Below are 72089 nucleotides of genomic sequence, written 5' to 3' on the forward strand. Positions count from 1 at the left end.
GAGTACTACAATTACTTGAATCAAGTGGGAGTTAATCTTCCAGATAAGATAGTAATTGACAAAGTTCTCTAGTCACTATCACCAAGTTAATAGAATTTCGTGATGAACTATAATATGCAAGGGATGACGAAAGTAATTCCCGAGCTCTTTGCGATGTTGAGATCGGCGAAGGTAGATATCAAGAAAAGAGCATCAAGTGTTGATGGTTAACAAGATCACTAGTTTCAAGAAAAGGGCAAAGGGAAAGAAGGGGAACTTCAAGAAGAACGGCAAGCAAGTTGCTGCTCAAGTGAAGAAGCCCAAGTTTGGACCTAAGCATGATACTGAGTGCTTCTACTGCAAAAGGGACTGGTCACTAGAAGCGGAACTACCCCAAATAATTGGCGGATAAGAAGGATGGCAAAGTGAACAAAAGTATATTTGATATACATGTTATTGATGTGTACTTTACTAGTGTTTATAGCAACCCCTCGGTACTTGATACTGGTTCAGTTGCTAAAGAGTAGTAACTCGAAACGGGAGTTGCATAATGAACAGAAACTAGTTAAGGATGAAGTGACGATGTGTATTGGAAGTGGTTCCAAGATTGACATGATTATCATCGTACACTCCCTATACTTTCGGGATTAGTGTTGAACCTAAATAAGTGTTATTTGGTGTTTGCGTTGAGCATGAATATGATTTGATCATGTTTATTACAATACGGTTATTCATTTAAGTTAGAGAATAATTGTTGTTCTGTTTACATGAATAAAACCTTATATGGTTACACACCCAATGAAAATGGTTCATTGGATCTCGATCTTAGTGATACACATATTCATAATATTGAAGCCAAAATATGCAAAGTTAATAATGATAGTGCAACTTATTTGTGGCACTGCCGTTTAGGTCATATTGGTGTAAAGCGCATGAAGAAACTCCATGCTGATGGGCTTTTGGAATCACTTGATTACGAATCACTTGATGCTTGCGAACCATGCCTCTTGGGCAAGATGACGAAAACACCGTTCTCCGGAACAATGGAGCGAGCAACAGATTTGATGGAAATCATACATACTGATGTATGTGGTTCGATGAATATTGAGGCTCGTGGCAGGTATCATTATTTTCTGACCTTCATAGATGATTTGAGCAGATATGGGTATATCTACTTGATGAAACATAAAGTCTGAAACATTTGAAAAGTTCATATAATTTCAGAGTGAAGTGAAAAATCGTCGTAACAAGAAAATAAAGTTTCTACGATCTGATCGTGGAGGAGAATATTTGAGTTACGAGTTTGGTCTTCATTTGAAACAATGCGGAATAGTTTCGCAACTCACGCCACCTGGAACACCACAACGTAGTGGTGTGTCCGGACGTCATAACCATACTTTATTAGATATGGTGCGATCTATGATGTTTCTTACCAATCTACCACTATCGTTTTGGGGTTATGCATTAGAGACAGCTGCATTCACGTTAAAAAGGGCACCATCTAAATCCGTTGAGATGACACCTTAGAACTATGGTTTGGCAAGAAACCAAAGTTGTCATTTCTTAAAGTTTGGGGTTGCGATGCTTATGTGAAAAAGTTTCAACATGATAAGCTTGAACCCAAATCGGAGAAATGCTTCTTCATAGGATACCCAAAGGAGACTATTGGGTATATCTTCTACCACAGATCCGAAGGCAAATTCGTTGCTAAGAATGGATCCTTTCTAGAGAAGGAGTTTCTCTCGAAAGAAGTGAGTGGGAGGAAAGTAGAACTTGATGAGGTAACTGTACCTGCTCCCTTATTGGAAAGTAGTTCATCACAGAAATCTGTTCCTGTGACTCCTACACAAATTAGTGAGGAAGCTAATGATGATGATCATGTAACTTCAGATCAAGTTACTACCGAACCTCGTAGGTCTAACAGAGTGAGATCCGCACCAGAGTGGTACGGTAATCCTATTCTGGAGGTCATGTTACTTGACCCTGACGAACGTACAAACTCTGAGGAAGCGATGATGAGCCCAGATTCCGAGAAATGGCTTGAGGCCATGAAATCTGAGATGGGGTCCATGTATGAGAACAAAGTGTGGACTTTGGTTGAATTGCCCGATGATCGGCAAGCCATAGAAAATAAATGGATCTTCAAAAGGAAGACGGACGCTGATAGTAGTGTTACTATCTACAAAGCTAGACTTGTCGAAAAAGGTTTTGACAAAGTTCAAGGTGTTGACTACGATGAGATTTTCTCACTCATAGCGATGCTTAAGTCTGTCCGAATCATGTTAGCAAATTGCATTTTATGAAATCTGGCAAATGGATGTCAAAACTACATTCCTTAATGGATTTCTTAAAGAATAGTTGTATATGATGCAACCAGAAAGTTTTTGTCGATCCTAAAGGTGCTAACAAAATGTGCAAACTCCAACGATCCATCTATGGACTGGTGCAAGCATCTCGGAGTTGGAATATACGCTTTGATGAGTTGATCAAAGCATATAGTTTTATACAGACTTGCGGTGAAGCCTGTATTTACAAGAAAGTGAGTGGGAGCACTAAAACTTTTCTGATAAGTATATGTGAATGACATATTGTTGATCGGAAATAATGTAGAATTTTCTAGAAAGCATACAGTTGTATTTGAAAGGAGTTTTTCAAAGAAAGACCTCGTTAAAGCTGCTTACATATTGAGCATCAAGATCTATAGAGATAGATCAAGATGTTTGATAAGTTTTTTCAATGAGTACATACCTTGACAAGATTTTGAAGTAGTTCAAAATGGAACAGTCAAAGAAAGAGTTCTTACCTGTGTTACAAGGTGTAAGACTCAAAGCTCGACCACGGCAGAAGATAGAAAGAGAATGAAAGTCATTCCCTATGCCTCAGCCATAGTTTCTATAAAGTATGCCATGCTGTGTACCAGATCTATTGTATACCCTACACTGAATTTAGCAAGGGAGTACAATAGTGATCTAGGAGTAGATCACTGGACATCGCTCAAAATTATCCTTAGTGGAATAAGGATATGTTTCTCGATTATGGAGGTGACAAAAGGTTCGTCGAAAAGGGTTATGTCGTTGCAAATTTTGACATTGATCCAGATGACTCTAAGTCTCAATCTGGATACATATTGAAAGTGGGAGCAATTAGCTAGAGTAGCTCCATGCAGAGCATTGTTGACATAGAAATTTGCAAAATACATACGGATCTGAATGTGGCAGACCTGTAGACTAAACTTCTCTCACAAGCAAAACATGATCACACCTTAGTACTCTTTGGGTGTTAATCACATAGCGATGTGAACTAGATTATTGACTCTAGTAAAGCCTTTGGGTGTTGGTCACATGATGATGTGAACTATGGGTGTTAATCACATGGTGATGTGAACTATTGGTGTTAAATCACATGGCGATGTGATCTAGATTATTGACTCTAGTGCAAGTGGGAGACTGAAGGAAATATGCCCTAGAGGCAATAATAAAGTTATTATTTATTTCCTTATTTCATAATAAATGTTTATTATTCTTGCTAGAATTGTATTAACCGGAAACATAATACATGTGTGAGTACATTGACAAACAGAGTGTCACTAGTATGCCTCTACTTGACTAGCTCGTTGATCAAAGATGGTTATGTTTCCTAGCCATAGACATGAGCTGTCATTTGATTAACGGGGTCACATCATTAGGAGAATGATGTGATTGACCTGACCCATTCCATTAGCTTAGCACCTGATCGTTTAGTATGTTGCTATTGCTTTCTTCATGACTTATACATGTTCCTATGACTATGAGATTATGCAACTCCCGTTTACCGGAGGAACTCTTTGTGTGCTACCAAACGTCACAACGTAGCTGGGTGATTATAAAGGTGCTCTACAGGTGTCTCCGAAGGTACTTGTTGGGTTGGCGTATTTCGAGATTAGGATTTGTCACTCGGATTGTCGGAGAGGTATATCTGGGCCATCTCGGTAATGCACATCACTATAAGCCTTGCAAGCATTGTGACTAATGAGTTAGTTGCGAGATGATGTATTACGGAACGAGTAAAGAGACTTGCCGGTAACGAGATTGAACTAGGTATTGAGATACCGACGATCGAATCTCGGTCAAGTAACATACCGATGACAAAGGGAACAACGTATGTTGTTATGCGGTTTGACCGATAAAGATCTTCGTAGAATATGTAGGAGCCAATATGAGCATCCAGGTTCCACTATTGGTTATTGACCGGAGACGTGTCTCGGTCATGTCTACATAGTTCTCGAACCCATAGGGTCCGCACGCTTAAAGTTCGATGACGGTTATATTATGAGTTTATGTGTTTTGATGTACCGAAGGTAGTTCGGAGTCCCCGATGTGATCACGGACATGACGAGGAGTCTCGAAATGGTCGAGACATAAAGATTGATATATTGGAAGCCTATATTTGGATATCGGAAGTGTTCCGGGTGAAATCAGGATTTTACCAGAGTATCGGGGGTTACCGGAACCCCCCCGGGGGTCTAATGGGCCAAGATGGGCCTTAGTAGAGAAGAGGAGGGGCGGCCAGGGCAGGCCGCGCCCCCCCTCCCCGTCTAGTCCGAATGGACAAGGAAGGGGGGCGGCGCCCCCCTTTCCTTCCTCTCTCCCTCCTCCTTTCCGCTTCTCCTACTCCAACTAGGAAAGGAGGGAGTCCTACTCCCGGTGGGAGTAGGACTCCTCCCTGGCGCGCCTCCTCCTGGCCGGCCGCCTATCCCGCCTTGATCCTTTATATACGGGGGCAGGTAGGCACCTCTAGACACAACAATTGATCCCTTGGATCTCTTAGCCGTGTGCGGTGCCCCTTCCACCATAGTCCACCTCGATAATATCGTAGCGGTGCTTAGGCGAAGCCCTGCGTCGGTAGTACATCATCATCGTCACCACACCGTCGTGCTGATGGAACTCTCCCTCAAAGCTCGACTAGATCGGAGTTCGAGGGACGTCATCGAGTTGAACGTGTGCAGAACTCGGAGGTGCCGTGCGTTCGGTACTTGATCGGTCGGTCGTGAAGACGTACGACTACATCAACCGCGTTGTGCTAACGCTTCCGCTTTCGGTCTAGGAGGGTACGTGGACACACTCTCCCCTCTCGTTGCTATGCATCACCATGATCCTGTGTGTGCGTAGGAATTTTTTTGAAATTACTACGTTCCCCAACAGTATTTCATTAGCAGGTGAGGGAGCTTGTGAAACTTCCTTTTTTTCCTCATTTTGAAACTGAAATGGCTCACCATTGTATATAGGACCAAACCTTGAAACCGATTAGGTTCCGTATCATAAACAGAGCATAATTATCATGGCTGCAAGTTGGACTCAGCAAGTCGTGTCGAACCGTGGGAAGGCATGGGCAAGGTGGTTGAGCTTGATGCTGATGATACAGATGTTATTGCTTCGGTGATGCTCGAGGCCCTTCAAGGTAAGAGGATATGCGCCTCGGTGACTCAGAGTCTTAGGTCATCAGTGAGTTTTGCCTCCTATTAGTTGAGCAGTGTATATTGTTGGCTATAAGCACTTGAAATATCTTCAATCATGTGTTTCGGGTTCTCCCAACTTCCGTAGTTTACCATGTTTTGTCTCTTCACAAACTTTTACATAACTATTCTATGAATGCTTGCAAAGTTCTGGTTTAGACACTTAATGCTGAATTCTGAACCATAATGATCACAAGTATTTGCTTGTTGTACTAATCTCATTTTATTCAGAGCTTTCATTACTGATTATATAGTTTTGTCACAAGGAAATGGCAAACTTATAGGTATTTTAATCCAAAAGTTCTAATGCCATGTTTAGAGAAGATAAAATTATATTTTTAATACAAAGTCTATTTTCTTCAAAAACTTTGTTGCACTAATCTTATAAGCTTCGCTTGACTTGGGATGTATGTATTAGCTCTGTTTAATTCCACTCATAGTCATGTTATCGCAGTGCCACTTATTGCCTTATGTAATTCATTTTACTTCCACAACATTCTTTTGAGCATGGGGTTGTAGATTTTATTTAACTAACTTACTTGCTTGTCCTACATGTGAAATATGCACATACTTAAGCACCTACCTATATGGCTACATCTAAGGAATGGTTATTATATAACTTTCTTGTTGAGTACTAGACGAACTTCAGTAACTACATGCAGTCTTTCTAATTACTAAGTGTACTTCATGATGATGTTATATCTCACAAGAGAGCGACGAGGTGATACTAATTGCAGAGGAGGATGATACGTATACCCTAGCTCCATTACCATAGATAATTAATGCTGGTAATAATTTTGATTGATTCACTTAAGTGATTAATTATTTTGATTTGGATGCCAATGTTTAGGCTTCTGATACTGGTGGCAGTTTTGAACCCACCTGGTTCATTCCTTGTGTTGGGAACATGTACCAAATTTGCTTTTACACATAAATATGTTATTTTATCTTGCCAGCAATGTAGTAGATGAACATGCTATGTATTTTTCTCTGCTTTACGATTATTAGTAATCTACCTTGCTTTCGCTGGAAGGTAAAACTTAGTGCTTTTGGTATATTTCAATTAGCATGGGAAAACATAACCTATGCGTGAGCCTCAGCATTCAGCAGTACATCAACATAACTTTTTTTTGCTAATGAACACTTGTGGTTAATATATCTTTATCAGGAGGATAGTCAAGATATTTCCATAGTATCGAATATAATTTTTATATTGACCGCAAAAGAGAAATCTAACCACATTTGAGCTTCTGGACCTTGGGGTAACTCTATGAACACTTATGATATTATAACTACCTTCCCTAATCAGTTTGACATTTGGTTTCTCGTACAAGAAATTGTTAATAAGCTGCATCAATGAGATGGAATGATCTTATTTGTTTAGTATGTGATGCAATTATTCTTGGTTGTAAGTAAAAGACTTGCATGTCATAAAGATGTATTTCTGCTAACCTATCTGTAATATGTGCAGGTATACTTAAGAATAATTGCTGAAGGGATGACTCCTAACCACAGCCTTAAGGTCAACATTTGTGATGGATGAGTACTACCTGTGTGAGCATATATACACACTAGTAAGCGTGCACGTGCAATGCACGTATAATTTTAGGGGGGAATTGATACACCGATCTTGCATCAAGACCCCTTATGGTTTGAAGAACGCACCTCTAAAAGGTGGTTACTGATGACATTCTCCACCCATCACTCTTTCTCCAAGCATATTTCCCTTCATTTCATACGAAACAAATATTTTATGAAAAAAATATGAAAAAATGTGCCCTTAGTTCACCTCACCATTAACTTGCACTGTCTTTGCTCTCCCATAGTATACAGTAAGCATTGTAGCTGTAGGAGAAAAGTTCGACACTTTTTATTGAATTTTCATGCAGCAGTGACATGTTATTTTGTATTACATTAACCATTGTGAACATGTATGGGAATTCCATTGCTTCTGAATTATTATTACATCACAAGATTTGGGTCGACCAGAATAACAGTTACATAACATGAACTGCTGCTAGTTCAAGCATAGCTATAGTTATTAACAAAAAGGAATTGTCCATGTGTATATATGGTCACACAGGTAGTACTCATCCATCACAAATGCTGACCTTAAGGTTGTGGTTAGGGGTCATCACTTCAACAATTATTCTTAAGTATACATGCACATATTACAGATAGGTTAGCAGAAATACATCTTTATGACATGCAAGTCTATTACTTACAACCAAGAATAATTGCATCAAGTACTAAACAAATAAGCTCATTCCATTTCATTGATGCAGCTTATTAACAATTTCCTGTACGAGAAACCAAATGTCAAACTGATTAGGGAAGGTATAATATCATACGTGTTCATAGAGTTACCCCAAGGTCCAGAAGCTCAAATGTGGTTAGATTTTTCTTTTGCAGTCAATATAAAAATTATATTCGATACTACATAAATATCTTGACTATCCTCTTGATAAAGATATATTAACCACAAGTGTTCATTAGCAAAGAAAAAGATATGTTGATGTACTGCTGAATGCTGAGGCTCACGCATAGGTTTTGTTTTCCCATGCTAATTGAAATATACCAAAAGCACTAAGTTTTACCTTCCAACGGAAGCAAGGTAGATTACTACTAATTGTAAAGCAGAGGAAAATACATAGCATGTTCATCTACTACATTGCTAGCAAGACAAAATAACATATTTGTGTAAAAGCAAATTTGGTACATGTTCTCAACACAAGGAATGAACCAGGTGGGTTCAAAACCGCCACCAGTACCAGAAGCCTGAACATTGGCATCCAAATCAAAATAATTAATCAGTTAAGTGAATCAATCAAAATCATTACCATCATTAATTATCTAGGGTAATGGTGCTAGGGTATACGTATCCTCCTCCTCTGCAATTAGTATCACCTCGTCGCTCTCTTGTGAGATATAACATCATCATGAAGTACAGTTAGCAATTAGAAAGACTGCATGTAGTTACTGAAGTTCGTCTAGTACTCAGCAAGAAAATTGTATAATAACCATTCCTAAGTGTTGGGGAACGTAGTAATGTCAAAAAATTTCCTACGCACACACAGGATCATGGTGATGCATAGCAACGAGAGGGGAGAGTATTGTCCACGTACCCTCGTAGACCGAAAGCGGAAGCGTTAGCACAACGCGGTTGATGTAGTCGTACGTCTTCACGATCCGACCGATCCAAGTACCGAATGTACGGCACCTCCGAGTTCAGCACACGTTCAGCTCGATGACGTCCCGCGAACTCCGATCCAGCAGAGCTTCACGGGAGAGTTCCGTCAGCACGACGGCGTGATGACGGTGATGATGTTGCTACCGACGCAGGGCTTCGCGGCACCGCACACGGCTGGAATAGATCAACAAATCAACTTGTGTGTCTAGAGGTGCCCCCTGCCCCCGTATATAAAGGATCAGGGGGAGGAGGCCACCGTCTAGGAGGAGGGCGCGCCAGGGAGGAGTCCTACTCCCACCGGGAGTAGGATTCCCTCTTTTCCTAGTTGGAGTAGGAGGGGGAAAGGAAGGGAAGGAGAGGGGAGGAAGGAAAGGGGGGTGGCGCCCCCCTCCTTTTCCAATTCGGACTAGAGGGGGAGGGGGCGCGCGGCCAGCCCTAGCCGCCCCTCCTCTTCTCCACTAAGGCCCATCTTGGCCCATTAAACTCCCCGGGGGGTCCCGATAACCTCCCAGTACTCCGGTATATGTCCGAAACTCCCCGAAACCATTCCGGTGTCCGAATATAGTCGTTCAATATATCGATCTTTACATCTCGACCATTTCGAGACTCCTCGTCATGTCCGTGATCATATCCGGGACTCCGAACTATCTTCGGTACATCAAAACACAAAACTCATAATACGGATCATCATCTTACTTTAAGCGTGCGGACCCTACGGGTTCGAGAACTATGTAGACATGACCGAGACATGTCTCCGGTCAATAACAAATAGCGGAACCTGGATGCTCATATTGGCTCCTACATATTCTACGAAGATCTTTATCGGTCAAACGGCATAACAACATACGTTGTTCCCTTTATCATCGGTATGTTACTTGCCCGAGATTCGATCGTCGGTATCTCAATACCTAGTTCAATCTCGTTACCGGCAAGTCTCTTTACTCGTTCCATAATACATCATCCCGCAACTAACTCATTAGTTACAATGCTTGCAAGGCTTATAGTGATGTGCATTACCGAGTGGGCCCAGAGATACCTCTCCGACAATCGGAGTGACAAATCCTAATCTCGAAATACGCCAACCCAACAAGTACCTTCGGAGACACATGTAGAGCTCCTTTATAATCACCCAGTTATGTTGTGACGTTTGGTAGCACACAAAGTGTTCCTCCGGTAAACGGGAGTTGCATAATCTCATAGTCATAGGAACATGTATAAGTCATGAAGAAAGCAATAGCAGAATAGTAAACGATCAAGTGCTAAGCTAACGGAATGGGTCAAGTCAATCACATCATTCTCCTAATGATATGATCCTGTTAATCAAATGACAACTCATGTCTATGGCTAGGAAACATAACCATCTTTGATCAACGAGCTAGTCAAGTAGAGGCATACTAGTGACACTCCGTTTGTCTATGTATTCACACAAGTATTATGTTTCTGGTTAATACAATTCTAGCATGAATAATAAACAATTATCATGATATAAGGAAATAAATAATAACTTTATTATTGCCTCTAGGGCATATTTCCTTCACTAAGATGTAGCCATATAGGTAGGTGCTTAAGTATGTGCATGTTTCCATGTAGGACAAGCACGTAAGCTAGTTAAATAAAATCTACAACCCCATGCTCAAAAGAACGTTGTGGAAGTAAAATAAATTACATAAGGCAATAAGTGGCACTCCGATAACATGACTATGAGTGGAATTATACAGAGCTAATACATACATCCCAAGTCAAGCGAAGCTTATAAGATTAGTGCAACAAAGTTTTTGAAGAAAAAACACTTTGTATTAAAAATATCATTTTATCTTCTCTAAACATGGCTTTTGAATTTTCGGATTAAAATACCTATAAGTTTGCCATTTCCTTGTGACAAAACTATATAATCAGTAATGAAAGCTCTAACAAAATGAGATTAGTACAACAAACAAATACTTGTGATCATTATGGTTCAGAATTCAGCATTAAGTGTCTAAACCAGAACTTTGCAAGCATTCACAGAATAGTTATGTAAAAGTTTGTGAAGTGAAAAAACATGGTAAACTACGGAAGTTGGGAGAACCCGAAACACATGATTGGAGATATTTCAAGTGTTTATTGCCAACAATATACACTACTCAACTAATAGGAGGAAAAACTCACTGATGACCTAAGACTCTGAGTCACCGAGGCGCATATCCTCTTACCTTGAAGGGCCTCCAGCGTCACCGAACCAATAACCTCTGTATCATCAGCATCAAGCTCAACCACCTTGCCCATGCCTTCCCACGGTTCGACACGACTTGCTGAGTCCAACTTGCAGCCACGATAATTCTGCTCTCTTTATGATATGGAACCTAATCGGTTTCAAGGTTTAGTCCTATATACAATGGTGAGCCATTTCAGTTTCAAAATGAGGAAAAAAAGGAAGTTTCACAAGCTCCCTAACCTGCTAATGAAATACACTAATCACGAAAAATGATATAAATGTGCACCAAGTTCCAGCAGGCTCCCACACCTTTGCAAAACCAATGCCACCTTGATAGTATGTACACTACTAATATACATGTTTGCAACGTTATGCTTCTTGTCATCATCAGAATAATTGCTATGACGAAATAGATAATCTGAGTTTTCTGGCCAGTTTACCTCGATCTATGCTTGTATTTCTTGGACCTGATTGTAGGAGGCATGCTAGTGATGGAAATGATATTCTATTCTATGCAACTTTTTATAAGTGCAGACATCATGCCGCAGTGTCCTCAAAAACCCATTTCGCTCATATCCAGAATATTACTGGAAATTATGGCCCAGACTAACATTACCTTGTTCTAGTAGCTTCACAATAAATATGACACCATCAACGCCAGCATTTGCAGCTATGGTGATCAGGGGAGCCTGCAAAAATCAGGAATAATTCATATATGTCAATGAACAACTATGAAATAATAGGCCTGAGGCATAAATTGGTGATCCTGTACAACATATAATTATGTTGCAAATACCAGAGTAATAAGATGCTTAAGGAAAGCGTGATTAGCTGTTAGTAAATAATAGGAAAACGATCACAATTCACTCTCTTGCAATGTTCCAGGATAGCAGCCTATTCAGAGAAACTATTTGTCAAATATTGTTGCATTGAACTCATTGATTTGATTCCTCCAAACTTCACATCTCAATGATTATGTATCCTAATGAGAAATATAAAGAAACTTTCAATTACTTACCTGTATCATAAATAAAGCACTATGCGATATCTTTGTCAGATAAAAACTGACTTTGTCCCATGTACACATGCAAGCTGACAATGAGCAGGCATCTGAGCATGCATGATAATCATCCTGGATTATATTGGGCAAGTAGCCGTCCATTCCTTCCATGACTTAGCTGGTAATACAGATCATTGAACTGTAGGGGAACGCAGCAGAAAACAAAAATTTTCCGACCTACGCACCAGGCCAGGACCACTATGGAGACTGCATACATGGTTTGATCTTTTTCGTTACCGACTCGTACCGCAGCGGGAAGTAGAGTCGATGACGATCGGCGGTGCAGATCCCCGCAGCTAGGATTTACAACCTCCCAACCGCGAGGATGTATACCCTCATCTGCTCCTCAGACAGCCCTCCAGGAGGCGGTCGAACAGCCCCCCGGACGGTGTCGCGGACAGCCCTTCGGGAGGACCTTCGAAACTCGAACGGTCACTCGGACAGCCCTTCGGGAGGACCTTCGAAACTCGGACGGTCACACGGACAGCCCTTTGGGAGGCACTCACGAACTAAGACCGAAACTACAATCTCTCTACAGAGTTGCACACATACGGTGTCATCTATCCGGCAGGGCTTCGCCGTCCAGAACTAGTTCCTGCCGGAACCCAGACAGCCTTACGGCTCTACGAAACTCTTTTCGTGGGAGGGAGAGAAGAAGCCAGATAATGCATGGCATGTGTATGAGAGCAAGGGATGAGTGTGGAGGGCTGCCCCTCCACCTCTATTTATAGGAAATCCCAAGGGGGTAGGGTAGTTTCACAAAAAACCCAAAATGCACATGAATGAAGTCCTTCCACAAGGACCTAGGAGTGAAACCAAGGAACAAGAGGGTCCCCAAGGGGGGATACCCTATGTGGCCGGCCACACCCCCATGAGGGGCCCAAAAAATGGCTCCTATCCATCCATGTCATCCCCAAGATCTTTTGGAGCAAAGCCCCAAAAGGTGGCTTTCCATAAAGTAACCATAAAGCTGATTTTCACTATTCACGACGACATTTTTCAGCGTCTGATCGAACTGAAAATATTTATGTGGGCTAAGAACATTTCCAGTACCCACTAAAATGATTTTCAGCGCGTTCCGAAACAATTCCGGTTTTAGTGATTTTCATCTGCGAAACGCATCTGAAGTGGCTCCGGCAGCTCCGGAACATTTCCGGTTTTTATCTCAGAAAATTCCAAAAAGCTTCCAGAATGATTCTGGCATCCTCCAAGAATTATCAGGCATGTGCCGAAACCAATTTGACTTAATGGTGTATCCCGAAACAACTTTTCGGTATCATCGAAACTTATCCGATGACCTCTCTCTGCGGTACGATTCCGCTGTCCGAAACTTTTCGGTGTCCGAAAACTTTTTCGGTGATTTTCTCTCAGACTCCCTGTCTAGTATTCAGCAGATAGATGACCCTTAAGCGTGTGACCCTATAGGTTCGGTGAAGTATAGACATGACCCGGAACCCCTTCCGATCAATGATCAACATCGGAGCCGTGGACACCCATATTGACCCCTATACCCACACGAATAAATATTCGAGTGAACCTCCAGTTGCCGTGTGCTATTCCTGTTGCTTCGCGATATGTTACAAATACCCGAGGTGAGACATGTTGGCATTCCCGTGGATCAACAACTTGTCCACTATGCTAGTTACCTCGTTACCGGTATTGTTCTCTTTTCTCGTTATCGTGTTCCGGCATCCCCGTGATCAAATCACAAAGTGTCTGGCCAGACGATGATGGATACCGTAACACCGAGAGGGCCCAGAGATATCTCTCCATCGTCGGAGGAGCAAATCCCAATCTTTGAGCTATCAAGTTACTTGACACACTTTTCCATGAACCCGTAAGCCGCCGTAATAGCCACCCATTTACGGATGACGTTTAACAAACCCCAAAGTTCATGAAGCAAGCATGAAGAAACTCGATACTCTCATGGTCTAAGGAATCATGCAAACGTTAACCATCTCTGTGTTATGTACCAATAAACTTGTGACGAATGAATCTCATAGCATAACATCATGCCGGGTCGATTCAACACAAATGTTCTCTTAACATTATGCCCTCAAGGTTGCTGACATAGACATGCCCATGATCAGGAAAACATAACCATCATGCAACACTTGAGCTAGTCTTAGAGGCCAGACTAGGAATACATTTTACCGTTTATTATTCCACACGTGCATATGAGTCTTCCTCCGAGCCTCGTGGTTATTGCAGACTCGAGAACCATAGCAGTTATAGCATGGAACATAAACATAATTATGAACTCGGAGATAAATAATATCATTTATTATTGCCTCTAGGGCATATCTCCTACAGACTCCCACTTGCACTAGAGTCAATAATCTAGTTAATGCTAATGCACTTTACACCTGTGGCACACCGGTGTAAATATGCTTCGCTTGTGGTATAGCCTGATGTCCAACGGATCTGACGACTTCAGTTCCGTGTGTATCTTTGCATGTCCTCGCGTTTTCATGTTTTCACAAAATTCATATTTTGTGTGGACTTGGCTTTGTATGTATGTGAATCACAGGTCGAACCTGGATTCCTCAGACTGAGTTATGGAGCAACTACCTGCAGTAGTGTCCCATTGTCAAAAGCCATCTTGGAACTATACTAAGTTCATGAATGAACTATATGATTCAACATCTTCTTTGTCGCTTCTAAAGCGTCAACATACTTAGCCCTTGTTATAAAATTCGCCACAGTAACTAGTTTGAACAAATTCCAACTAACTGTGCCACCACATTGTGTGTTACACAAAACCCTTAACTTAAATCGAAAATCGCACGGTGAAAAGATGAAGACTATCGATGTAACATTTTACAACGAACTTTTCATGATCTCCGCTTGCAAGAAAACATATCATCAGTACTTACTCTAGTACTCAATGACATCTTTCACTGTTGTCCCACAATCAGTACTTTGATCACTTTAGTATCCATACTCGCAACACCTTGGGAGTATCGGACATATCTGGTTGTTTTACATACCATGGAATACATGATTAATCCAAACACAAAAGTGTGTGGAATCTGCATCATGTATTTTACTCATCAGTGTTTTGGGACACCGAGTCTTGCAAAAACTCCTTCCATGTGACTTTGGCAAGAATCACTCCTTGGCGTTTTAAATGCTAAAAGGTTTTAGCATCTTGTCAATATGTATTCATTGCTTAGCCCCATTAGGTAAATCTATCTCCATAGATCATCATGCCTAATATTGAGGCTATTTAGCCTAAGCACTTCATCGAAAAACTATTTTCAAATGAAGTCCTAATTCGTGTCAAGAAATTTATTTCCAATTACCAATTTGCCAAGCACATAAGGTTTTTAGAAATATTATTACGCTCCCACTTACTTTCTTGAATTACAAGCATCTTCGTTACCCATTGATGAAGTCAAAACCCCTTTGACCATTTCATCAAAACACGAAGATTCCAACTCCATTTTGCTCTCTTCTGTCCATTGCTAGAACTCTGAAGTTTGCATACCTACTAGCATCCTCTGGATCGACAAATTACTTTGGACTGTATCATATACAAGTCCTAGCTTTCATTTCCATCACATGGAAATCCTTTTATCATCCATGTTTCATATCTCATGATTGAAATATGTATTAATTGCTAGTTCAACCCGAACCGACTTTAAGCATCGCTACGATGAAAACAACCTCATCGTAGTCAACTCTTGAACTTGTTATTTCAACAAGTCGAGCTTTATGGATAAAACATTTTATCCGTATCAGTTTTAAGTTCCATAAATATTCGTTAGACTCTAAGTCTTCCGAAAGGTGTATCAAGGTTTTAATCTTGAATCACTTATATGGAAACTAACTTGGGTTGTATTGGCATTTAGCCAATTCCGGAGTCAGGGCCCATCAACGCTTCCTTGTGTATCGTAGGTATAATGTTGTCTAACAACAATATCTCGTTTGCGCACCTGAGAGGTTTGTATGAGCCTTGCCTACGTCGTTCAGCTGCAAGTTCGACCGAAGTTCATACATTTTATTGTAGAGACTTCCGTATCAGTCGCAGTAGGAAACTCTGGAATTACTTCCAAGGTCTCTTTCCTTTGATCTGATGACTTAGATACTGTTTATCTCGTCGAGTTGCACTATTCTCCCACTCACCTTTTTGAAAGAACAATTCTCTTTAAAAGCACACCGTTTCGCGGCAAAACTATTTGCCTCGGTATAGTGAGGGAGGAGTACCCAACATTTTGGTATAACCTACAAAGTAGCACTTGTCTGATTTGGAATAGGTTTGTAACCTTTTACACAAGCCCCATATTCAAAATGTTAAGAAAAGATATAACATGGTTGGGCGTACCATACCATGGCTTCATTTCAACAGACCCGATGTAGCTCTTTTCAGTGTAAAAGCCGCAGTCTCTAAAGCATCACTTTAAAAGGGATAATGGAAAATTTATTTATGTCCTCTTTGACCTTACCATGTCATAAATGGTTAGATTACATCTCCACGGACTTTTCACTTGCAGTGGTGTTCCGGGAGGTGCAAGTTATGAAACCCCTTTCACAACTCATCAGACATTCGCTAAACATGTAACTCAAATATTCCTTTGTGCAATCAAATTGCAGAAACATAATTTTCTTGTTACAATAACTTCTACTTCATTTTTGAAAACCTTTTGAATGATTTCAAAAGATCCAGACTTACGTCTCATCAAGTAAATATCCATATATCTACTTGAGTCATTTCTGAAGATAAATAAATCCACCACTAACAACACTTATCGGACTACACACATCAAATGTATGATCACTAATAAGTTTGTTGTTCGTTCCTTATTGCCTGTGAACGGTATTTTAGTCACTTCACTTTTCAGAGGAAAGTTGCAAGTGTTAGATGATTCAAAATCAAAAAGACTTCAAAATCCATCATAATGGAATTTTCCATGCGGGTTTCTCCAATGTGACCAAATGTAGTGCCACACTTGTGTGGTATTCTTTTAGTCTTGCGACATTTAGCGTCAGTGTTATGGATGTATCATATTACCCTCAATATTCATAACATACGTCCCATCTTGGATGGAAGCATGGCCCTTCATGTTATTCATAATACTTAACAACAATTGTTATTTTTATGAACAACTCTTTTGCAACAAACATTGTGCAATGGGCTAGAGTGTATGAAACTCTAAAATGAATTATGAAAGTAAACCCAGAGGTATTGTATTATTATCAATATTCATAACATACATCTCATTCATAATGAAAGTATGGCCCTTGTGTTATTCATAACATCGAACATAAAAGGTTCTCTTATGAACAACCTTCTTGCAAGATACCTTATGCAATGGGCTAGAGTTTGTAAAACTCTAAATGAATTATGAAAATAAATACAGACGGCAATACACCGATGGAAGGTATAGTAACATTCACTATGTTCCCTGTGTATACCTTAACCTCATTTCTGGCTAGTCTTTTTAGGCCACAGTAGCTCTTACAGTGATTCGCAATTGAATGCAATCGAGCGGGTATCTTTGTGATTAACTAACAATACCCAAGAATTAGTGATTAACATGTTTAACCATAATTCCCAAGAACTATATCTTTTGCCAGCCTACTATACAACAAAAACTTGTATGACATTCATACATGAGCTGGATATTCCAGTCTTCTTTCCTTTTGCCTTTATACTTCTAACAGTTTAACTTTTAGTATTTCTCCTACTCTCAGAAGAAGCACCCAACTTAAGAGTGGCATTAGCCCCGGACTTCCTAGGCGTGTAAGTCATACTAACACCCTTTGGACACTTCCTTTCTCTTTAGGTTGTTGTTTTATTCACCTTTCATTATATGACAGGCGTTCTTCTGGATCCCTTTCCCAACAGTCAAATGCATAGTAAACACTTTTACTAATACTTGCAAACAAACATTGCTTTGTTTGTATCTGAAAATAATTTTCAGTTCCATGAATATCATATAACTATCCCAACTTTTGAAGTTTGGGTTTCATGGAAGCAAACATATTCCACTTGACCATAACAGAATTCTAGCTTTTGGATTGAAGGACGAGAGTCACATGATCCATAGCATTAGCGGGAGGATACGGAAAGCATGCGATAGCACAAAGTTCTTCTCGGCACTTTTGAGGACAATCCTCATATTACGTTACCAATCGTAAAGTTTTAACCAGATATTTAACAGCTATTCAATTTTAATAGGGAAGGTGGAAATGCGAGCCATTATTCTACAACTATTATGCAAGAAACACTTAGACAGTGTTCATAATTAATTGCACTGAGAATTAAACATGTTAATTCAACAGTGCGCTCCCACTCAAATCAATATCTCTCACAATTAATTTTGAGTGATACAAGATCCAGACTTCAATTCATCGCCATAGAATCATCATCTCATAACGGGAATTTTAATCGGTAGTCCAACTTGCCGATCACATCTCTATGTGACTCTTGCTCACCTTTCGATGCGTGTGTTCCGAGCTCAGGACGATCCTGCCATGAACGTCAAGACAACCAAGTGATCTTGCTGCAAGGTCTGACCTCACCCGCCTCACACTTCTCTAATCGTTCGTACCCATGCATCCATGGCGCACCCCGAAAAGATAGGTGCCGTGACGGTGCTACACTTGGGAGAACACTAACTACTTGATATTTTAAGTGAGAGATCACCCTAATAAAAGCGACTACCGCGCAATCAAGAAGGGTGCATCATAAGGGATAAACATCTCAGGCAATTCATAATAGCATGATATGGTATAGCCCTTTCTGACGGAGAAGTATTTCATTTCTTCGTCTTCGACATTCGCGTCGGTGGTCACCTTCACGAAGATTGCCACCACCTTGTCGATGCACCAGATAATATTGCTATCTCTATAGCTAACAAAATAATGCATTACAACAAGGTTGACACGCAGGTCATTAAAATGCAATCATATGGCTCCAGCCATCATGCCGAATCATGACACGCAGGTCATGTTAATCAAATTACATCATATAGTCATCTCATACATAATCGAATTAGTATGAGCACTGCTATACCACATCACATGCACATCCTGCAAAACCAAGTTAGACGCCTCTAATAGGTTTATGCAAAATTTTATTTTACGTGGCTTCTAAGGTTTTGACTTAAACTGCAGTTACCAACGTTTTATCATCAAGTATGATTATTCAGGTTGCTAGATTAACATCTCGGGGTGTATGAAACACGGGATAATTAAATCTCGAGCCCCATACTAAACTTCGTCATACGCATGACCCCCGTGCAGATCATATCTGCAATGCCCTTTCATCTGCGAATTTCATCTTTCTTTTGACTACGGCAGAACCCAAAGAACTGATAGCACTTCCATGATCAATCAGGATCATGGATTGCCAGAACTTTGTCAAATTCCACCATGCTGTCTCGAGATTGAGCAAACGCAAATTCTAGGGAAGCAACAAGAACCTCAGGTAACAGATTTCATCTGTCACCCGCATAAATAATTTTCAGCAATAGATCTCATCTACTACCTAATTATATTATGCAATACCCATACATCTCCATGTATTCTAGATCGAAACCTGCATCTACGCATAGCATGGCTCTTGATGCCACTGTAGGGGAACGCAGCAGAAAACAAAAAATTTCCGACCTACGCACCAGCCCAGGACCACTATGGAGACTGCATACATGGTTTGATCTTTTTCGTTACCGACTCGTACCGCAGCGGGAAGTAGAGTCGATGACGATCGGCGGTGCAGATCCCCGTAGCTAGGATTTACAACCTCCCAACCGCGAGGATGTATACCCTCATCTGCTCCTCAGACAGCCCTCCAGGAGGCGGTCGAATAGCCCCCCGGACGGTGTCGCGGACAGCCCTTCGGGAGGACCTTCGAAACTCGAACGGTCACTCGGACAGCCCTTCGGGAGGACCTTCAAAACTCGGACGGTCACACGGACAGCCCTTCGGGAGGCACTCACGAACTAAGACCGAAACTACAATCTCTCTACAGAGTTGCACACATACGGTGTCATCTATCCGGCAGGGCTTCGCCGTCCAGAACTAGTTCCTGCCGGAACCCAGACAGCCTTACGGCTCTACGAAACTCTTTTCGTGGGAGGGAGAGAAGAAGCCAGATAATGCATGGCATGTGTATGAGAGCAAGGGATGAGTGTGGAGGGCTGCCCCTCCACCTCTATTTATAGGAAATCCCAAGGGGGTAGGGTAGTTTCACAAAAAAACCCAAAATGCACATGAATGAAGTCCTTCCACAAGGACCTAGGAGTGAAACCAAGGAACAAGAGGGTCCCCAAGGGGGGATACCCTATGTGGCCGGCCACAACCCCATGAGGGGCCCAAAAAATGGCTCCTATCCATCCATGTCATCCCCAAGATCTTTTGGAGCAAAGCCCCAAAAGGTGGCTTTCCATAAAGTAACCATAAAGCTGATTTTCACTATTCACGACGACATTTTTCAGCGTCTGATCGAACTGAAAATATTTATGTGGGCTAAGAACATTTCCAGTACCCACTAAAATGATTTTCAACGCGTTCCGAAACAATTCCGGTTTTAGTGATTTTCATCTGCGAAACGCATCTGAAGTGGCTCCGGCAGCTCCGGAACATTTCCGGTTTTTATCTCAGAAAATTCCAAAAAGCTTCCAGAATGATTCTGGCATCCTCCAAGAATTATCAGGCATGTGCCAAAACCAATTTGACTTAATGGTGTATCCCGAAAGAACTTTTCGGTATCATCGAAACTTATCCGATGACCTCTCTCTGCGGTACGATTCCGCTGTCCGAAACTTTTCGGTGTCCGAAAACTTTTTTTGTGATTTTCTCTCAGACTCCCTGTCTAGTATTCAGCAGATAGATGACCCTTAAGCGTGTGACCCTATAGGTTCGGTGAAGTATAGACATGACCCGGAACCCCTTCCGATCAATGATCAACATCGGAGCCGTGGACACCCATATTGACCCCTATACCCACACGAATAAATATTCGAGTGAACCTCCAGTTGCCGTGTGCTATTCCTGTTGCTTCGCGATATGTTACAAATACCCGAGGTGAGACATGTTGGCATTCCCGTGGATCAACAACTTGTCCACTATGCTAGTTACCTCGTTACCGGTATTGTTCTCTTTTCTCGTTATCGTGTTCCGGCATCCCCGTGATCAAATCACAAAGTGTTTGGCCAGACGATGATGGATACCGTAACACCGAGAGGGCCCAGAGATATCTCTCCATCGTCGGAGGAGCAAATCCCAATCTTTGAGCTATCAAGTTACTTGACACACTTTTCCATGAACCCGTAAGCCGCCGTAATAGCCACCCATTTACGGATGACGTTTAACAAACCCCAAAGTTCATGAAGCAAGCATGAAGAAACTCGATACTCTCATGGTCTAAGGAATCATGCAAACATTAACCATCTCTGTGTTATGTACCAATAAACTTGTGACGAATGAATCTCATAGCATAACATCATGCAGGGTCGATTCAACACAAATGTTCTATTAACATTATGCCCTCAAGGTTGCTGACATAGACATGCCCATGATCAGGAAAACATAACCATCATGCAACACTTGAGCTAGTCTTAGAGGCCAGACTAGGAATACATTTTACCGTTTATTATTCCACACGTGCATATGAGTCTTCCTCCGAGCCTTGTGGTTATTGCAGACTCGAGAACCATAGCAGTTATAGCATGGAACATAAACATAATTATGAACTCGGAGATAAATAATATCATTTATCTAGGGCATATCTCCTACAGACTCCCACTTGCACTAGAGTCAATAATCTAGTTAATGCTAATGCACTTTACACCTGTGGCACACCGGTGTAAATATGCTTCGCTTGTGGTATAGCCTGATGTCCAACGGATCTGACGACTTCAGTTCCGTGTGTATCTTTGCATGTCCTCGCGTTTTCACGTTTTCACAAAATTCATATTTTGTGTGGACTTGGCTTTGTATGTATGTGAATCACAGGTCGAACCTGGATTCCTCAGACTGAGTTATGGAGCAACTACCTGCAGTAGTGTCCCATTGTCAAAAGCCATCTTGGAACTATACTAAGTTCATGAATGAACTATATGATTCAACATCTTCTTTGTCGCTTCTAAAGCGTCAACATACTTAGCCCTTGTTATAAAATTCGCCACAGTAACTAGTTTGAACAAATTCCAACTAACTGTGCCACCACATTGTGTGTTACACAAAACCCTTAACTTAAATCGAAAATCGCACGGTGAAAAGATGAAGACTATCGATGTAACATTTTACAACGAACTCTTCATGATCTCCGCTTGCAAGAAAACATATCATCAGTACTTACTCTAGTACTCAATGACATCTTTCACTGTTGTCCCACGATCAGTACTTTGATCACTTTAGTATCCATACTCGCAACACCTTGGGAGTATCGGACATATCTGGTTATTTTACATACCATGGAATACATGATTAATCCAAACACAAAAGTGTGTGGAATCTGCATCATGTATTTTACTCATCAGTGTTTTGGGACACCAAGTCTTGCAAAAACTCCTTCCATGTGACTTTGGCAAGAATCACTCCTTGGCGTTTTAAATGCTAAAAGGTTTTAGCATCTTGTCAATATGTATTCATTGCTTAGCCCCATTAGGTAAATCTATCTCCATAGATCATCATGCCTAATATTGAGGCTATTTAGCCTAAGCACTTCATCGAAAAACTATTTTCAAATGAAGTCCTAATTCGTGTCAAGAAATTTATTTCCAATTACCAATTTGCCAAGCACATAAGGTTTTTAGAAATATTATTACGCTCCCACTTACTTTCTTGAATTACAAGCATCTTCGTTACCCATTGATGAAGTCAAAACCCCTTTGACCATTTCATCAAAACACGAAGATTCCAACTCCATTTTGCTCTCTTCTGTCCATTGCTAGAACTCTGAAGTTTGCATACCTACTAGCATCCTCTGGATCGACAAATTACTTTGGACTGTATCATATACAAGTCCTAGCTTTCATTTCCATCACATGGAAATCCTTTTATCATCCATGTTTCATATCTCATGATTGAAATATGTATTAATTGCTAGTTCAACCCGAACCGACTTTAAGCATCGCTACGATGAAAACAACCTCATCGTAGTCAACTCTTGAACTTGTTATTTCAACAAGTCGAGCTTTATGGATAAAACATTTTATCCGTATCAGTTTTAAGTTCCATAAATATTCGTTAGACTCTAAGTCTTCCGAAAGGTGTATCAAGGTTTTAATCTTGAATCACTTATATGGAAACTAACTTGGGTTGTATTGGCATTTAGCCAATTCCGGAGTCAGGGAAGGCAATGTTACTCCAAGAAGGCAATGTTATTAGTAGCTCATGTCTCTACAAAATGGAAGACTAAAACAAGATTAATGACTGCAATGACTGACTGGGAAGTGACAATGTATAAATAGCTCATGTACCTCAGGTTGTATCTTAGCCTCGCATGCAGCATCACATCATCCATCATCCATGAAGGAAGCCTTCAGATCCGCACTGGACCCACAGCAGACACAGTAACAACACAAGCATATGGAAAGCAGCGGCGGCACAACTTGAGCATCCAGCCATGGGTGGGGTGAGCCGTGAGAAACAACATACCGGACACTGGCATGTGCGCCGTCCCCGTAAGCCTCGGGGATCTGGTTCGCTTACGCGCGCGTGGCCCGTCCATCCTGGGCGGTCTCATCCTCCTGGCAGGCTTCGTCGGCGCATGATGGAGCCGCCGCCAGCTCCTTGCTTTGTACCTCTTCACCATGCCGGCGAAATGCTCATCACGCTCCTCGTTTTTGCCTTTGCCGTCACTAGCGGTCCGGAGGTGAGGCCCGAGGCTGTGGAGAGGCGTGGCCAGCAGAGGGGGGCATGCTGTTTGGCCCAATCTCCGTGTGCGCTAAAGCTGCCGTCACGATCCCACCGTTAGAGAAAGTATTGAAGTCATGGAGCTGGGGATCCCAACTCATTCATTTGATTCCTCCAAACTTCACATCTCAATGATTATATATCCTAATGAGAAATATAAAGAAACTGTCAATTACTTACCTGTATAAGAAATAAAGCACTCTGCAATACCTTTGTCAGATAAATACTGACTTTGTCCCATGTACACATGCAAGCTGACAATGAGCAGGCATCTGAGGATGCATGATAATCATCCTGGATTATTTTTGGCAAGTAGCCGTCCATTCCTTCCATGACGAAGCTGGTAATACAGATCATTGAAATCCTTTTTTTAAAACAATATTACTCCAAGAAGGCAATGTTATTAGTAGCTCATGTCTCTACATAATGGAAGACTAAAACAAGATTAATGAGTGCAATGACTGACTGGTAAGTGACAATGTATAAATAGCTCCTGTACCTCAGGTTGTGTCTTAGCCTCGCATTCAACATCACATCATCCATCATCCATGAAGGAAGCCTTCAGATCCGCGCGGAACCCACATCAGACACAGAAACAACACAAGCATATGGAAAGCAGCGGCGGGCACAGCTTGAGCATCCAGCCATGGGTGGGGTGAGCCGTGAGAAACAACGTACCGGACACTGGCATGTGCGCCGTCCCCGTAAGCCTCGGGGATCTGGTTCGCTTACGCGCGCGTGGCCCGTCCATCCTGGGCGGTCTCATCCTCCTGGAAGGCTTCGTCGGCACATGATGGAGCCGCCGCCAGCTCCTTGCTTTGTACCTCTTCACCATGCCGGCGCAATGCTCATCACGATCCTCGTTTTTGCCTTTGTCGTCACCAGCGGTCCAGAGGTGAGGCTCGAGGCTGCGGAGAGGCGTGGCCAGCATAGGGGGGGCGTGCTGTTTCGCCCAATCTCCGTGTGCGCTGAAGCTGCCGTCACGATCCCACAGTTAGAGAAAGTATTGAAGTCATGGAGCTGGGGATCCCAACTCATTGATTTGCTCCTCCAAACTTCACATCTCAATGATTATATATCCTAATGAGAAATATAAAGAAACTGTCAATTACTTACCTGTATCAGAAATAAAGCACTCTGCGATACCTTTGTCAGATAAAAACTGACTTTGTCCCATGTACACACGCAAGCTGACAATGAGCAGGCATCTGATTAGGCATGGTAATCATCCTGGATTATATTTCGCAAGTAGCCGTCCATTCCTTCCATGACGAAGCTAGTAATACAGATCATGGAACTCCTTTTTTTAAAACAATATTACTCCAAGAAGGCAATGTTATTAGTAGCTCATGTCTCTACATAATGGAAGACTAAAACAAGATTAATGACTGCAATGACTGACTGGGAAGTGACAATGTATAAATAGCTCCTGTACCTCAGGTTGTATCTTAGCCTCGCATTCAGCATCACATCATCCATCATCCATGAAGGAAGCCTTCAGATCCGCGCGGAACCCGCATCAGACACAGAAACAACACAAGCATATGGAAAGCAGCGCCGGGCACAGCTTGAGCATCCAGCCATGGGTGGGGTGAGCCGTGAGAAACAACATACCGGACACTGGCATGTGCGCCGTCCCCATAAGCCTCGGGGATCTGGTTCACTTACGCGCGCGTGACCCGTCCTTCCTGGGCGGTCTCATCCTCCTGGCAGGCTTCGTCGGCGCATGATGGAGCCGCCGCCAGCTCCTTGCTTTTTACCTCTTCGCCATGCCGGCGTAATGCTCATCATGATCCTCGTTTTTGCCTTTGCCGTCACCAGCGGTCCGGAGGTGAGGCCCGAGGCTGCGGAGAGGCGTGGCCAGCAGAGGGGGGCATGCTGTTTCGCCCAATCTCCGTGTGCGCTGAAGCTGCCGTCACGATCCCAGAGTTAGAGAAAGTATTGAAGTCATGGAGTTGGGGATCCCAACTCATTGATTTGATTCCTCCAAACTTCACATCAATGATTATATATCCTAATGAGAAATATAATGAAACTGTCAATTACTTACCTGTATCACAAATAAAGCACTCTGCGATACCTTTGTCAGATAAAAACTAACTTTGTCCCATGTATACATGCAAGCTGGCAATGAGCAGGCATCTGAGGATGCATGATAATCATCCTGGATTATATTTGGCAAGTAGCCGTCCATTCCTTCCATGACGAAGCTGGTAATACAGATCATTGAACTCCTTTTTTTAAATTTTATTACTCCAAGAAGGCAATGTTATTAGTACCTCATGTCTCTGCATAATGGAGGACTAAAACAAGATTAATGACTGCAATGACTGACTCGGCAGTGACAATGTCTAAATAGCTCCTGTACCTCAGGTTGTATGTTAGCCTCGCATTCAGCATCACATCATCCATCATCCATGAAGGAAGCCTTCAGATCCGTGCTGAACCCACAGCAGACACAGAAACAACACAAGCATATGGAAAGCAGCGGCGCCACAGCTTGAGCATCCAGCCATGGGTGGGGTGAGCCGTGAGAAACAACATACCGGACACTGGCATGTGCGCCGTCCCCGTAAGCCTCGGGGATCTGGTTCGCTTACACGCGCGTGGCCCGTCCATCCTGGGCGGTCTCATCCTCCTGGCAGGCTTCGTCGGCGCATGATGGAGCCGCCGCCAGCTCCTTGCTTTGTACCTCTTCGCCATGCTGGCGTAATGCTCATCATGCTCCTCGTTTTTTCCTTTGCCGTTACCAGTGGTCCGGAGGTGAGGCCCGAGGCTGCAGAGAGGCGTGGCCAGCAGAGAGGGGGCGTGCTGTTTCGCCCAATCTCCGTGTGCGCTGAAGCTGCCGTCATGATCCCATCGTTAGAGAAAGTATTGAAGTCATGGAGCTGGGGATCCCAACTCATTGATTTGATTGCTCCAAACTTCACATCTCATTGATTATATATCCTAATGAGAAATATAAAGAAACTGTCAATTACTTACCTGTATCAGAAATAAAGCACTCTGCGATACCTTTGTCAGATAAAAACTGACTTTGTCCCATGTACACATGCAAGCTGACAATGAGCAGGCATCTAAGGATGCATGATAATCATCCTGGATTATATTTGGCAAGTAGCCATCCATTCCTTCCATGAAGAAGCTGGTAATACAGATCATTGGACTCCTTTTTTTAAAACAATATTAGTCCAAGAAGGCAATGTTATTAGTAGCTCATGTCTCTACATAATGGAAGACTAAAACAAGATTAATGACTGCAATGACTGAATGGGAAGTGACAATGTATAAATATCTCCTGTACCTCAGGTTGTATCTTAGCCTCGCATTCAGCATCACATCATCCATCATCCATGAAGGAAGCCTTCAGATCCGCGCTGAACCCACAGCAGACACAGAAACAACACAAGCATATGGAAAGCAGCGGCGCCACAGCTTGAGCATCCAGCCATGGGTGGGGTGAGCCGTGAGAAACAACATACCGGACACTGGCATGTGCGCCGTCCTCGTAAGCCTCGGGGATCTGGTTCGCTTACGCGCGCGTGGCCCGTCCATCCTGGACGGTCTCATCCTCCTGGCAGGCTTCGTCGGCGCACGATGGAGCCGCCGCCAGCTCCTTGCTTTGTACCTCTTCGCCATGCCGGCGTAATGCTCATCACGCTCCTCGTTTTTGCCTTTGTCGTCACCCGCGGTCCGGACGTGAGGCCCTAGGCTGCGGAGAGGCGTGGCCAGCAGAGAGGGGGCATGCTGTTTCGCGCAATCTCCGTGTGCGTTGAAGCTGCCGTCATGATCCCACCGTTAGAGAAAGTATTGAAGTCATGGAGCTGGGGATCCCAACTCATTGAATTGATTCCTCCAAACTTCACATCTCAATGATTATATACCCTAATGAGAAATGTAAAGAAACTTTCAATTACTTACCTGTATGAGAAATAAAGCACTCTGCGATACCTTTGTCAGATAAAAACTGATTTGTCCCATGTACAGATGCAAGATGACAATGAGCAGGCATCTGAGGATGGATGATAATCATACTGGATTGTATTTGGCAAGTAGCCGTCCATTCCTTCCATGACGAAGCTGGTAATATAGATCATTGACCTCCTTTTTTTAAAACAATATTACTCCAAGAAGGCAAGTTTATTAGTAGCTCATGTCTCTAGATAATGGAAGACTAAAACAAGATTAATGACTGCAATGACTGACTGGGAAGTGACAATGTATAAATAGCTCCTGTACCTCAGGTTGTATCTTAGCCTCACATTCAGAATCACATCATCCATCATCCATGAAGGAAGCATTCAGATCCGCGCTGAACCCACAGAAACAACACAAGCATATGGAAAGCAGCGGCGGCACAGCTTGAGCATCCAGCCATGGGTGGGGTGAGCCGTGATAAACAACATACCGGACACTGGCATGTGCGCCGTCCCCGTAAGCCTCGGGGATCTGGTTCGCTTACGCGCGCGTGGCCCGTCCATCCTGGACGGTCTCATCCTCCTGGCAGGCTTCGTCGGCGCACGATGGAGCCGCCGCCAGCTCCTTGCTTTGTACCTCTTCGCCATGCCGGCGTAATGCTCATCACGCTCCTCGTTTTTGCCTTTGTCGTCACCAGCAGTCCGGACGTGAGGCCCGAGGCTGTGGAGAGGCGTGGCCAGCAGAGAGGGGGCATGCTGTTTCGCGCAATCTCCGTGTGCGTTGAAGCTGCCGTCATGATCCCACCGTTAGAGAAAGTATTGAAGTCATGGAGCTGGGGATCCCAACTCATTGAATTGATTCCTCCAAACTTCACATCTCAATGATTATATATCCTAATGAGAAATGTAAAGAAACTTTCAATTACTTACCTGTATCAGAAATAAAGCACTCTGCGATACCTTTGTCAGATAAAAACTGACTTTGTCCCATGTACACACGCAAGCTGACAATGAGCAGGCATCTGATTAGGCATGGTAATCATCCTGGATTATATTTCGCAAGTAGCCGTCCATTCCTTCCATGACGAAGCTAGTAATACAGATCATGGAACTCCTTTTTTTAAAACAATATTACTCCAAGAAGGCAATGTTATTAGTAGCTCATGTCTCTACATAATGGAAGACTAAAACAAGATTAATGACTGCAATGACTGACTGGGAAGTGACAATGTATAAATAGCTCCTGTACCTCAGGTTGTATCTTAGCCTCGCATTCAGCATCACATCATCCATCATCCATGAAGGAAGCCTTCAGATCCGCGCGGAACCCGCATCAGACACAGAAACAACACAAGCATATGGAAAGCAGCGCCGGGCACAGCTTGAGCATCCAGCCATGGGTGGGGTGAGCCGTGAGAAACAACATACCGGACACTGGCATGTGCGCCGTCCCCATAAGCCTCGGGGATCTGGTTCACTTACGCGCGCGTGACCCGTCCTTCCTGGGCGGTCTCATCCTCCTGGCAGGCTTCGTCGGCGCATGATGGAGCCGCCGCCAGCTCCTTGCTTTGTACCTTTTCGCCATGCCGGCGTAATGCTCATCATGATCCTCGTTTTTGCCTTTGCCGTCACCAGCGGTCCGGAGGTGAGGCCCGAGGCTGCGGAGAGGCGTGGCCAGCAGAGGGGGGGCATGCTGTTTCGCCCAATCTCCGTGTGCGCTGAAGCTGCCGTCACGATCCCAGAGTTAGAGAAAGTATTGAAGTCATGGAGTTGGGGATCCCAACTCATTGATTTGATTCCTCCAAACTTCACATCAATGATTATATATCCTAATGAGAAATATAATGAAACTGTCAATTACTTACCTGTATCACAAATAAAGCACTCTGCGATACCTTTGTCAGATAAAAACTAACTTTGTCCCATGTATACATGCAAGCTGGCAATGAGCAGGCATCTGAGGATGCATGATAATCATCCTGGATTATATTTGGCAAGTAGCCGTCCATTCCTTCCATGACGAAGCTGGTAATACAGATCATTGAACTCCTTTTTTTAAATTTTATTACTCCAAGAAGGCAATGTTATTAGTACCTCATGTCTCTGCATAATGGAGGACTAAAACAAGATTAATGACTGCAATGACTGACTCGGAAGTGACAATGTCTAAATAGCTCCTGTACCTCAGGTTGTATGTTAGCCTCGCATTCAGCATCACATCATCCATCATCCATGAAGGAAGCCTTCAGATCCGTGCTGAACCCACAGCAGACACAGAAACAACACAAGCATATGGAAAGCAGCGGCGCCACAGCTTGAGCATCCAGCCATGGGTGGGGTGAGCCGTGAGAAACAACATACCGGACACTGGCATGTGCGCCGTCCCCGTAAGCCTCGGGGATCTGGTTCGCTTACACGCGCGTGGCCCGTCCATCCTGGGCGGTCTCATCCTCCTGGCAGGCTTCGTCGGCGCATGATGGAGCCGCCGCCAGCTCCTTGCTTTGTACCTCTTCGCCATGCTGGCGTAATGCTCATCATGCTCCTCGTTTTTTCCTTTGCCGTTACCAGTGGTCCGGAGGTGAGGCCCGAGGCTGCAGAGAGGCGTGGCCAGCAGAGAGGGGGCGTGCTGTTTCGCCCAATCTCCGTGTGCGCTGAAGCTGCCGTCATGATCCCATCGTTAGAGAAAGTATTGAAGTCATGGAGCTGGGGATCCCAACTCATTGATTTGATTGCTCCAAACTTCACATCTCATTGATTATATATCCTAATGAGAAATATAAAGAAACTGTCAATTACTTACCTGTATCAGAAATAAAGCACTCTGCGATACCTTTGTCAGATAAAAACTGACTTTGTCCCATGTACACATGCAAGCTGACAATGAGCAGGCATCTAAGGATGCATGATAATCATCCTGGATTATATTTGGCAAGTAGCCATCCATTCCTTCCATGAAGAAGCTGGTAATACAGATCATTGGACTCCTTTTTTTAAAACAATATTAGTCCAAGAAGGCAATGTTATTAGTAGCTCATGTCTCTACATAATGGAAGACTAAAACAAGATTAATGACTGCAATGACTGAATGGGAAGTGACAATGTATAAATATCTCCTGTACCTCAGGTTGTATCTTAGCCTCGCATTCGGCATCACATCATCCATCATCCATGAAGGAAGCCTTCAGATCCGCGCTGAACCCACAGCAGACACAGAAACAACACAAGCATATGGAAAGCAGCGGCGGCACAGCTTGAGCATCCAGCCATCGGTGGGGTGAGCCGTGATAAACAACATACCGGACACTGGCATGTGCGCCGTCCTCGTAAGCCTCGGGGATCTGGTTCGCTTACGCGCGCGTGGCCCGTCCATCCTGGACGGTCTCATCCTCCTGGCAGGCTTCGTCGGCGCACGATGGAGCCGCCGCCAGCTCCTTGCTTTGTACCTCTTCGCCATGCCGGCGTAATGCTCATCACGCTCCTCGTTTTTGCCTTTTTCGTCACCAGCGGTCCGGACGTGAGGCCCTAGGCTGCGGAGAGGCGTGGCCAGCAGAGTGGGGGCATGCTGTTTCGCGCAATCTCCGTGTGCGTTGAAGCTGCCGTCATGATCCCACCGTTAGAGAAAGTATTGAAGTCATGGAGCTGGGGATCCCAACTCATTGAATTGATTCCTCCAAACTTCACATCTCAATGATTATATACCCTAATGAGAAATGTAAAGAAACTTTCAATTACTTACCTGTATGAGAAATAAAGCACTCTGCGATACCTTTGTCAGATAAAAACTGACTTTGTCCCATGTACACATGCAAGATGACAATGAGCAGGCATCTGAGGATGGATGATAATCATACTGGATTGTATTTGGCAAGTAGCCGTCCATTCCTTCCATGACGAAGCTGGTAATATAGATCATTGACCTCCTTTTTTTAAAACAATATTACTCCAAGAAGGCAAGTTTATTAGTAGCTCATGTCTCTAGATAATGGAAGACTAAAACAAGATTAATGACTGCAATGACTGACTGGGAAGTGACAATGTATAAATAGCTCCTGTACCTCAGGTTGTATCTTAGCCTCACATTCAGCATCACATCATCCATCATCCATGAAGGAAGCATTCAGATCCGCGCTGAACCCACAGAAACAACACAAGCATATGGAAAGCAGCGGCGGCACAGCTTGAGCATCCAGCCATGGGTGGGGTGAGCCGTGATAAACAACATACCGGACACTGGCATGTGCGCCGTCCCCGTAAGCCTCGGGGATCTGGTTCGCTTACGCGCGCGTGGCCCGTCCATCCTGGACGGTCTCATCCTCCTGGCAGGCTTCGTCGGCGCACGATGGAGCCGCCGCCAGCTCCTTGCTTTGTACCTCTTCGCCATGCCGGCGTAATGCTCATCACGCTCCTCGTTTTTGCCTTTGTCGTCACCAGCAGTCCGGACGTGAGGCCCGAGGCTGTGGAGAGGCGTGGCCAGCAGAGAGGGGGCATGCTGTTTCGCGCAATCTCCGTGTGCGTTGAAGCTGCCGTCATGATCCCACCGTTAGAGAAAGTATTGAAGTCATGGAGCTGGGGATCCCAACTCATTGAATTGATTCCTCCAAACTTCACATCTCAATGATTATATATCCTAATGAGAAATGTAAAGAAACTTTCAATTACTTACCTGTATCAGAAATAAATCACTCTGCGATACCTTTGTCAGATAAAAACTGACTTTGTCCCATGTACACATGCAAGCTGACAATGAGCAGGCATCTGAGGATGCATGATAATCATACTGGATTGTATTTGGCAAGTAGCCGTCCATTCCTTCCATGACGAAGCTGGTAATACAGATCATTGAACTCCTTTTTTTTAAACAATATTACTCCAAGAAGGCAATGTTATTAGCAGCTCATGTCTCTACATAATGGAAGACTAAAACAAGATTAATGACTGCAATGACTGACTGGGAAGTGACAATGTATAAATAGCTCCTGTACCTCAGGTTGTATCTTAGCCTCGCATTCAGCATCACATCATCCATCATCCATGAATGAAGCCTTCAGATCCGCGCTGAACCCACAGAAGACACAGAAACAACACAAGCATATGGAAAGCAGCGGCGGCATAGCTTGAGCATCCAGCCATGGGTGGGGTGAGCCATGAGAAACAACATACCGGACACTGGCATGTGCGTCGTCCCCGTAAGCCTCGGGGATCTGGTTCGCTTACGCGCGCGTGGCCCGTCCATCCTGGGCGGTCTCATCCTCCTGGCAGGCTTCGTCGGCGCATGATGGAGCCGCCGCCAGCTCCTTGCTTTGTACCTCTTCGCCATGTCGGCGTAATGCTCATCACGCTCCTCGTTTTTGCCTTTGCCGTCACCAGCTGTCCGGAGGTGAGGCCCGAGGCTGCGGAGAGGCGTGGCCAGCAGAGGGGGGGCGTGCTGTTTCGCCCAATCTCTGTGTGCGCTGAAGCTGTCGTCATGATCCCACCGTTAGAGAAAGTATTGAAGTCATGGAGCTGGGGATCCGAACTCATTGGTTTGGTTCCTCCAAACTTCACATCTCAATGATTATATATCCTAATGAGAAATATAAAGAAACTGTCAATTACTTACCTGTATCAGAAATAAAGCACTCTGCGATACCTTTGCCAGACAAAAACTGACTTTGTCCCATGCATACATGCAAGCTGACAATGAGCAGGCATCTAAGGATGCATGATAATCATCCTAGATTATATTTGGCAAGTAGCCGTCCATTCCTTCCATGACAAAGCTGGTAATACAGATCATTGAGCACCTTTTTTTTAAACAATATTACTCCAAGAAGGCAATGTTATTAGTAGCTCATGTCTCTACATAATGGATGACTAAAACAAGATTAATGACTGCAATGACTGACTGGGAAGTGACAATGTATAAATAGCTCCTGTACCTCAGTTTGTATCTTAGCCTCGCATTTAGCATCACATCAACCATCATCCATGAAGGAAGCCTTCAGATTCGTGCAGAACCCACAACAGACACAGAAAGAACACAAGCATATGGAAAGCAGCGGCGGCACAACTTGAGCATCCAACCATGGGTGGGGTGAGCCGTGAGAAACAACATACCGGACACTGGCATGTGCGCCGTCCCCGTAAGCCTTGGGGATCTGGTTTGCTTACGCGCGCGTGGCCCGTCCATCCTGGGCGGTCTCATCCTCCTGGCAGGCTTCGTCGGCGATGGAGCCGCCGCCAGCTCCTTGCTTTGTACCTCTTCGCCATGCTGGCGTAATGCTCATCACGCTCCTCGTTTTTGCCTTTGCCGTCACCAGCGGTCCGGAGGTGAGGCCCGAGGTTGCGGAGAGGCATGGCCAGCAGAGGGGGGGTGCTGTTTCGCCCAATCTCCGTGTGCGCTGAAGCTGCCGTCACGATCCCACCATTAGAGAACGTATTTAAGTCATGGAGCTGGGGATCCCAACTCATTGGTTTGATTCCTCCAAACTTCACATCTCCATGATTATATATCCTAATGAGAAATATAAAGAAACTATCAATTACTTACCTGTATTAGAAATAAAGCACTCTGCGATATCTTTGTCAGATAAAAACTGACTTTGTCCCATGTACACATGCAAGCTGGCAATGAGCAGGCATCTGAGGATGCATGATAATCATCCTGGATTATATTTGGCAAGTAGCCGTCCATTCCTCCATGACGAAGCTGGTAATACAGATCATTGAACTCCTTTTTTTAAACAATATTACTCCAAGAAGGCAATGTTATTAGTAGCTCATGTCTCTACATAATGGAAGACTCAAACAAGATTAATGACTGCAAAGACTGACTGGGAAGTGACAATGTATAAATAGCTCCTGTACCTCAGGCTGTATCTTAGCCTCGCATTCAGCATCACATCATCCATCATCCATGAAGGAAGCCTTCAGATCCGCCCTGAACCCACAGTAGACACAGAAACAACACAAGCATATGGAAAGCAGCGGCGGCACAGCTTGAGCATCCAGCCATGGGTGGGGTGAGCCATGAGAAACAACATACCGGACATTGGCATGTGAGCCGTCCCCGTAAGCCTCGGGGATCTGGTTCGCTTACGCGCGTGTGGCCCCTCCATCCTGGGTGGTCTCATCCTCCTGGCAGGATTCGTCGGCGCATGATGGAGCCGCCGCCAGCTCCTTGCTTTGTACCTCTTCGCCACGCCGGCGAAATGCTCATCACGCTCCTCGTTTTTGCCTTTGCCGTCAGCAGCGGTCCGGAGGTGAGGCCCGAGGATCCGGAGAGGCGTGGCCAGCACAAGAGGGGGGGCGTGCTGTTTCGCCCCATCTCCGTGTGCGCTGAAGCTGCCGTCATGATCCCACCGTTAGATAAAGTATTGAAGTCATAGAGCTGGGGATCCCAACTCATTGATTTGATTCCTCTAAACTTCACATCTCAATGATTATATATCCTAATGAGAAATATAAAGAAACTGTCAATTACTTACCTGTATCAGAAATAAAGCACTCTCCGATATCTTTGTCAGATAAAAACTGACTTTGTCCCATGTACACATGCAAGCTGACAATGAGCAGGCATCTGAGGATGCATGATAATCATCCTGGATTATATTTGGCAAGTAGCCGTCCATTCCTTCCATGACGAAGCTGGTAATACAGATCATTGAACTCCTTTTTTTTAAACAATATTACTCCAAGAAGGCAATGTTATTAGTAGCTCATGTCTCTACATAATGGAAGACTAAAACAAGATTAATGACTGCAATGACTGACTGGGAAGTGACAATGTATAAATAGCTCCTGTACCTCAGGTTGTATCTTAGCCTCGCATTCAGCATCACATCATCCATCATCCATGAAGGAAGCCTTTAGATCCGCGCAGAACCCACAGCAGACACAGAAACAACACAAGCATATGGAAAGCAGCGGCGGCACAGCTTGAGCATCCAGCCATGGGTGGGGTGAGCCGTGAGAAACAACATACCGGACACTGGCATGTGCGCCTTCCCCGTAAGCCTCGGGGATCTAGTTTGCTTACGCGCGCATGGCCCGTCCATCCTGGGCGGTCTCAACCTCCTGGCAGGCTTCGTCGGCGCATGATGGAGCCGCCGCCAGCACCTTGCTTTGTACCTCTTTGCCATGCCGGCGTAATGCTCATCACGCTCCTCGTTTTTGCCATTGCTGTCACCAGCGGTCCGGAGGTGAGGCCCGAGGCTGCGGAGAGGCGTGGCTAGCAGAGGGGCGGGGGGGGGGGGGGGGGCGTGCTGTTTCGCCCAATCTCCGTGTGCGCTGAAGTTGCCCTCATGGTCCCACCGTTAGAGAAAGTATTGAATTCATGGAGCTGGGGATCCCAACTCATTGATTTGATTCCTCCAAACTTCACATCTCAATTATTATATATCCTAATGAGAAATATAAAGAAACTGCCAATTACTTACCTGTATCAGAAATAAAGCACTCTGCGAAACCTTTGTCAGATAAAAACTGACTTTGTCCCATGTACACATGCAAGCTGACAATGAGCAGGCATCTGAGGATGCATGATAATCATCGTGGATTATATTTGGCAAGTAGCCCTCCATTCCTTCCATAACGAAGCTGGTAATACAGATCATTGAACTCCTTTTTTTAAACAATATTACTCCAAGAAGGCAATGTCAGTAGTGGCTCATGTCTCTACATAATGGAAGACTAAAACAAGATTAATGACTGCAATGACTGACTGGGAAGTGACAATTTATAAATAGCTCATGTACCTCAGATTGTATCTTAGCCTCGCATTAAAAATCACATCATCCATCATCCATGAAGGAAGCCTTCAGATCCTCGCTGAACCCACAGCAGACACAGAAACAACACAAGCATATGGAAAGCAGCGGCGCCACAACTTGAGCATCCAGCCATGGGTGGGGTGAGCCGTGAGAAACAACTTACCGGACACTGGCATGTGCGCCGTCCCCGTAAGCCTCAGGGATCTGGTTCACTTACGCGCGTGTGGCCCGTCCATCCTGGGCGGTCTCATCCTCCTGGCAGGCTTCGTCGGCGCATGATGGAGCCGCCGCCAGCTCCTTGCTTTGTACCTCTTCGCCATGCCGGCGTAATGCTCATCACGCTCCTCGTTTTTGCCTTTGCCGTCACCAGCGGTCCGGAGGTGAGGCCCGAGGCTGCGGAGAGGCGTGGCTAGCAGAGGGGGGGGGGCGTGCTGTTTCGCCCAATCTCCGTGTGCGTTGAAGCTGCCGTCACAATCCCACAGGTAGAGAAAGTATTGAAGTCATGGAGCTGGGGATCCCAACTCATTGATTTGATTCCTCCAAACTTCACATCCCAATGATTATATATCCTAATGAGAAATATAAATAAACTGTCAATTACTTACCTGTATCAGAAATAAAGCACTCTGCGATACCTTTGTCAGATAAAAACTGACTTTGTCCCATGTACACATGCAAGCTGACAATGAGCAGGCATCTGAGGATGCATGAGAATCATCCTGGATTATATTCGGCAAGTAGCGGTCCATTCCTTCCATGACGAAGCTGGTAATACAAATCATTGAACTCCTTTTTTTAAAACAATATTACTCCAAGAAGGCAATGTTATTAGTAGCTCATGTCTCTACATAATGGAAGATAAAACAAGATTAATGACTGCAATGACTGACCGGGAAGTGACAATGTATAAATAGCTCCTGTACCTCAAGTTGTATCTTAGCCTCGCATTCAGCATCACATCATCCATCATCCATGAAGGAAGCCTTCAGATCCACGCTGAACCCACAGCAGACACAGAAACAACACAAGCATATGGAAAGCAGCGGCGGCACAGCTTGAGCATCCAGCCATGGGTGGGGTGAGCCGTGAGAAACAACATACCGGACACTAGCATGTGCGCCGTCCCCGTAAGCCTCGGGGATCTGGTTCGCTTACGCGCGCGTGGCCCGTCCATCGTGGGCGGTCTCATCCTCCTGGTAGGCTTCATCGTCGCTTGATGGAGCCACCGCCAGCTCCTTGCTTTGTACCTCTTCGCCATGCCGGCGTAATGCTCATCACGCTCCTCATTTTTGCCTTTGCCATCACTAGCTGTCCGGAGGTGAGGCCCGAGGCTGCGGAGAGGCGTGGCCAGCAGAGGGGGGGGCGTGCTGTTTCGCCCAATCTCTGTGTGCGCTGAAGCTGTCGTCATGATCCCACCGTTAGAGAAAGTATTGAAGTCATGGAGCTGGGGATCCCAACTCATTGATTTGATTCCTCCAAACTTCACATCCCAATGATTATATATCCTAATGAGAAATATAAAGAAACTGTCAATTACTTACCTGTATCAGAAATAAAGCACTCTGCGATACCTTTGTCAGATAAAAACTGACTTTGTCCCATGTACACATGCAAGCTGACAATGAGCAGGCATCTGAGGATGCATGAGAATCATCCTGGATTATATTCGGCAAGTAGCGGTCCATTCCTTCCATGACGAAGCTGGTAATACAAATCATTGAACTCCTTTTTTTAAAACAATATTACTCCAAGAAGGCAATGTTATTAGTAGCTCATGTCTCTACATAATGGAAGACTAAAACAAGATTAATGACTGCAATGACTTACCGGGAAGTGACAATGTATAAATAGCTCCTGTACCTCAAGTTGTATCTTAGCCTCGCATTCAGCATCACATCATCCATCATCCATGAAGGAAGCCTTCAGATCCACGCTGAACCCACAGCAGACACAGAAACAACACAAGCATATGGAAAGCAGCGGCGGCACAGCTTGAGCATCCAGCCATGGGTGGGGTGAGCCGTGAGAAACAACATACCGGACAGTAGCATGTGCGCCGTCCCCGTAAGCCTCGGGGATCTGGTTCGCTTACGCGCGCGTGGCCCGTCCATCCTGGGCGGTCTCATCCTCCTGGTAGGCTTCATCGTCGCATGATGGACCCACCGCCAGCTCCTTGCTTTGTACCTCTTCGCCATGCCGGCGTAATGCTCATCACGCTCCTCATTTTTGCCTTTGCCATCACTAGCGGTCCGGAGGTGAGGCCCGAGGCTGCGGAGAGGCGTGGCCAGCAGAGGGGGGGGCGTGCTGTTTCGCCCAATCTCTGTGTGCGCTGAAGCTGTCGTCATGATCCCACCGTTAGAGAAAGTATTGAAGTCATGGAGCTGGGGATCCCAACTCATTGATTTGATTCCTCCAAACTTCACATCCCAATGATTATATATCCTAATGAGAAATATAAAGAAACTGTCAATTACTTACCTGTATCAGAAATAAAGCACTCTGCGATACCTTTGTCAGATAAAAACTGACTTTGTCCCATGTACACATGCAAGCTGACAATGAGCAGGCATCTGAGGATGCATGAGAATCATCCTGGATTATATTCGGCAAGTAGCGGTCCATTCCTTCCATGACGAAGCTGGTAATACAAATCATTGAACTCCTTTTTTTAAAACAATATTACTCCAAGAAGGCAATGTTATTAGTAGCTCATGTCTCTACATAATGGAAGACTAAAACAAGATTAATGACTGCAATGACTTACCGGGAAGTGACAATGTATAAATAGCTCCTGTACCTCAAGTTGTATCTTAGCCTCGCATTCAGCATCACATCATCCATCATCCATGAAGGAAGCCTTCAGATCCACGCTGAACCCACAGCAGACACAGAAACAACACAAGCATATGGAAAGCAGCGGCGGCACAGCTTGAGCATCCAGCCATGGGTGGGGTGAGCCGTGAGAAACAACATACCGGACAGTAGCATGTGCGCCGTCCCCGTAAGCCTCGGGGATCTGGTTCGCTTACGCGCGCGTGGCCCGTCCATCCTGGGCGGTCTCATCCTCCTGGTAGGCTTCATCGTCGCATGATGGACCCACCGCCAGCTCCTTGCTTTGTACCTCTTCGCCATGCCGGCGTAATGCTCATCACGCTCCTCATTTTTGCCTTTGCCATCACTAGCGGTCCGGAGGTGAGGCCCGAGGCTGCGGAGAGGCGTGGCCAGCAGAGGGGGGGGCGTGCTGTTTCGCCCAATCTCTGTGTGCGCTGAAGCTGTCGTCATGATCCCACCGTTAGAGAAAGTATTGAAGTCATGGAGCTGGGGATTCATTTGATTCCTCCAAACTTCACATCTCAATGATTATATATCCTAATAAGAAATATAAAGAAACTGTCAATTACTTACCTGTATCAGAAATAAAGAACTCTGCGATACCTTTGTCAGACAAAAACTGACTTTGTCCCATGCATACATGCAAGCTGACAATGAGCAGGCATCTAAGGATGCATGATAATCATCCTAGATTATATTTGGCAAGTAGCCGTCCATTCTTCCATGACAAAGCTGGTAATACAGATCATTGAGCACCTTTTTTTTAAACAATATTACTCCAAGAAGGCAATGTTATTAGTAGCTCATGTCTCTACATAATGGAAGACTAAAACAAGATTAATGACTGCAATGACTGACTGGGAAGTGACAATGTATAAATAGCTCCTGTACCTTAGGTTGTATCTTAGCCTCGCATTCAGCATCACATCATCCATCATCTATGAAGGAAGCCTTCAGATCCGCGCTGAACCCACAGCAGACACAGAAACAACACAAGCATATGGAAAGCAGCGGCAGCACAGCTTGAGCATCCAGCCATGGGTGGGGTGAGCAGTGAGAAACAACATAGCGGACACTGGCATGTGCGCCATCCCCGTAAGCCTCGGGGATCTGGTTCGCTTACGCGCGCGTGGCCCGTCCATCATGGGCGGTCTCATCCTCCTGGCAGTTTTCGTCAGCGCATGATGTAGCCGCCGCCAGCTCCTTGCTTTGTACCTCTTCGCCATGCCGGCGTAATTCTCATCACGCTCCATGTTTTTGCCTTTGCCGTCACCAGCGGTCCGGAGGTGAGGCCCGAGGCTGCGGAGAGGCGTGGCCGGCAGAGGGGGGGCGTGCTGTTTCGCCCAATCTCCGTGTGCGCTGAAGCTGCCGTCACGATCCCGCCGTTAGAGAAAGTATTGAAGTCATGGGGCTGGGATCCCAACTCATTGATTTGATTCCTCCAAACTTCACATCCCAATGATCATATATCCTAATGAGAAATATAAAGAAAGTGTCAATTACTTACCTGTATCAGAAATAAAGCACTCTGCGATACCTTTGTCAGATAAAAACTGACGTTGTCCCATGTACACATGCAAGCTGACAATGAGCAGGCATCTGAGGATGCATGATAATCATCCTGGATTATATTTGGCAAGTAGCCCTCCATTCCTTCCATGACGAAGCTGGTAATACAGATCATTGAACTCCTTTTTTTAAACAATATTACTCCAAGAAGGCAATGTTATTAGTAGCTCATGTCTCGACATAATGGAAGACTAAAACAAGATTAATGACTGCAATGACTGACTGGGAAGTGACAATGTATAAATAGCTCCTGTACCTCAGGTTGTATCTTAGCCTCGCATTCAGCATCACATCATCCGTCATCCACGAAGGAAGCCTTCAGATCCGCGCTGAACCCACAGCAGACACAGAAACAACACAAGCATATGGAAAGCAGCGGCGGCACAGCTTGAGCATCCAGCCATGGGTGGGGTGAGCCGTGAGAAACAACATACCGGACACTAGCATGTGCGCCGTCCCCGTAAGCCTCGGGGATCTGGTTCGCTTACGCGCACGTGGCCTGTCCATCCTGGGCGGTCTCATCCTCCTGGCAGGCTTCATCGGCGCATGATGGAGCCGCCGCCAGCTCCTTGCTTTGTACCTCTTCGCCATGCCGGCGTAATGCTCATCACGCTCCTCATTTTTGCCTTTGCCATCACCAGCGGTCCGGAGGTGAGGCCCGAGGCTGCGGAGAGGCGTGGCCAGCAGAGGGGGGGTGCTGATTCGCCCAATCTCCGTGTGCGCTGAAGCTGCCGTCACGATCCCACCATTAGAGAAAGTATTGAAGTCATGGAGCCTGGGATCCCAACTCATTGATTTGATTCCTCCAAACTTCACATCTCAATGATTATATATCCTAACTAGCATAGTGGCCCGCTCGATGCGCGGGCTAGAATTTCATATAGATTTTTTTCATCATGAAAACATATTAGTATTTGATTTCTTTAAAGAAAAATTTGGAGACAAATATGATGAAATTTATGAATATACGACTTTTGCGATCATAGTTTCGTCTTAGGTATGCTTGCTTTTTAATTCATATACGAAAATATATACTCCCTCCGTCCAAAATTCTTGTCTTAGATTCGTCTAGATACGGATGTATCTAATACTAAAACGTGACTTGATACATCTGTATTTAGACAAATCTACGACAAGAATTTTGGGACGGAGGGAGTATGTTATCAATTTATCATTTACTTGCTAATTATGCATATTGTGCAACTGTATTTTATGATCACTTGTGTTGTCGAAAATTATATTCGTATGATATTTCTTGCATTGTTACATTCAAATTTTTAGCACAAATTTAATAGTTCCATTTTTCTAGGTAGGCATAGCTAAATGTGCTAATGTTGTGCAAGATTGACATTTTTTATTTTAGTGTTTTTGAATGTAAGTGAAATAAATTAGTTTATGGAGTTAATTTCATTTTTTATACTATATAGAAACATTCAAACTTCCGTGTTATTTATTTGTTTGCATGATCATTTGACATACCTATGTTAGGACACTGTGCACTAAGATGGACCAATGTTTACTCAGGTTTTCACTTTGGCAAAGTTTTTTTTTAACATTGTACACAACTTTCTAAAATAACAATATCAACCTAATTACTATTTTTAAATCGTTGACACTAATATGTGCAGAGCGGCATTGGTATCACGGATCCCACCCGATTAACCCTTCGCTTTCCTCTTTCTGGAGACTTCTTGTCTTCTTAGTGGCTCCCGGCCTTGGAAGTATCCGATCCAAGATTGATTCACGGCATGAGAGGATTACTCTGGAAGCTCCCCTGTTTTAGCTTGTTGGTCGCCCTGACGTGCACACACTCCGTGGCTTAGGTCCAGTGTACCGCCATGGATTGTCCTTCTATGGCAACGTCATTGGCCCCTCATGCACTTGGTCGATCTCCCTTAGATTTCTATCAGCCAACGCTCATAGTCTCTGATCCAAAACGTCAACAAAGAATGCTCCTAGTAGCATTACCACTTCGCCAGTGGCGAAAGCAAATTTTTCACGGCGATCATGCGGGGTAAATTAGAATAGATACCTTAAACACAATATGTCAATACAAAGACTATGCATATTATTTTAGTCGTGTGCTCTTCTCTCTGGTAGTACAGGACCATGCCAATCTAATGGTTATTGATCCAGTGTTGATTCCATATGCATAGATTTTGTATTGAGCATAGTTAGATAATATTGAGGTCTTCGTATAATCTTAACATTTTTTTGGTTGAAAAAGAATCATACCTATAAACTATGTATAGTGTCACATAGCATAAATCTGGCCTAAAATGGAAATTATGATTCGAAAGAATCTACAATGAATCATTTAGCTAATATTTTGTAAATAATTTGTAGTTTGTTCACTGAAATAAGTATAACTTTAATCTACAAAGGCATGATGCATTAAACAACTCCAAATAAAAAGCCTTGCCAAAGCAAAATTCCAGAGATGCGCATTCAAACAACTGGTACTTAAATTTCAAAGATCTTCCTGGACATATGCCACCAAAAAAACATCTCTTTTTGTAGATTCGGCAAAACAATTCTTTGTTCCTTTAATACCATCATATTTTTAATGGAATAAGAAAACAAACTACAAAATCCACATGCTACAAAAAAGTGATTTTATTTTCTCGTGCGCTTTTTCTATCCTAGATCTCTAACCGGTTAATCATATTGTGCTCTCAGGAAACAATTAATGAAAAACTGCATAGTTCATTGAAATATAATGCTACAACAATACCTTGGCTACAAATATGAATGCAAAAGTATCCGGAAAACATGGATAAGTTATAGAACCAAATAGATAGACTCACAAAAGAATTTATGGCCCTTCACACAAAGTGAAACCTAGAAGTAGGTAACAAACGCCTAAAAAAGGAGAATGAAGCACGTTAGATACTGGTATATATTTCTATAACCTGAACGACAAAAGGCTTAGTCAGATAGAAAATGCCATTACAGCTAGGAATCATATTTTATATCACTTCAGTAAAAACTAAGCTAAGTCGCAAATGAATGTAAGATGATAAACCGTTTCTTGCTAGCTAATTTATGAAACAACTTATCTCCGTAGAATGGAACTGTAGTATATGAAATAATAAATAGGCAAGGAGTACTAAATCCGTGCTTAACTTAAACTGAAGGTCTGCTATGCAAAACTAACATGCACAACAACAGTATATTTGCATTTCCCTTGTCGTTATTTCCACATGTTCTTGGAGGAATGCTTTTCCTTTGCTTTTTTTTCATGTGATGTCTTGAAATACAAAGAACTGCATGATGGTAACACAACCTTCACGTTTTGAAACCTGCATGCCTTAGCTAGATCGTACCTTTATAATAAAATCTAATAAATCCTTTAGTTCAGCTTAGCAATTCCCAGTTCAGGATGCAGGCGGACGTGATATGCTAGGGCTCTTGGTTAGTGTATTAGCTCAGCAACATAATAATTGTGGAGATAAACATGAGATTGAAAGCTAGTAAAACAATTGCTAGTTCATCTACATTTACTGAGAATCTACATCTACTTTTGACTGAAGGGGCACTGTCCCCAACTTTGTCACAGATTGAATTGACCTGTAGGCTAAGATCAGGAGACCTAAGGAAATTTCAGAATTCTGGTTACAACAAAGCTGTACCAATAAGCGTACATGAAGTGTCGTACCAACTATTGCTGAACTTGGGTATCTACAGTAAACAAAAGTACACTGATTTGAGTGTTGTTATGTAAAAAGGATCAAACTGGTCTAGCTAAATCAGCTGTGTTACAAACCTTCGGCATGCTAGAGGTTATGGCACCCACTTTGTTATTTTCCTTGTTGCACGTGCTTGCAAACACTGCCCGAAAGAACTGTTCCACAAAGACCTCAACAAAGCCATGTTCAGAGAACCAATCTGAAACTGAAAGAACTCTTCCACAAGACCTCAACAAATCCATGTTCAGAGAACCAATCTGAAACTGAAAGAACTCTTCCACAAGACCACAACATATCCATGTTCAGAGCACCAATGTAAAACTGAAACTTATTCTCCATCCATGTGCAGACCAAAACACTATAAATACATGTTCCATACATATTACTGTTACATGGATCCCATTATCAGCACATCTCTTCTATGTTCTTCAATGTTGATTACTGGAATATCATACATGTATAATTCATAAGAAAGCAACGGATGGCTCAAACAATTAGATAACTTAGAAGACAATGTACTGCTTGATGCATGCAGCAATTTTATGTTACATAGGAACAGAGAGAGGAATTAGAAGAAGATATACGTACTCCTGAGTCTAGACCAATACCTAGAACCTTGAGCCTATAATGATTTTTTCTTGCCGGATATGGATGGAGAACTACAGCCAACAAACACATCGTGAGAAAACACGGATAAGTAACAGTATTACTATGCCTTGTAATCCACCTTGCTACAGAGCTGAGGAAAACTTAGCTGCTTCCTCAGGATCGATACAATTATCTGAAGACTGGTATGTATATGTTTGCACGAATCTCTATTTATTTCTCATCTCTCCCTATACAATTATCTGATTTTAAGCGATTAAGGAGAGAAATAGACGAACTTACTGTGGTTTGGCACTGGGTCAGCTGTACTGATTCCTGACATCATATTTCACGGTTCAGATCCAGCATCCTCTTTTCCTAAATCAAACAAAAAAAAGTGGGATCTCCGGTCTATCAGCCAGGAAGCAAAACTACTCGAATACTTGGGAGGATTTAAGAAGGACAACGATCTCAGAATCGAGAAGACGTCTGGGAGAGAACACTTGCGTGCCCAATGGAGGTATCCTGTGGAGATTCATGTGGCAACGGCCGACCGAGTTGTGCGGATGCATCTGTCATCATAGTCGCCCATCCTATTAGATTGGAAAAGGATCATCAAACGCCTAGGCAAGCATGTGACTTCAATGCCTCCTCGGTGGTGCCGTGGTGCTCAAGAGAAATCCCCTGAGGGCAGGCCATTGGGAGAGCACGTGATGGAGGAGTTAGGAATGGGTCGAGCCGTCGAGGTTCCAATTCTGCAGAGAAGGATGTTCCTTCGGCACTGTTGTGTTGATGCAGGATGTGGAGGATGGCGGCGGCGGCAGCTTGAAGTGTCGAGAGGTTAGGGCTCTGTGCGTTTTCTTTTCATGGGGAGGTCTCGTGGGTCATTCTTTTTAACTCGTGACTTTTTTCTTTGGGAAGGCTCGTGGGATTTTTGTACATCGGGAAGAAACGTGGGTCATTGGGAAAGAGAGGTAAGTTTTTTTTTTCTTTTCTTGTTATGTTGAAAAGTTATTTTATGTAATGGCACTAGTGGGTAATTTTCGCTGATTTATGTTGCAAAACAAATTGTCTCCATCGAACGGTTATGTTTTCTTTTCCTACGAATTAAGCGGCCAGATCTTTCTAATTATTATGGGATTTTCTAAAATATTCTCTTTTTTCTAGTGATCCCATCAAATACTTTTTATATATAACAGATGAGAAATATAAAGAAACTGTCAATTACTTACCTGTATCAGAAATAAAGCACTCTGCGATACCTTTGTCAGATAAAAACTGACTTTGTCCCATGTACACATGCAAGCTGACAATGAGTAGGCATCTGAGGATGCATGATAATCATCCTGGATTATATTTGGCAAGTAGCCGTCCATTCCTTCCATGACGAAGCTGGTAATACAGATCATTGAACTCCTTTTTTTAAACAATATTACTCCAAGAAGGCAATGTTATTATTAGCTCATGTCTCTACATAATGGAAGACTAAAACAAGATTAATGACTGCAATGACTGACTGGGAAGTGACAATGTATAAATAGCTCCTGTACCTCAGGTTGTATCTTAGCCTCGCATTCAGCATCACATCATCCATCATCCATGAAGGAAGCCTTCAGATCCGCGCTGAACCCACAGCAGACACAGAAACAACACAAGAATTTGGAAAGCAGCGGCGGCACAGCTTGAGCATCCAGCCATGGGTGGGGTGAGCCGTGAGAAAGAACATACCGGACACTGGCATGTGCGTCGTCCCCATAAGCCTCGGGGATCTGGTTCGCTTACGCGCGCGTGGCCCGTCCATCCTGGGCGGTCTTATCCTCCTGGCAGGCTTCGTCGGCGCATGATGGAGCCGCCGCCAGCTCCTTGCTTTGTACCTCTTCGCCATGCCGGCGTAATGCTCATCACGCTCCTCGTTTTTGCCTTTGCCGTCACCAGCGGTCCGGAGGTGAGGCCCGAGGCTGCGGAGAGGCGTGGCCAGCAGAGGGGGGGGGGGCGTGCTGTTTCGCCCAATCTCCGTGTGCGCTGAAGCTGTCGTCACGATCCCACCGTTAGAGAAAGTATTGAAGTCATGGAGCTGGGGATCCCAACTCATTGATTTGATTCCTCCAAACTTCACATCTCAATGATTATATATCCTAATGAGAAATATAAAGAAACTGTCAATTACTTACCTGTATCAGAAATAAAGCACTCTGCGATATCTTTGTCAGATAAAAACTGACTTTGTCCCATGTATACATGCAAGCTGACAATGAGCAGGCATCTGAGGATGCATGATAATCATGCTGGATTATATTTGGCAAGTAGCCATCCATTCCTTCCATGACGAAGCTAGTAATACAGATCATTGAACTCCTTTTTTTAAAACAATATTACTCTAAGAAGGCAATGTTATTAGTAGCTGATGTCTCTACATAATGGAAGACTAAAACAAGATTAATGACTGCAATGACTGACTGGGAAGTGACAATGTATAAACAGCTCCTGTACCTCAGGTTGTATCTTAGCCTCGCATTCAGCATCACATCATCCATCATCTATGAAGGAAGCCTTCAGATCCGCGCTGAACCCACAGCAGACACAGAAACAACACAAGCATATGGAAAGCAGCGGCGGCACAGCTTGAGCATCCAGCCATGGGTGGGGTGAGCAGTGAGAAACAACATACCAGACACTGGCATGTGCACCGTCCCCGTAAGCCTCGGGGACCTGGTTCGCTTACGCGCGCGTGTCCCGTCCATCCTGGGCGGTCTCATCCTCCTGCCAGGCTTCGTCGGCGCATGATGGAGCCGCCGCCAGCTCCTTGCTTTGTACCTCTTCGCCATGCCGGCGTAATGCTCATCACGCTCCTCGTTTTTGCCTTTGCCGTCACCAGCGGTCCGGAGGTAAGGCCCGAGGCTGTGGAGAGGCGTGGCCAGCAGAGGGGGGGGCATGCTGTTTCGCGCAATCTCCGTGTGCGCTGAAGCTGCCGTCACGATCCCACCGTTAGAGAAAGTATTGAAGTCATGGAGCTGGGGATCCCAACTCATTGATTTGATTCGTCCAAACTTCACATCTCAATGATTATATATCCTAATGAGAAATATAAAGAAACTGTCAATTACTTACCTGTATTAGAAATAAAGCACTCTGCGATACCTTTGTCAGATAAAAACTGATTTTGTCCCATGTACACATGCAAGCTAACAATGAGCAGGCATCTGAGGATGCATGATAATCATCCTGGATTATATTTGGCAAGTAGCCGTCCATTCCTTCCATGACGAAGCTGGTAATACAGATCATTGAACTCCTTTTTTTAAAACAGTATTACTCCAAGAAGGCAATGTTATTAGTAGCTCATGTCTCTGCATAATGGAAGACTAAAACAAGATTAATGACTGCAATGACTGACTGGGAAGTGACAATGCATAAATAGCTCGCCTCGCATTCAGCATCGCATCATCCATCATCTATGAAGGAAGCCTTCAGATCCACGCTGAACCCACAGCAGACACAGAAACAACACAAGCATATGGAAAGCAGCGGCGGCACAGCTTGAGCATCCTGCCATGGGTGGGGTGAGCCGTGAGAAACAGCATACCGGACACTAGCATGTGCGTCGTCCCCGTAAGCCTCGGGGATCTGGTTCGCTTACGCGCGCGTGGCCCGTCCATCCTGGGCGGTCTCATCCTCCTGGCAGGCTTCATCGGCGCATGATGGAGCCGCCGCCAGCTCCTTGCTTTGTACCTCTTCGCCATGCCGGCGTAATGCTCATCACGCTCCTCGTTTTTGCCTTTGCCGTCACCAGCGGTCCGGAGGTGAGGCCCGAGGCTGCGGAGAGGCATGGCCAGCAGAGGGGCGGGGCGTGCTGTTTCGCCCAATCTCCGTGTGTGCTGTAGCTGCCGTCACGAGCCCACCGTTAGAGAAAGTATTGAAGTCATGGAGCTGGGGATCCACCGCTGGAGAGAGAGAGAGAGAGAGAGAGAGAGAGAGAGAGAGAGAGAGAGAGAGAGAGAGAGAGAGAGAGAGAGAGAGAGAGAGATGGTTGCTCACGCCAATCTGCCGCCGCCGCCTCGTGCCCTCTTCCGTCGCTGCTGGTCCAGCTTCCGCCTAGCAGGGGTGTCAACTCGCCAGCGTGGGGATAGGCGGGCGAGAAAGGGGGCGATTTGGAAGGGATAGAAAAGATCTCGACGCTGGCCGATCCAAAATTTCAGGCATGTGAGAGGGCATGACTTGCGTGGGATAGATTTTTTCCGATGGAAGAACGGTCGTGGGATTGATGTCCTGTGGCAGGACATTTAATCTCAGCCATTAGATGGGATGGCAGACCACTGAGTCAATTAGGACAGTTAGATTTAACTACGTCGATTAGATCCTAAGGTGTTGATTGGTTTGTGTACAGTAAATTTGGTACAGGCTTGAATCTCAAGCTGAGTGTGGAACCTCATTATTCTGTTTTTTTTTTCCTGTTTACTGAAGGCTAACGGTACCTATCAAAAGACATGCAAGCAAGCTGTGTTTGAACAATTTGGTGACGCCTTGTACAAGTGTGGGGTGTATGTGCACGAGTTAGAACCTAGAAGGATGTACATGGCGCACTGAAAAAAATAGTGCGCTATAGCGTATTGAAAATTGCCTCGCTAAATATATCGATGTACAATGTCTCGCTAATAGCACGCTATAACGTGATATAGCACGCTAATAGCATATTTTGAGGTCGACGCTATTTTGTTGTAGCGCGCTATTTTTTTCATTGACATGGCGAAACATGTCGATGCATTAGCTAGAGAGAAGTAGATCAAGGTTTATTTCAAGATAGAGGTGAATGGTGATGAGTTTCTTCAGCTGTGTGTGTAGAAACTTTGAACAATCTGGCATGATCTATTGCCATGCACTCCAAGTAAGTGATGTAGTTCAAAATCGCTCACTGCCGTGTGGCTGTTTCTTCGCTATGCTTATGCTAGAGGTAGTTACAGGTGATGATACATCTTCTTCTGTCGTTAAAACCTGACAAGAACGACAAGTTGAGTGTACGATGTGAGCCTAGCTCCCTACACTTTAGAGCTGAGGTGCGCTTGGTTACAGAACTCATGTAACCCAATATATTCATGATATGTGTGCGTGACCATTGAACTATGTTGTGTTATTTGGTGCGGTGGGACTGTGATGAAACTCGTTATTTCCGCTACTTGATGATTGACTGGTCTATTCCAGCTTAGTACTTTGTTTGTCAAGGAGTGTGAATTTATGGATAAATTAATAAATTTCAGTACATCTTGGTGTTTATGATCAGATCGGCATGACGAATCGAAGGGAATACAGAAAGTGCTACTGAGAGATGAGCTGAACTTTTGATAACCAGTTCGCACTTAAAGGAACAAATGACAGTTAACTATAAGAAAGTGGCAACTGGCAACCAAAGGGTTGGTTGGGTTTGGTTGCTACTGAGAAATTGATGTCACAGTTAGTATCTGTTAACCCACCGTGCCACCAATTTATACATGTGACAGCATGGGGTAAAGTGCACCGGCCTGCACAAAGCTGTTCTCACCGAGCGGTGGTGGTGAAATGCCCGACGTCCAATGAGCATGGACCTGACGCTGGCCCATGTATGTTACATCCAAAATGACGCGGCTAAAATCATTGTTTGCCCTCTAATAACCGGCTTAATTAAGCTCATGTATGTAGACTGGCAGGGATCTGTTAGACCTTGTACAATGCTAGGTGCTGCTTAGAAAAATAAATCGGGTTTTTCTAAAGCACAGGTGCCTATTTCTAAAAAAGAGACGCCTAATTAAGCGTCTAACCTGTATAAATAAGCACTGGTGCTTCAGGAAGGCCTGATTTATTTTTCCAAGCACCCCTCCTAAGCACCATGCATTGTACAGGGCCTTAATGTGCAATGAGCTAATGTACCTAACCTGTGTGGATTTTCTAGCGTCCAAGCATATAAAATTCATTCCCAGATTAATCGTAATCGTTTTCACAGAAAACAGTCTAACCTTGGGGCGTTTTCTCAAAAACATGAGTGCGCTTAATGAAGGATCGCTAATGGTGAATACTTGTCCAGCAATGCTCCACGTCTGCGCTTGGTAGAACCTGTGGTCAGCCATGCAAGCACCACGACTTACAGGCTGAGCGCACTGTGCATGGACCTGTACCAGGGTCGCCATAGTCTGCTTATACATGTCAGGGTCATGTACCAACATGCAACCGAGCCTACACCATGCAATCGACGACTGTGCAGATACGGTGCGAAAATAAATGGAAAATACAGCCCTAGCGCGGATCCCACTGCGCTCAGGACGGCCAAGATAACGGCCTGCCTGCAGCGCAGCCACCATTAGCATTTTCCGATTTTATCCGACTTAGACAAAACTATGTCATAATAGTGATCTTCTCCAAAAAAAAAAATGCTCCATCTCCTAACTATTGGAAGTTTGAGTTCCAGATAGCACTTGTGACTTAAATATTGTGAATTGCTCTATTAAATTGTGTTACTTTATGACTTACGGATATCCTTGTTTGGAATGAGTGTGATTTACCCTACTTTACAATCGTTACGTGTCCCTACTGGGAAAGGAATGTATAACTTGCCCTATGGTGGCCAGCATGTCAAGTGTTTTTAGAATATTCTTGATATGATTCTTTGGAGCATCTACATCAGTCGAACTTAAAAACATCGTCATATGTGGACATGTCATCTCTTTGTTTACAAGCGGAAAATGAATTTAATTTCGGGTATGCCCTAGGAATGATGATGACTTCTTAATTAGCTTGTCCAGCATCTTTTGGAGGAATCAACAACAACAAAAATGTACTACTCCCACCATTTGGGATTACTCGGCCAGAGGGCTACTTTTCTCCGGTCAGATTTTTAAGGCCGTTATGCCCTAATAGGTACAAGATTTAATGCCATGCTAAATGCACGGGGCGTGCATGCATGCACGCCGGAGCACCAATTTCCTGTTTTACTAGAGTATCTTGGACAGGGGAGAGGAGAAGAAATCACTCAACAATTCGCCTTGTTTCAAGGAACATCATGTAATTATTGAGAATTAAGTTCAGGGTCTCTTCGTTTTGTTGCTTTGGCTCACCGACCCAATAATCCCAGTCCACAAGTATTGAGAGGGTAGATATCAATGTGTGCACCACAAATATTTCCGATCTGAATCTAGTCAACAAGCGTTATATGTGTATATTAATTAAAGACTTCCCCTCATAGAATATTGAATGAGTTGGCTCATAGAATATGAGAGGACACTTATCAACCAGGTCCAAAAAAAAGATGGCACATGCCCTTATGTATGACATTAGAGACTTCAGTTATTCATGAATCTCTTCCATGCTCGAATATCTCATGAAATACATACCATATAAATGTTTCATGAGTATAACGTGTCCCATGGAGTCATCCTTATAAATATGATCACCATTGGTATGTTCTAGCTATGTTACATGAGTATAACGTGTCCCATGGAGTCTCAGGAACTTCCTCTCCTACATGAACCCTTAGCAAATCCATTGCAAGAAAAAAAAGGTGCAAGATTGAGAATATGAGTCGTCAGGAATTGAGTGCTTAGTGCTCCATAGACGAATTGTTATCTGCTTGCCAGGCATGATGTTCTTGCACCTGTGCTCAATGTAGTTCATGAGTGTCCAAGTAGACTAGTTGTGTACTAGTGCTTTCGTTGGCAAGATCATTCTTGACGAGAAACACAACAACTAGAAATGTGGACAACAATGGGACAACCTTCGAGGGAAGCAAATCAAGCACATGCCCCAAGATTACTCGAATACAAGAATATAATGAAGGGATAAGGAGTTACTACATTGCAAAGAAGGAATAAGATGAAATAATTATTTTCCTGGTTTGTAACCTTTCCTATCAGCGAGGGCTACCGAGTTAGGTTTTGGGTATACACTGGGCTGAGAAGTACTTATTAATTGGAGCAATATGACTTTATCCTACTATTAATGAAAGGTATTTCATAACCGGGATCTTCTCCGTCAAATGCTCCATCTCCTAACTATTGGATGTTTAGGTTTCCGATACCACTTGGGACTTCAATATTGTGAATTTTATGTTTACATTGTGTAATTTATGAGTTATGGACTTTTTCCTTGTTTGTCCTGATTGTGATTTCCAATGCTTTACGGTCACTACATGTTCCTAATGGTCAAGGGATGCATATCTTGCCACTATCGTGACCAACATGTCAAGTCTTTGTAGAATATTCTTGATATGATTCTATGGAGCATCAACATTAGTCGAACTTAGCAACAAGGTCTTATATTATATCTTCTTTAACTATGTGAATGTGGATGTAATTTTGCTTACACACTAGGAACTAGGAGTCAAGTGAATTCTAAATTACCTTGCCTAGAATCTTTTGCAGGAAACAACAAGAGAAATGCACTACTCCCTCAATCTATAGGATTATTGGGCGGAGGGTCGCTTTGCCCTAGTCGAATTTGTAAAGCCGTTGCGCCAAATACACAAAAGGTTTTATGCCATGCTAAATGCACTGGGCATGTATCCATGCGTGGGATAGAGAGTGAGTGTGAGAAGCCGAGTTGTTTGCCTTGTTTCTAGCAACAACATATAATTATTGTGAATTAAATTGAGCACGACCTGGTTAGAATTAGAAAGGACACGTATCAACAAATCCCAAACAAAATATGGCACATCTCTTATGTATGGCACTGGATACTTCAATTATTTATGAAGATCTTCCATGCTTAGATATATCATGGAATATATATTATGTAGCCACACATGTTGTTTCAAACAACCACATCATGTGTGGCTATATCTTACAAACAACCGCATCATGCGTGGCTATATCTTGCATATGAATATGACTACCAGTGGTATGTTCTATCTATGTTCCATGAGTAGGATATATCCCATGGAGTCTCAACAACTTAGTCTCCTACATAAACCCTTAGCAAAACCAATGGAAGAGATAAAAAAGGCACTATTGAGAATATGAGTAATCGCGAATTGAGTGCTTCGTCTCCGACGGAGATCTTGTACTTCTTGATTTTGGCTCAATGCTGAATTGTTATAGGCTTGCTCGGAATGAAGGGCTTGCACCAGTGCTCAGTGGAGAGCTTGATTTACCAAGTAATGTAATTGTGCATTTGTGCTCTCGTTGGCAAAGTAGCTTGCTTGCTCTACCCTTGCAAGATAAAATCCTCCTCTGACCAAAGTGTTCACTTCAGGCATGAGGGCAACCACTCAGACCAGGCGGGTGCTCTCATTTGCTACCATGTCCTCCAGCTACGTGTCTGCTGACAACATGGAATTGTGTTTTGTACCTTTAGTACTCCCCCCCTCTATGCCTGCCGACAGCATAGATAGGGAGCCATCCAACAATGAATTTTTTCATTCTCAACAATAATTTGAGCAACTTGTGTAATTTGGATCAATGTTGTAACTATTTATTTTAGGCTTAGTTAATCTTGGAGCTAGAACATATGCTCTAGGTTTGTTACTCATATCATTTCCGTTGGTGTTCCACCCCTTTGAACTGGATTTCATTTGATATTTTTTCCTAAAAGGAGGCTTGATTAGGACTACTTTACTGTTCTTTAGTTCCTGCATCATGAATTCATGATACTTAATTTTTGTGGATGATGGAGTCGGAGTCGCCCTCATGGAGGTGTGATGATGATAACACCGGGTTACAACCTCGATAAAAAAATTCTCCTCAACGGCATGTGGGCATTCTTGCGTGGCTGCCAGGTCGCCCAGGGTGCCTTGCTTTCGCGGGCATGTTGTGAAGCTTTTCGCCCAGTTCCTCCTTACTTAACCTCTCTTTTTGCTTAATGAATCCGAGATCCTTTGGAGATTCCTTAAAAAACTTATGTGGATGAGCATGTATAAAATATTATTGCCTAACCTTTTGTACTATCACCCGGAATCATCTATATATACGTTTTTCCACTCTTCGTCCCGCTATTGGCATGCCGTCGATGCTACAAAAGTCAATGCATCTGGTTAGTCACTTTATTTCTCCTCTCCGCATGAAAATTGAGGTCTCAGTCTCCTCAATATCACTGATTATTGTTGCCTCTTGCTCGTCTACTTGATCACGGCAAAATCATCGCTTTCTTCACTGAAGCTTATGAGGACCGGAAGAGTGCAGTAAAAAAGAGTTAATAGCAAAAAACTACCACATTATTGGCAAGGGTTACAGAAAACTACCAATTTCTGTAATTTCTAAAAATCTACCAGAATTTCGGTTTGTTGTTTCGATAACCCAAATGACCCTCTGATTTAAAATTGATCCTGCTTATGACAAACCGGGGCGCTCCTAAACATACCGTTTGTTGACTTTTTGTTTGACCATTTACTTCCACGTAGGGCCCACACATAAGCTCTCTCTCGCTTCTCTCCCACTGCTTCGCTCATCTCTCTCCCTCCCGGGCCATGGCTGGCACGTCACGGCCGGCGCCAAGTCCTGCGCCGCCACAGCCGGACAGCACCGCCACGGCTGGCTTGCTACTCGGGAACAAGGCGGTGGAGCACGATGGCGCAAGGAGCCGGAAGGAGCAGCAACAGAGCAGCAGTCTCAAGGAGCAGCGCAGGCAGCAACGGTAGAGCGGCAGCCGCAAGGACCAGCAGCAGCGGCAAGCAGCGGCGGAGTCCCTAAGGAGGGTCGTGATCCTTGCTTCGAACCCCGCAGCGGCTACCCGCACGCGAGTCCGGCGACGGCGCACAGAAGCTCCGCCACGACGAGAACTGCGCCTATCTCCGCGAAGCGAGCGGCCACGCGGTCATTGGCGAAGACGCGGTCATTGGCAGTCATTGGATGCTGCAGCTGCTCGTCCGCACCATCGAATCACCCGAGGTGGGGGCTGGCCGGGCATGGCGCCACCCACCATGGCTGCGGCGCCCCTTGAACTCCATGGCGCTGCGTGCAGCAACTCTAGAACGGGAGCTACGCTGTAGTCCCTTGGAGCTCGATCGCGCTGTGTGCAGCGGCCCGCTCGCCCTCGAGCTCCGCCACCAGAGCAATGTTGGCCAGCTCCTGCGAGGGACCCGATTGCTTTTTTGATTTTGCAGGGACTCGATTGCTTTTCTTTTGCAGGGACCTGGCTGCTTTCGCTTTTTTAGGGGACCCAAATGTCTTATAGTATTTTTGGCCCACCTGTCATAACCTGTCAACAGTCAATCTAATGGTCAAAGCTAAAGGTCACCTAATGAGTGGACCCGAACTCTCATAATCATGCTTAAAGTGAACCAAACATTAGTCATCGGTGCGACATGGTAGGTTTTTGGAACAGCGAATCAAAATTGTGGCAGATTTTGAGAAATTAAAGAAATTGGTAGTTTTCATAACCCTAACCCATAATGTGGTAATTTTTGTGCTATTTACTTGGTAAGAAAAGAAAGTACGAAGATTAGTACAATATAATGATGATACCGCCTCCGCCAAAGTTCACCATGAATATTTATACGTATTAGAAGACGCTTGGCTCTTGTTAATGTGTGATTAGTATATGTTCGGCTTGGGTGTGAAGAGCAATATGGTAGGCGTGGAGGGCACACCACACCAATATTATGCTTGCAGGAAGATAATGCTCTGGTGTCAAGGGCGAAGAAGTAAATTTACCGAAACCGGTAATGTACCGGTGAAGCATCTGCGGTCCATGTCAATATCAAGATGCACATTGTCCTTTGACTGACAAACTAAAAATCTTTGATGGGCTGGAATACATCTCTATACTAGTCTGGCACCACCTGACCAATACCTCAACATTTCCCCATAACCTTTCCATGTAGTCATGCATGTGCACTCCCAGACCACTCCACCTATAGTAGTAACATTTTACTTTCTTCTTAGCTATTAAATGATTGATATATTTTAAATAAATATTTTATTTGTAAATCTTTTTATATATTTGAAACAAAATCTGTTAAACAAGACCAATATTCAATATATTTTAGTGTAGTTTCAGTTTTACCGTTTCTTTCTGTTTAGCCTTTCAAAAATATGGATTTAACTCACTTAAAACAGACGTTTCAATTTCTTAAAAAAACCAATTTCACAAAACTAAGAAAGCAAATTTCAGAGAACTGGTTTCGCTCATTTCGAAATGGTGATTTCACCCATTAAAAAAACTAAATTCCCTCATTTTGAAACACTGATCTCACTTATTCCTAAACACTAAATTCACTCAATAAAAAAACAATTTCAGTCATTTCAAAAAAAGGATTACAACCGTCACAAATAACTAATTTAACCCAATTTAAACAATGATTTCATATAGTTGAAAACACATATTTCATTCGTTTCAAAGAATTGGCTACACTAATTTCGTAAAACTAATTTCACACATTTCACTATGTTAAAAAATAATTTCACTCATTTGAAAGAACTGATGTCACATTTCAGAAAAAATAATTTCACTAAGATGAGAAAACGTATTTCACTCATTTTCATATTTCAGTTCGAAATTGATTTCAGTCACTACGAAAAACTGATTTCACTCATTTAGAAATTGATTTCTCTCAAAGTAAAGAACTTATTTTAAATATTAAAGTGATTTGATTTAATTCAAAAAGCAATTTCACTTGTTTCGTAAAACAGATTTCAGTCATTTAAAAAAAGGTTCCAAATTATTAGTTTCGCTTGTTTTAAATGACTAGTTTCAAAATTTTGAAATAACAAGTTTCACGTATTTCACACCCAAAAATGTGTCATGTGAATGAAGACCATATTTCACTTATTTAAAAAAAATTGGTTTCACCCAATCCGAAGATCATATTTCACTATTCAGAAAGTTGATTTCACTTATTTCAAACACTCAAATTTAAACTTGTTTGAATGTATTCAAGATTGATCCTGTTCTAGAGGTCTTGGCTCTAGGAGTTCAAATATATAGAAAGTTTCGAAAATGGATTTTTTGTTTTGAATATATGAACAATCTAAATAGTGAAAAGAGAATTAAAAGTGATGCATTTGGAGATGGAGAGAGGAGAGATAATGTGAGAGACATCCATGTCATAGTCTATACCATGAGCTGCAAAAAGAGAAGCAGGACCATGCGTGCATCCTTTGCATGTGCATGGCGGGACCCGAGATAGGGAAATACGAACTCCAAATAAAGAGAATACCACAAAGTCTTTTCAGATACTATATGCTGTGGCGCATTGTGGTTGGCTGGTAGTTCGCCGCTACCTCCCAGTAAAAAGTGCTTTGCGGTGTCAAGAGTTGGTGACAATCGCCTGTCTCCCTTCTAGTAGCGCTGCTAAGTTGTTGGCATATGGGATCACAAAGGATGGGCGCCGTTCCCAGTTTCTCGCACCCAAGTGACCTCGGTGCACACATATGAACACTATCTTTTTATCAGGGGGGTTATGTATGAACAAAGTGACTTTATGCTTAGTAGCTTCTTTTAAATTTATTGCCGAGATGAGACTTGTAGAGCTTGCTTATTCTAACATATGAGTGGTAACAAATACGGGGGGTTGTGAAGGGAATGATTTGAAATTAACCCTAAGAAGAACCTCTCTCTGTCGACTTGTCATGAGTTTGAGTTGAAGGAGACCGCCGACTCAGATAAAATCATTACCATTTTATCCGTAAAAAGGAAAAATGATGAAGATTTTACCGGGCACTATAGTATTTTACGGAATTACACAGCTTAATCGCCATATGTTCATTATCATTTCAGAGGTACGATGCTTGTTTTTACTCACAACCTTGCATGCAAGAGTTGCATTACATGAGTGCAAAAATAAATTAGATTCACACTCCTCGTCTGACTGAAAAGCCCTTCTCCTTTCAAATGAAAAACAGAGGAGAAGCACGAGCAAACCCTTTTGTCGCCACATGCATGAGCAACCAAAGTTTCCTTTCATATTGCAGCACCACCTGTGACCGGTAGAATGGCTGGTGCATGCTAAAAAGGAGGGTCGTTGTGCTGCAAAAAGAAACTCAAGATCTTTTGCTTTTCCTGTGTTGGCCAAACATGAAGTTTTCAGTGTAAAGGTAAACATCGTAGGGACCACAAGACATGTGCTCGCATGCACTAGAAGCACAACAAATTCTGCCATGTTATCAACAACAATTACTAAGATTTCCAAGGCACGACGTGACTCGAGGCATGTGAACTTATTGGTAAAAAAAATTTGTTGCGGGAAGACCTTATTGGTTGTTGATCTAGAACACTTGGCTAAACAGAAGTTGTTGCTACCGGGGTCGTTGTTGTACCTTCATCGATGCTTGCAGAGTTTTGGATGGTTCAGTACCTCAAGGTGTCGAGCATGCGGTGTCCTCCGTACATGGCTTATGAGAGCATCTTGAGCTGCGTCATCATCTTGAGGTGCGCCTGCTTCCTTGACCACAGTGCCGACTCTCATCAGGAGGTGTTGCAACCTCTCCACCACATTTTCCTCGTCTGATTGTGCATGGGTCAAGGACGAGTGGTACTTGTTTTGATGAAGGAGATGAAACGACTCACTAGTTCACCTGTAACTGCAGATATGGCAGCTTCCATGGCAAGCAAGGAGATGATAGACGAGGGAAGTTGTACCCTATAGTGGCCTCGTGGCCCTATATGGAATACACAATTTTTGCTCTTAGCAAACTAAAGGCAACTCCGACCGATCCCCAGTAAATAAAGGAGGATCCGGCCAAGTAAACCCTTAGTGCAGTATATTTACTTCACTCGGTTTTATTCGGACATAGCCGATCCCCTATATATCGAAGTAATTTTTTTTCTAAACTTATGCAAATCTAGTATACATTGCAACTACATATTATCACACATATAGAACCTAAACATAAATAAGAATGTTCACGGAAAATGCGAATATAGTTTACAAACCAAACTCATAGTTTACAAACTGATTGTTTCAAATTTAAACACGTCAATGGTCCAAATGTAGCAAATAACATGTGATAGAACAACTAGGACTCGCTAAAACGTTGCCAGTGATACTCAATAAGATGTTCTTAGAGCTGATCAGCATGAACTTGTCGGTTCTCGATCTTGCGGTGCTCTTGAAGGAATGCCAGGATCCTGTTCTTATCATACTCTGGCTCAGCCGAAGCTCTGTTGGTGATGTACCGAAAGTTCTCAGGCATATCCCTCTCGTCTTCAATCATCATGTTGTGGAATATGATGCAACAAGTCATGATCTGCCATTGAACCTTGCAGCTCAAGTACTCGGCGGGGCCACGAACAATTTTAAAGCGTTTCTGAAGCATACCGAAGGCTCTCTCCACACCTTTCCTAGCAGCTTCTTGTCAATGGAGAAAGTGAATATTATTTTAACCTTTTATACGTGGAATTGTTTTGACCAATGTGGCCCATGATTGATAGACGCCATTCGCAAGGTAGTTATCCATCGAGTAGTTCTGCCCATTGACCAAGTAGTTGCAAGTAGGAGCATCTACTATAGTACTCCTAGAAAACAATGGTAATATCGACAACACACTCAAGTCATTGTGCGAGCTAGACAAGCCAAAGAATGAATGGAATATTGAAAAATCCTTCGTTGTAACTGCCACAAGAATGATCGTTGGATCGTTGTAGTGGCCTTTGTACTGACCCTTCCACCCTGGAGGACAATTCTTCCATGTCCAGTGCATAGAAGTGATCCAAGCATCCCTGAAGATCCTCTTGCTTCACGCTCTGTCATCAGCCTCTGGGTATATTCCTCGGTGGGTGCTCTCATGTACTCAGGTCCAAAAACAGCGATCACCACTTTAGTGAACCTTCGAACGGACTCTATCATTGTGTCTTCATCAATGCGGACATAGTTGTCAATGGCATCGGTCGAACACCCATATGCCAAGACTCGAACAACTGCAATGCACTTCATCAGAGGGCTTGCACTTATCCCTCACATGCATTTCTCCGGAGCTTGAACTAGTCATCATACTTCTCAATGGCTTTTTGCAATGGTCAGAAAGTCACTTCAATGTAAGCACCATCCTTCCGTTTATATATTTCCCCATCTCCATCCAAGTATATCAAATAGTAGGTTTTAGAGAAATGGACAACGGTCATAAGAGAAGGATAAATAAAACAACATCCAGCCAACCAGGCCTTAGAGCATCTCTAGCAGATCCCGCACTGCGGGACGGGTTTACGGGATCTGTTCCGCCGGACTGCTCGCGGCACCATAAACTTTGCATAGCAACAAATAAATTACAGATTTCAATAATATGAACCGAATGGAATCATAATATAAATCTAACATAAAATATATAAAATGGTTCAAAAAGCAATTCACAATACAACAATAGTTGTCATTACAACAAATGTTCAAATTCAAATAATTATTACAACACCAAATTGTTCAAATCACACACGAATAGAAATAAATAAAAATGGAGATCTATCTCCCCCATAGACTTGCCACCAACGCTCAATAAGATCATGAGTTAGTTGCGGGGAAGTAGTCTTTCATGTGTATCTTGTCACCAAGAGCTCGGTTGCGGGGAAAGCATAGCGAGCCGACCGTTGATCCGCGCTGCTTTTTCTTCGGCCCCGCCTCAAATTCATCGACGAGATGCAACAACACTAGCTAGGTTGCCGACATAAGCGTCGAGGATCATCTCTTCTATGTCCAAATCATCGGACCAGGACGACAAGGACTAACTCCAATCCATCTATAAAATACACACAAAACGCCCAAGAATTTCACCCGAACCTACTCTGGGCCAAATCGAGCACGAACCGGCGGGCGTTGGACATACCTTGCCCGAAGCCGGCCGAAGCAAACCGTGCTGCCCCTTTCTTATCCCCGCCCCCCCCCCCCCCCCCCCCCGACGGAAGCAAAGCCGCGCCGCACAGCCCTTTCTTGTCCTGGCCGGCCGAAGCAAAGCCGCGTGGCCCTCTTCTCCGACGCGAGGCCCACCGATTATGAGACTCACCGGCGCCGGAACCAACTTGATCCACCTGCTACAAGGCCGCACGCCAAGCTCCGAGGCGGATCCATGGCACCGACGGCGGCCTCGAGACGCGGACACAAATGGGCACCCCGCTGCCGATACTGGGTGGAATGGATGCGGCGCGGGGCAGCCGGGTGCAGCAATAAGGGGCGGGGATGTGTGGCGGCAGCGGCGGGGAGTGGAGGTGAGAACTGAAGCCGGCAAAATCGGGTGAAATCCTATATATATGGATGAAATGGCCTCGCGATTCAGGATCTCACAAAAATAATTTTGTGACGGCTGGATTTGGGGTATCTATTTTGGACGGGTTTACGGGCTACATCCCGCAAACCGACGGTTAATATACCGGAGGGCCCGGTTTGCGGGATCTACTAGAGATGCTCTTACCATTCTTTTCATTACCATATGACAAAGACTATCGATTTCTCTCAACAAAATCTGCTAGCAACATTGTAAGTTCGTTTTCCCTATATTTTAGGTAGGGATTGGAGTTCCAAAAATCGCTCATGCTAGGGATTTAAGCTACAGTGTAGCTCCTCCTCTCCTAGTTCGTTGATGGACTTCGGGCATCTGGGTTTCAGGCAGTTGGCCATAGAGGTAGCAGACTTGGTGACTGAATAAGATATGCACAATGACACTTGGTGTATTTTTTCGAAAAAAAGGGATGGCACCACTACCTCTACAGAGATTGATGCACCCAACTCTCCGTTGACTATTGCATAGTTTGCAAGATCGAAACCTTTCGAAGTGTTCACTGAGCGACCTTGAGGTATAGAAACGTGGCATGTTGTCATTTTCAATCTAAATTATTGTAGAAGCATAGAACAAGATGGAATCTTCTGTACCACAAGCAACCAGGATGCCGATCCTAGAGGATCTTTCACTTGTTCATCATATCACCTACCAGTTTCTAGCTCAACCGTGGCGAACCAAACTTTCTAAGTCCAATAACCTCCAAGTAGAAGATTAACCTGATTCCAGTTGAGAAACATGCAAAATCTGTACCATTTACCTCTAAAGGATATTTACATAGCAAATTCCTACGAAGCTTATCGATCTCTTTGATTACCCAGGACTCCACAGAATATTGTTAACATATATCAATCGGCACAGATGAGAGCACTGTGCTGACATAACATGAGCCTACTAGTGTTGATCTGCATCTCTCCTCCAAATAGCTGCAATTTGCTAGCAATTTTAAACAAGACAGGTTGCAGGTCAGCCTTCGATATCTTCTTGTAATGTATAGACGACCCTAGATATTTCTAGCAGAAGTCTTGAACTGGCACAATAAACATGACAAATGTGCACTATTTTTTCAGACGTGCATGACGATATGATTTTTATTGTTTGATTTACTTTGTTCAGTTGTTTATAATTCATATCACTGTTTCTTTGAGGTGGGGTTGTTGCAGGGTAATATTTCATTCGTAATGCAAGTACTATGGTGTGCTACCAGCTCTAGGTTTGTGAGATCATGATAACCATATTGCCTAGCATTGAAGCTTCATAATCGAGTTTTTTACTGTACCCTAGTACTCCGAAAGCACCGACTGGAGTAACATTTAGATCTGACCGTCCATATAGAAGGGTAACTTCGTCATTTCCCAGAGGGTAGCCAAAGGTATATTGGATCTTTCCTTGCTGTACCGCTCCGATTGAGCCCATAGGCCATGGCCCATGTCTGTTTTTCGTTTGAGCCGCTGCAAACTGCGGCAAAAGGCACAAATTTGACCTCGAGGCGAAACTATTTCACAAAGTGAACTGTTTTCGAAAGTATTTCACCCAGTTGACCTCTAATGTGTAGCGCCTGACAGCAAGACGATGCACTCTACTATACAACGCCTAACACTTAGGCGCCAGACCTTGCAGCGCCTGACAGCTAGGCGCTGCACTACACTGTGCAGTGCCTAGCTGTAAGGAGCTGCACAGTATAGTGCAGCGCCTAGCTGTAAGGAGCTGCACAAAAGGGTCAGCAGTGTGAAATATTTTTAGAAACGGTTCAGTTTGTAAAATACTTTCGCTTTGAGGTCAAATTTGTCAATTTTGCCGCCAACTGCAGCCCCATAGATCTCCATAACGCTTTGACGTCCGTCGCTGGTGCCGGCCCCGCCTCCCTCGCGTGCATGCCTCTCAGATTCGCCTCTGCCTTCCCCATCACGCTCTACCTTTCGCCGCCTTCATGGAGACGCCTGCCCCCGCCCTGGTCGCTCTCGCGTGCATGCATCTCCTCGACCACCCAAGGTGGAGAAGGGGGAAGGAGGAGGTGAGCGGGAGGCGTGCATGCCTCTCATCGAGTGCCCAATAATGGACGTCTTCCCTGCCTGTCTTCACTGCTACGTTGGCTGCGTGGTGGAGGGAGAGTCCAGCACGGAAGATAGAAAAGGAAGGGACAACCGGACGAGTGGAACGACAATAACGTTCGCCGTGTGCGCTGCCTCCGCCGCTGGCCGGCGTCAAAGGTGGAGGGGACGGGCGGCCGGGCGGGGAGGGGGCAAATCGGGAGTAATTTTTTTAAATGAGACCAAAATAACCTCAAGGAAAAACATAAACAGACCTGCAGGATTACCCTTTTGCCCCTCAGACTGAAGTAATCCACCGATTTTCGAGTTAGTACTCCATGGGACTAGTTCTGGAGTACCAACTCACAAGGACTGTTGGATTAAGGAAAATAGATGGCTTATATTAACTTCGGGGTACTTCAAAACAGCACGAGCACCAGAAGTCTAAGAGAAAAACTAGAATTGATCATAGATACAAATCAGGTGCAATAAATAATATGCAGCCATTAGTTAGTAGACATTATTATAGTGTTCAGAAGATGAAAAAAACGTGTGGAACGGCCTACATCTGCAGCTAGACAAAGCCAAACCCTATTATAAAGCTAGATGCAGTAGCATAGAGGAAGCATAATACTATCACCTACTAGAATTGTTGCAAAGTTCAATAGAGGAAGGGAGAGATAAATATCAAGTTGTCATGGTTCTTATATGGCCTAGCAGCTCGTGGGGTTGAGAGGCATGCGGAATTGGTTGCGAGCTCTCTAGCTTGCAGAATCTTATCATTGGACATTGCTGTTCACAGGTCTGTAGTGTGATGGTAGCCTCTGGATCTGGTATGTTTTGGTCTTTTGACCTTTTGTCAGCATAGATCTCTCACACTCAGATTTGAGCTGCAATTCATCTCCTTCTCATAGTATGCAACTAGCGTGCCTCTGCTCTGCATCAGGGGTGCTGAAGTACGTCTAGTGCGTCATCATCTCAGGCAGTTGGCAGTGCCACAGAGATGGCAGAGCTGATACCTGAATAAGCTAAGTAAGATGGCATTCGGTGCTTGTTGACTTAGCGAACTTGAGCTCTAGGAAAGTGTCATGTTGCTGTTTCCAACCACAACAAACATATCTTTCTTAGGTCTGATTTCAGCCGACCAAAGATGCAACCACTGTGCTATGTCCTGTACTGTAGGTCCATAGAGGAAATTACTACGAAGCGTGTCGATGTTCTTTTTAAAAACCTTAAGCTTATTGATCTCCTTCATTATCTAGGATCCCACACACGGAATACAGGTTAGATATGTACATAGGGATGAATGAGAGCACCCCACTGACAAAACAAGTGACTACTATCGTTGGAGTGCAGCTGTCCTTGGGTCGCTGCAATTTGATAGCAATTTAATTAATTGAGTACATATTGTCGGTCAGCTTAGAGATCATTTAATGCAACGAGGAACCTTGATATTTCTTGGGAATTCCTAAAATAGAATATTATGAAACATGTTAAAAGTGCGATATTATTTTGTCAGATCTCATATGTGCATGACAATTTGAATTTTGTATAATTGTCTCTAGTTCAGACCTTTTCAGTATGGAAGATGATGGAGATGCCCATAGCCGATCTCTGGGATCTGAGTCATCGATCACAGTTGCCTGACTTTAGCTTTTCACCTACCCTACTATTATTTCATATAGAAGGCCTTTTCATTATTATCAAACCTTATTTACAAATGGTGTCTTTTTTTACGTTCCCTTCTCTGGCACACTTTGTTGTGTTGCTAAAATGATAGGCTGTTTCCATGATTGTAAAGATTGTAAAGATTCCCCCTCAAAAACAACGCCTCTGCCTCCCTAATCGCTTGGCTGCCGCTGCCTTCCATCCCTCTGCATCAGCAGGCTCCTGCTCAAGCCCCTTGGCTGTTGGATGTGGCTGATGGGAATAGTGGACGGGGGTGGCGACCCAAAAAATTCGGGATGCCGGGCCGTCCATTCTGCCGAGATCCAACGCGCAGTAGGCGGAGCTGCGTGGGATGGCTGGATCTGGTATTTCATGACCAGATCTGGCTTCCCCGGCTCACCTGTCGCAGGGCTATTCAGAGGGGTTTGCTTCTCTCCACATGGGTCTAATGGCCTCATATGGTGGCGGTGGTGATCAAGATCTGGTCAGCCAGACGGTAGTGGCTGCAAACTATGCTAAAGTGGCCTCTATGTTTCCACGACGGCGGTGGTAACTGCGAGGTCTTCGGAGAGGTTTCATCTCTCTAGCTCCGGTCATTGACTTTAGTGGGGAGATACAAACTATGTTCGAAGGCTTTCTACAAAGGGATGGGGCTGCAGCGGTGGTGGTCGCACATCGCATATAGCTGCTGGGATTGCGGAAAAATAATGGCAAGAATAAACGAGTGACCTCGATATGGTGCTGTGTGCACTTGGTCTCGAACTCCAGCAGCAATGGCAACGTTTTTTGCATTGTTACCTTCTTGAAGGCACTGTTCGGATATCCTCTGACTGATTCTTTAGGGTGAAAATCTAAATTCTTGATTTGATCGTTGGATCCGGTAACAGCGACTGCGTCAACACCTCTCCATTCTTGAAGGCGTTGTTGTTGATGGTCTTCATCCTCCTTGTGGAGTCATGATATGATTAGTGCAGATATGGATACTGTTATGGTTGCACAGATCTGATCACCTTGGATTTTATTTTCTTTTTTCCTCGCCTAATCATAGTTTTGGTCTTTTTTGACTTGCAAGTTGCTGGCAATTTTTTGTGTGTTGGTTTTGCCTGTGTGCATCCTAGTTATGCAGAGACCGAATGTGTTCTCATAATGTTTGTATCCTCTTGATGCTTCATTTTGAGCCAATAAAATCTACTTTTTATCGAAAAAGGCTAAATTCCATGGGCACACGGCTGAAGAAACAGCTACATAAGATCAACTATCGGCCTTAGGAACGTGGACGACCAGGGGGTGTTTGTCAGCCAGGCATACGGGGAAAGGGTGCATCGACCGAGGCTAAACAGAAGGTCTGGCTCATCTCTCTCTACTAGCAGCCTATGCCGATCACTCTGTCTGGCGCGCTCATGCATGGGGGCGCAGGTGTGTGGGCTCCCATTATATCAGTAACATGGTTTTCACCATTTAATTGAAGAAGATGGCACCGTGTCCCTGTGGGAGTCTGAGCCGCCATCATCATCCTTGATGCATGGGATTCGCTTGTGAGTCACGTAATGGTGGTATTCGCAGCAGTGCATCATCCCCTTCCGCTAGCATTTGCATCAGAGTTATGTAGGAACGATATGTCGTAATGTGCGACCTTCTCCTTCTATGCTTTTCCCTTTTCTTTTTCTACCCTTTCGTTTCATCGATGGTAGCCAGATCTGTTGCGCAGAACTTCTTCCGTCTAATCTACTTCCAGGACAACCGATCCTGACAACCACCGATAGCATGTGTAGGGAAGAAGCGGAGAGGATGCAATGGCTCCCGCGGTGTTACCGCTGCCACCAAAGTCGTCGCAGCAGTATAGACCGTCGCTGCGCCCAATGTTGCCAAGGGAAAGTGGCTACCGTCATCGTGGAAGGAGCCGTGGCTAAATCAGCTCGCCGACCATGTACATGGTAGATGTGTCAGACCTAGATGCATGTCCTGCCAGCGCCACGTGCACGGACGGATGAGCGAGTGCTTCTCGTGCCTTTCGTGATGCGGGGAATGTCTTTGCCCCTCCACGATTTCTTCTGTGGTCTTCCTCTACAAGGCTCATCTCCACCACCTTACCTCAAATGGAATCCTCCATAACGCTTGTTTATTACCGTGTGTGCGTGCTTCATGGGGACACAGCCGCATTGTGCCTGCCTCGTGGAGGAAATACTTCCGGTTAAAGGCGCAAAAGTAGGCCGATGGTCTCTGCGAGTGTTGTGGTCCTCTCATCCAATTGTGGACGAACATCGAGTACTTCAAGCCGGGACTGCCCGACTTTGTGAAGAAATGTCAGTATACTGCCCCATGCTCCGGCTGATGGCAATCAAATGGGACTGCCGCCGTACTCGGACGACCGTCCAGTGCGCCGGACGGCCAGAGGTCCTGGGGCATGGTGATACATGGCGATGAGTTGGGTGAACTCAAGTTCCTTCATCAGGAAGTACAGAGCCTAGGCTCACCGACAAGGAGAACCTGGCCACCGGCAGAGGGATCCAGCCACATCCTGCATGGGAATATCCTATGTACATGTACGGGTTGGGCCGCCCAGGTTGGCTGGGCTAGATTGGGAATTATATTTTCCTATTTCTTTTTCTGTTTCAAATTTGAATTTGATTCAAAAATCAATCCAAATCAATTCTGAAAAATCTAGAAAAAAATCCAGTAAATGCGAATACGATATTTAGGACCGGCAGAATATATTCCAGCCCAAATACTAAGTAATAATTATATTAATTCTAGAAACTCTACTTTAAGCCCTATAAATATTCCCTAATAATCAAATTATGGTTCTAAATAATTCTCAGATGTTCTTAAGCTTCCAATAAAATCCAAAAGCTTCGAATTAATCCTAGTCAAAACTATCTAAACTCAATCAACACATGTAAATTTTCAGTTAGCTGTATTCAAATAATTACCATACCAAATTTGATATTTTTCGGACGTGACAATAAATATTGAAAGATATTTTTGACATCATCCTAACAAATGGAAGTGAGTGAACACCATATATCAATTGACCTGTGATAATATTTTCATTAAATACTTAAGTTTCACTTACTACCTAAATTCCTCAAACCATTAAACTGCTAACTTAACATAAGTTGTGCTTGGGTGTCCTAAGTCCTAACAACATTTCATAGCTACAATTGAGTTTTCCTGCAGCACGTGAAATCATCTAGTTCGGAAGTGGATGTACCAATTTGAAAGGACACGTATCAACCAAGTTCAAATAAATGATGGCACATGCCCTTGTCGTACATCATTGGAGACTGACAGTATTTATGAAGACCTTCCGAGTTCAAATATCTGCTGAAATTTATCCGATATAAATGTTATGAGCAACCGAATCATGAACAGGTAAATCATCTCTATAAATACGACCACCGATGGATTGTGTTCTCTATGATTCATGACTAGGACTAAGCCCATGGACTCTCAGCAGCTTTATCTCCTATACCATCCCTTAGCAAAATTATTGCAAGAAAAAAAGGGCGCTTGATTGGGAATATGAGACATCGGAAATTGAGTGATTAGTATAAAGTGAAGACCAGGTACTGCTGCATGGGCGTAAAGGCGGACGTGTCTAAATTGTCCACGTTTATTTTCCCAACCAAGATGCAGTTCTGCAACAACCTTAACCACAACCACGGCTTGCCCATCTTGGCGAGCAAAACGCGGTTCTTCAAGAACCTCGATCACAACCACTTCTGATAGTGGTCGACCGCCCCCGCGAAGCTGACTGAGCCTGCGGGCTGTGTTTTTCTGTCTTGTAACGCACTAGTATACTGATGCTGTTCGGGCTTTGCCTGTTTGTGAAAATCCCCTGCCTATTTTGAAATGAAAAGCTGCTCAGCCAGCGTTTCGTCAAAAGAAAGAAGGTTATTCAAGACAGGTTGCAAGTTGGCCTTAGTGATGTTCTTGCACTGCAACAAGAACACTAGATATCCCTAGGGGAATATTTGAACAAGAATGGAAATCCTGGTCCCGCTCCTCCCGAGAGGTCCGGGAGCAAACCCTAGCCGCCGCCAGCAGCTCACCTTTCTAGTGCCCCCTCTCTCCTCCGCCGCTGCCATCGGCCTAGCCACGGTGGAGACGGCCCCTAGTACCAAAGGAGGCTTGGGGAGAGCTCGTGGTGGACGGGTGTGCTGGTTGGGCGGCGGTGGTCCGTTGGACGGCGGTGGCCACCACGCTCCGTGGTGCTCTGCGTGTGTGCTCCGGCTGCTGGGATGGGTCGCGGACGTCACCTGCCCCGTTGGCCATGGCTGCTCCCCGGGCGTGGGTGGCTCCCGTCGGTGGGGGTTCTGGCCCCCAGGCCTGGATCCGCGCTGCTGCACGCATGCGTTCCTCTGCCTCCAGGCGTTTCTGCGCTACCCACTTAGGCTGGAGGAGCTGGTCTGCACCGGTCCTGGTGGTGCTGTGTTGCCAGTGGCGGGTGTTTTGCTGCTCGGATATGCTGTTTGGCTCCAGAACATGGGGCTGGGGCCGTCCATTACTTCCTCCGCATCGAAGCCACCTCACATGACGACTTTTTTCCTCTGCCAGTAGAAGTACGCCCACGGTAACATCGACCTTGCCTGCATGCTCAACTTGAAGCCCGTTGTCAAGCCCGTGGACACAAAGTCCAAGCTCTCTTAGTATGATGGTGCTCCTGCCTCCGACCCAGTTCTACCGCATTGTACCATCTCATCCTTTGAATATCTGATGATCACCCGGCTTCATCTGCATTACACCGTCCAGCAAGTGTGCTTGCATATCCACTCGCCACGGGACGGCTAATCGAACCTGGCCAAGCGCATTTTCGCTAAATCTATGTTGTTGCTCACTGCTCATTTTTGTAGCAACTACTTCAGGAGCTTCACTGCGATGTTGCCAAGTCTACCGTGGTGTACTGTGGCAACATCTCTCCGGCGTGCCTCTCCGCCAACCCAGGATACCACTGGCCACTAAACACATCCAGCATGGCATCCATTTTGTATGGGAAAAAAATCTCACTCTACATTCCTCGAACCATTAATTTGCCAACTTAACATAATTTGTGCTTGCGATACTGTACCAATATTTCATAGCTACATCTGAGCTTTCCCGCAGCGTATGAAGTCATCTAGTTTGGAAGAGGATTTACCAATTTGGAAGGACACGTATTAACCAAGTTCAAATAAATGATGCCACATGCCCCTATTGTACATCATGAGACTTTCATTATTTGAACCATCCGAGTTCAAATATCTGATAAATTTATCCGATATAAATGTTATGAGCAATCGACTCATGTGAAGGTAAATCATCTCTATAAATACGACCAGCGATGGATTGTGTGCTCTATGATTCATGACTAGGACACAACCCATGGACCCTCAACAGCTTTCTCTCCTATACCAACCCTTAGCAAAATTATTGCAAGAAAAAAAGGGCGCTTGCTTCAGAATATGTGACATCGGGAATTGAGTGTTTAGTATACATCGATGATATTGTGCTGATGCTTGGGCGTATAGGCAGGCGTACCTACATTGTCGAAGTCTACTTTCCCCAGCAAGACGCAATTTTAGCAACAACCTTGACCACAACCACGCCTTGCCCATCTGGGCAAGCAAACTGCGGTTCTTCGAGAACCTAGGACAGAACCACTTCCCGTCCATGCACGCGAGATAACTTAGTTCTACAACACCCTCGACCTGAAGTACCTGCACGGATAGAGGCGGACGTTGCGGACACGTCCACAACCTACGTTGCTGAATTATTACCTTGAGCAAGGGCCCTGAAGGACATCAAGTGCGTCTTGGTTTCAGGTAGTTACCACAGAGGTGGCAGAGCTGATGGCTTTAGTGCACAATGTTGCTCGCTAATGCCGTGATCCACGACAGTCTTTTGTCTCCTCATTGAATCCCATCCAGGCATCCAGTGCAAATGTAGCTAACCAATTTTTCTAAGGCTGATGACCCCCAACCTACTCTATGAACCTTCTTCCAGCTGACTAAACATGCAACCTCCATACAATTTGTCTCTTCCGCAGATTTATAGAGAAAATTCCAAGGAAGATCTAAAATCTGCTTTATCACCGAGGAGCCCAAACAGATTAATTTTAATTAATGTAGATAAAAA

The 72089-nt window shown here is 44.1% G+C and overlaps 1 long non-coding RNA gene across 13 annotated transcripts; it reads right to left on the minus strand.

Moving 5' to 3' along the window:
• Nucleotides 1-22854: 22854 nt before the first annotated feature.
• LOC120969943 (uncharacterized) lies at nucleotides 22855-35900 on the minus strand. Of its 13 annotated transcripts, none has more exons than XR_012188845.1 (26): nucleotides 34546-35900; nucleotides 34229-34387; nucleotides 33618-34085; nucleotides 33299-33458; nucleotides 32682-33155; nucleotides 32363-32601; nucleotides 31436-32219; nucleotides 30819-31292; nucleotides 30500-30683; nucleotides 29883-30356; nucleotides 29565-29802; nucleotides 29128-29423; nucleotides 28949-29008; nucleotides 28630-28703; nucleotides 27704-28486; nucleotides 27087-27560; nucleotides 26768-26951; nucleotides 26151-26624; nucleotides 25833-26070; nucleotides 25218-25691; nucleotides 24899-25137; nucleotides 24461-24756; nucleotides 24282-24341; nucleotides 23963-24122; nucleotides 23347-23819; nucleotides 22855-23266 (listed from the first exon to the last, which is right to left on the minus strand). It is a non-coding gene; the product is annotated as an uncharacterized lncRNA (long non-coding RNA). The 13 variants fall into 13 exon arrangements; XR_012188840.1 differs by having other exon boundaries at nucleotides 28630-28868; XR_012188848.1 differs by having other exon boundaries at nucleotides 27704-27862; nucleotides 28022-28486; nucleotides 28630-28868; nucleotides 28949-29423.
• Between the last annotated feature and the right edge of the window lie 36189 nt (nucleotides 35901-72089).

The sequence above is a fragment of the Aegilops tauschii genome, chromosome 7 (assembly GCF_002575655.3).
Source record: "Aegilops tauschii subsp. strangulata cultivar AL8/78 chromosome 7, Aet v6.0, whole genome shotgun sequence".
Lineage (NCBI taxonomy): Eukaryota > Viridiplantae > Streptophyta > Magnoliopsida > Poales > Poaceae > Aegilops > Aegilops tauschii.